Raw genomic sequence first — 69,896 nt, forward strand, 5'->3', positions numbered from 1 at the left:
GGGAACCATTCAGTCACACAGTCATCCCTCCCCTGAACAATTCTGGGAAGTCTGTGCCAAAGGGTCTTGCTGATGATGTGCTCATCCATTGTAGATATCTTGTTAGGGTGCACCTGCACATTAAGTACATTTCATTTGCTTTTTTCACCTTTTGCAGCAGCACAATCAGGGTGGGAAAATGCCTACCAACTGCGTATTAATAAACTTCTTTGTGACATAAGACATTTCAGCATCATGATCATGTCATAGCTGCCATAGTAACTGCACTTATGGTCTCTGAGATGTTCAACGTCCACATCAAGATTGTTTCAGGTGGGTAGCTGTGTTGGTCTGCAGTAGGAGAGCAAGTTTTCGGTCCAGTAACACCCCTCCCAGCACCTGGCTAGATAAAACCCTACATACTTCCACTTCTAAATGTATGTGAAGGGAGCTTCGACTCTTGAAAGCTCATACCATGGAAATCTAGTTGGTCTTTAAGGTGCTACTGGACCCAAATCTTGCACATCAACGTTGTAAAGCTGTTTTAGCTCTTTGTCACCCCCTTAGATTTTGGTAGTTTCTGATCCATCACAGTTTGCTTGGATTTGGTTTGGGATTTGGGGGGGGGGGGGAGAATATCTTGCATTTGTGTAGAAGCTGAAGTTTGTTTTCCATTTTGAAGGGTCACTTTAGAAGAAATCTTGACACAGTTCGACATTGTGGCCCCATGGCCCATCCATGTAAAGCAAAGACTTCATTGGCTGAAAAATGCAATAAGAAAAAGAACAACTTGACCCTGGTGTTCCTCTGGATCAAGAAGAAGGCTGAAATAAAGAAACTGTGCTCCACTCGGCCTGACCCTTGTATGTCTCTGCCCTCTGCTAGCAAACTCCCTCATATCTCCCCTTACTTCACAAGAAGCAAAACCCAATCTCTGGATCTCAAGCCATGCTTCACACGCAGGGAGTTGCCCCCGCGGAAAGCAAAAACTTGCTCAAAGACACTGACTTCTGACATTTGTCTTCTAGTCAGTAAGAGAACGCGTAAGGGCCGCAAGCGAAGGAGGCAAGCAAAGAAAAGAGAAATGGAAAGTGAGGTAAGGACTAGGCTCGAGAAGACAGCAACAGGTAGAATTAACCGCTGGTTCTAGTCAGCATAGGGTTGAAATGAAACCCTGTAGGACACATCCGAAAATCACACACATTTTGGTCATGATTCTGGAGATCAATAAATCTGTCACACTGTCTTTCAGGGTGTGGCCAGCAAGGTTGCAGTTCACTGTGACTAGCCACACTGATGTGTGCCCTCTCAGATGTTGTCATAGATGTGAAAAAGCATATGTATTTTACTAATATTATTAAGCTCACTCCTATCTGTCCCAATTCGTTACATTTACACAAATGCAAGACTAGCCTGTTCCACAGGTATGCTATTAAAAAAATAGGTCGACTTACATTGCATACATATTTCAGTTCAGTTGTGTGTGTGTGTGTGTGTATGTGTAACATTTTCAAGGGGATTGCCTTCCATTCAGTGGTCTTTTCTGAGTAAATATGGTAACTGTAGGCTAAGGAGATCCTACGTTTGTGTAAATGAAGTGCAAAACAGAAGATTTCAATGCCTATCCTCCAAAATAAAAAATCAAAGGGAACTTGATCTCAATGCTAATTACGCTTGTCATGTTATAATTATATAGTCATATTAGTTAACTGGAATTAGAAATAATTACTAGTGTTATAATTGTGCCACAGACCATGCTGTATGGTACAGCAGGACATATAGATTTTTTAAATGTATGCATGGGTGGGGTGGGGGCATAACAGACACCAAGGAAAGAAATGTTTTATTCATTTTTGGGGGTAAAGTTTAGTTAAATGAAGCTAAGACTTTGGAAGGATATGAAAAACCAAGCAAATAACATTTTTACTTGCAGTGGAAAAGAGCAATAGCACCTATAAGACGAACATTTGTGGTAGGGTATGAGCTTGCATGAGTCACAGCTCATTTTTTCAGATGCAGCTAGAATGCGAGTCCATCTCTCCTTATACCTTGGAGAGTGATTACAGAAGCCGAATGATAATAGCCCGTGAATGACAATGGCAGGCATGATTGAATAGGGTGGGGTATGCAGAGGGGTGGTGGGTGTTAAGAAATCAGCACTGGCAATGAGACAGGAAGTCTTTGTCTCGATTCTGTCCAGGGGGCTGCATTGAGTTGAGCTTCCTTAACAGTTGGAATTCAGCAGTCTCTCTTTCTAATCTCCCTTTGAAATTCCTCTGCAGGGTAACTGCCACTTTTAGGTCAGCAACTGAACGTCCTGGAAGGTTAAAATGTCCTCCCACTGCTTTTTGAAGGTTCTGGTTTCTGACGTCAGACTGCCGTCCATTAATTCTTTGTGGAAGAGACCAGCCAGTTTGTCCACTGTAGAGAGTGGAGGGACCGTCTAGGTTTGCTTTTGGGAGGGCGGCATAGCCGAAACGCCTCCCAGATTTTCAGGGTCGCCGGGAAGGACGCGCGCAGCGGCCCAGGGCTCCCCGTCGGCCTGCGGCGTTGCCGTGGCAACCGCCTTCCTCTCCCGGCGGCCCAGCATGCCTCGCGCGCGACCAAGATGGCGGCGCCCAGCGCGAGCCAGGCCCGGCCGGCGCCCGCCTTCCCCTTCCCGCTCGCGGGCTCTGGCGAGGCGGCGGAGGCGCAGCCCCCCAGGAGGAAGAAGCCGCCTTGCCGGGCCTGCACGGATTTCAAGAGCTGGATGCGCGACCAGAAGAAGCAGGCCGCCTCGGTGAGGGGGGTGGGTGGGTGGGGAGGAGGAAGGGAAGCCTGGGCTCCGTCCTCGGGAAGGCGGGCACAATACTCCGCTTGCCTGCCGCTCGGCGGCCCTGCCCTGTGTGCCTCCCGCCTGTACTCTAGGGCGCAGACTGCCCAGGTCGCCTCTTCTTCGTGTCAAGCTTACAACGCCCTTATAACAGGCCTTGACGCTTTTTCTGTGACTTGATTTTCAGCCCCCACGTTCTGATTTTTGCTATCACAAAACCTGTTCCTAAACTTTTCTTGGTTGCTTGTCACTTTTTAAAAGCTGTTAGCACAAGTGTTGTAGTGTGTAAATATACATGGGTTGACTTTGGTTGACATTGCAACACAAAGCTAACTTCTACTCCTCGCCTAAGCTTAATACTTCTAGTAAGAATCACAAAGAGGCAATCACAATCAATGACTGATGCCACAGTGAAGTTTTTAAGTGCCTTAGGAACTAAGGGAGAGGGTGCCATAGAAAGAGATGGGGGCTCTTCCTATATCCCCTTGACTGAAAATTGTCCTCTCACAAATAGTGTTGGCAGCTTTAAGAATTTTTCAACACAGCTGGTGTGTTGATACCATATTTGGGGTTTGCTGTGGCTCCAGCATGCTTTGTGTAAGGGGAAAATTTCCTTAAGTCTCAATTTTGGAGTCCCCTGCTAACATCATACATCTTCGTCATGCATCTGACAAAGAGAACTGTGGTTCTCGAAAGCTTATGCTACAGTAAAGTTGGTTAGTCTTAAAGATGCTACTGGACTCTTAATTATTTCCCTGCTGACATTATGACTATAATTTATCAAGGCAAACAAGAATTGGTAATTACAGAAAGAAATGTTTATTGAGAGATATACTTAAAATAAACTTGATGCATACTCTTAACAAAGCTGCATGCCCAACAGAGTTCTCACTCACATTTATACCTTCCCATGGACATGGAAAGGAAAGCAATATTGTTTACAGTAGTAGAATAATTTATGAAGGCAAACCAATTGAAAGCAATGGAATTTTGAAAGTTTATAATCAATTTAGAAGAATGATAGGTCAGTCATGAAAAGTAACAGGTCAAAAAAGTGAGAAGTGCTAATTGTTTGGCTCCTCTTGTTATCAACTAGAGGGCTACATTCAAGGCTGAGAGGGAAGACTACGCCTTCAGAGTTTCTTTCTGGAGCCTGCTCTATCCAAGTTACCCAAACACTCCGTTTGTCAATGACCTTCCATTGTTTACAAGGGAAACAGTTTGGTGTAGTGATCAAGAGTGCGGGACTCTAACCTGGAGAACCGAGTTTGATTCCCCACTTCTCCACTTGAAGCCAGCTGGGTGACCTTGGGCCAGTCACAGCTTCTAGCTCTCTCAGCCCCACCCACCTCACAGGGTGTTTTGTTATGGGGATAATAATGGCATACTTTGTAAACCACTCTGAGTGGGTGTTGTCATCCTGAAGGGTGGTATATAAATTGAATGTTATTATTATTACATAATGTCATAGAACAATATAGTACAGTGTAATAAAAATGAAGGAGGAATTCTTTTGAGAATTGTGTCAGGCAGGACCAACTTAGAAATTCATGCTTTTATAGAAATTAAAGTATATGGGCAAAATCCTTTTCTTAAAAATCCCTTAACACTTTGTATATCCAGGTGGCATGAAGATTTAGGTGGGTAGTTCACGGTGGTCATTCTGAAAGGGGAGAAGCATGGATAAACTGAACAGGGTCTTGAGTGTGAACTCTTCTTGATTTCAATGAATTATGAACTTGCTGTAGCCATTTATTGTATTTTGCTGTTTCCTTACTCTCTCTAGCTGGTTGCTTAAGCATAATGTTTTCCCAACTTAGGAAACAGGAGCTGAAGAGAAGGAGCCACGTCTTGATTGCCCTCTAGACAGAGAAGAACTGGGGAGAAACTCGTGGGCTTTTCTTCACACAATGGCTGCATATTACCCTGACCGGCCTAGTAAAATTCAGCAGCAAGAAATGGTGCAATTCATCCACTTATTTTCCAAGGTTTTCCCTTGTGAGGAGTGTGCAGAAGATGTGAGAGATAGGTGAGTTTGGTTTTCTTGAGCATATACTGTTTTCACTACACTACCAGTCATCTTGAAATTCCGCAGCCAGATAATTTATTTAGTAACAGTGTGCTTATTATTATTATTAACTTCATTTATGCTGTCTTCCTCCCCAAGGGGAAGACAAAGCAACTTATATTGTTCCCCTCTACTCATCCATTTTATTCTTGCAACAACTCTGTAACATAGGTTAGTTAAGAGTGTGCGACTGGCCTAGGGTCAACCAGCACGCTTCTATGGCAGATTTGGGATTCAAACAGCAATCTAGATCATGCAAGCTATCCACATCTCTTATTTTTAATACTTCTGCCATTTTAAACCTGTCCCCTTCCTCCCCCACCTTCTTGTGTTACTAATCAAAAGGACCGTGCAGATGTATTGCCTGTCATATCCACTAGGGAGCAGAATTGCACCAGACAGCAACTTGGTGTATAGCAAAGGAAATTGTTACATGGAACAAAACTGAATCAGCTAAATGTGTCTGAATTATTTTCTTGAACAGCTTGCTTGCCTTGCTTCTACAAGTAATGTTTACTTTAATAAGTGTTCCAATTAAATGTAGTTTGGGATAATTGTGGTGTTATGGTTAGAATGGTGGAATAGGATTTGGGACACCCATGTTCAAATCCCCACAGACATCAAAGTTTGTTGGGTGAGCTTGGACCAGTCACACACACACTCAGCCTAGCCTGCCTCACAGGGTTGTTGTGAGGATAAAATGGAGGAGTTGAGACAAAATAATAAAAAAATTTTTTAAAAAATCAGCCCCACAACATAATCTAGGCTCTTTCTTTTTTAAAAATCATAGTGGCAGTCAAACCTAGTTTGCCAGCAGTAGCCCCAATAAGCATGAGTGCAAAGTCCCTGTTTAAGTTGGTGCTGCACCAGAACACTTTCTGTTGCATTGTGGATCCAAAAAAAAAAAAGAGTGCTTATGCACACTCACATACAGTTGTTTTGGAGAAGGTGCTGGTGTCTACACCAGATGACTTGCCTACCACCAGTGAGAGAGAACTTTAGGGTTTGAGCTATGGTTTGTCTGCAGAATATGGGAATAAGCACAGGGTAAAATATCGCTGCTTGGTTTCCAGCTTGATGTGGGAAATCCATCCATGTCTGCTTGCTGGGTACGTCTGCCTGTGATTGATGGTGCAAACTGTATACTTAATAGTGCACTGGTAACACAAAATATATGCCATTAAGCGTTAAGCTTGCACATGCTCTCTCTCAACGTTCACACACATTCCATGAATGTGCAGACACATTCCAAGAGTGTGTGTGTGTGTTACAGATCTCTAAACTAGTTTCCAGCTTGCTAAAAGATTATTGTCGAAGGCTTTCACGGCCGGAGAACGATGGTTGTTGTGGATTTTCTGGGCTGTATAGCCGTGGTCTTGGCATTGTAGTTCCTGACGTTTCGCCAGCAGCTGTGGTTGGCATCTTCAGAGGACACTGAGAGATCCCTGTCTTTTGGTGCTACACCTCTGAAGATGCCAGCCACAGTTGCTGGCAAAACGTCTGGCTACACAGCCCGGAAAACCCACAACAACCATTGCTGAAAGATGTCCAGGGATACAGCTGGTTGGAAATACCTATTGAAAGAAACATCCTCCGGCTCTTTGGTTTTCCCCTGTGTGCAGAATACAGCGAAATCAGCCTGATGCCACCAGCAGGCAAAACCTGACCCAGTGGTTTTGCCGGCTTCACAATGAAGTGAATAAGAAGCTGGGGAAGCCTGAATTTGACTGCTCCTTCGTAGATGAGCGCTGGCGAGACGGCTGGAAAGATGGCTCCTGCGATTAGATACCCTGCTGGAAATAAAATGGGACCCTCTTTAATTAAAAAAAGGAAGACCAACGCAGATGAAGAACAAAATCAGTCCTGGTAGGGATGGTTGCCAAGGCATCCATCCATGTATGCTTTTTGAATGGGAGTTTATGTGCTAAAGGCAGGGAGCAGAGTCTATAAGGTATGTCTCTCCTTTGGGGAATCCCTGCAGTACCTGCAATTTTATAGGAAGTTTGCATCCACTGGCTGCGACTTCCTGCTTGTATTCGAAGTGTCTTCCAACTCTGTATCTTTTTCAGTTGCCATCTGGAGCTGCGGTAAAAATCTAGGCAATTGCTCGATGGGGGAGGGGAGGGCTTAGCCTTTCTCCAGCCCCTTTCTCTGTCCTGAATAATCCTTTCAAAGGCCTAGGTGCCTTCCTTCCCCTTTTCCATGTAGGATCAGCAGATCCTTCTTCATACTAATTTCTTTCCCTCATCTTTGTAATTAAAATATTTTTTAAAATGAAGCTCTTGGAGATTCTGCAGCAGTAATCAAACCACTCTGGAACTAGTTCTTCCAATACTTCTGCAGGGTTATTTTTCTCTCTGAGAAGGAAAAGTTCCGGGTTTTTTCCCCCCAATGGGTTACTTAGTGTGCTGACACCAAAATATATAGGATTGTGGGGTTTCAGTCATCTTCTTGCTTGCTGAAATACTGAGAGAAAGGAACATAAAATCATTTAAGTCTGTGATCAGGTCTCTAATTTCAACTGTTCAGATGTTATCCTTTGCATTTCTCTCTCTCCAGCCAGACTAGGCAAGAGGAGCAAATCCTAATTGAAGCATGAAATAAGCACAAGGAGGTTATTAATATGAAAGCTCATGTAGTGTGTTGAAATGGGAGGGGGGGGGGATTCATGAAGATTATATTAATTCTGGAGCTAGCAGACCTCTGTGCGCCAAGAATCTGTGTGCTAAGTGGTTCTAATAGAAGGTAATTGTGCTCCTACCGTGTCTTGTGCAAACTCTTTGATGTAGCCGGATAGTGGCAGGAGGGAGCTACACCCATCCCGTAGATCCATTTGAAGAGCTGGGGACTGAGAGAGATCTTGGACCGCACACCAGTGAGGAAACGCGAGGCAGCGGCATGTCCCTCCTAATACTAGTAGGTTGTGCTGCATCAGTACAGCAGGGGCGTAAGTGTGGGGTTAACCTTGGTTTCAAGCAACATGTCTGTAAGGGGTGATGATTTGAAAACCATAAATTAAGTTATACGAGACATTTCTTTCCCAAGTTATTTAAAAGAGGTGAAAGTCTAGCTGTTCTGGCTGTTAGATTTGTAACCCCCAGAAATACAAAGTTTCTTTTTCTGGGTATTAGAACTGAGCCCCTGATCCTGGCTGGGGAGTCTTTGTTCCCCCACTAGAATTATTTGCCCCTTTTCCTGTACATTTGGTCTCTAGAGCATCTTTTGATTTATTCATTTCATGAGCTGTTTTAACAGCACTAATACGAAAGGATTGGGTGCAATTATTTAAATTTCAAAGAGGCATGCAGCGCCTTCAGGCAAGGATGGGATAGTCCTGTATGGCTCTTGCTAAAGCCACCTAAAGCAGGGTACAAAATGAAAACCAATGGTTTTGAACTGTTCTGTGTGATTATTTTTAAGGTGTTTCATTTTATTGGCAATGGTGGGGTTTGTTCAATTGCAGCTGATGAGATGTCAGATGTGAAGCGTGTCTGAAAGTGTATTTATTTCCTCTCTGGTAACCAAACAATAAAGTTAAACATTTCATTTACTTTCCTCTTTTTTAAAAAAAGCAAACGAACTTGATAGGGTTATAGGCCTCTGTAGCCGGGGGTGGGAGGGGGGGAGACGGATAACAAATCCATCCCCACATCCATTTTGCATAGTATTTTAGTGTGTAGAAATATTAAGACATTAAATTAACACAGGTTTACTGGGAAAAGGAGCGATCTCAGTTTGCGCCCCAAGTGAGGTGACAGGGGCAAAAACAAAGCAGCCGGCAGCGTGTACAACTCCTGCTGCTTTGGCTGTAAGAGCTCCGGCCTCCCTTTATGAAAATGAGACCTCTCTGACTACTGGCTGAGCTCCTGAGTTACTATGGAACTAGGAACTCATAAACATTTCCGCTATGCAGAGCCACTTTTTCTCGATGTATGCATGCATGCCTCTTCAAATAAAGCAGTGAGACCCAGTCTCTGGCTTGCATGCACAGGCATGACCGATGCTTAGCTGTTCATGTGTTGCACTTACATGCGCCAGTGTTTTCCTGAGGACATTCATTCTAACACCCAGCACAGGCAGCAGGCTGGAGCTCAAGTAAGATGGTAGTGTGGTGGGGGAGAGCCAACCAGCATGACTCTTTCTCCACCGAAACATTGCCAAGCAGCTAGTGTGAGTGCTGCAGCCTTGGTAAGCAGGTGGCCTGGGCAGTCAGCTGGAACCATCCTTGGCTGCTAAATGTCTGGAAAACAACAGCTCTGAGTTGGAAAGGCCTGAATACCATCAAGAATCTTACAGCTGGAAGCCATCTTAGAGGCCATCTAGTCCAACCCCCTGCTCCGTGCAGGAAATCAGGTGATTGAGCATGCCCAGACGCTGTGCTTGAAGACCTCTGGTAGCGACATGACCTTCAGGAGCTCTTGCTGCAAGCTCTGTTTTTACTCTTGGTCTGTGAGAGACTGTTCCCACCCACCCGCCTTACTGCAGTCTTGGTCTGCAGCTTCTTTTTGGTGCTGGACTATTTCCAGCAGCACGAAGGACAGGAAGCAGGTTGTGTTCTTGAACCTTCTCAGGCAGGTCCCGCTTGCAGAGTCCGAGAAGATTGTTCCTCTGGTCCGTCATTTCCCAGAATGCAGAGGTTAGGAGGGAGGCATTTTGTGGTTGGGTGTTTGGGGCTGCCCAGAGATTTCTCTCCTTCCAGGCAGTCAGGTTCTGCTCCTCTGAAAAGAGAGGGTCTTTTCAGATGGCAGCATTCTCTAGAGATAAAAGGGCATCATATCTGGGATTACAATAAACCTGTTACTATTTGTAAACTGGTCCATATGGCTGTTTTTGTGGCTTTTTGTAAAGGGAGTGCAGGCTCTTTTGTCCAGTACATCCAGTTGGCTAAATTCCACCACTTCTGTACACTTGCAGAAGGTGCACATCCTCTAGCCACCCTCTGCTGTAACAACCCTATGGTGTGTTTCCAATCAATCTGTTGTATCGACAACTGTCAGTTTTCCCAGCATCCTTTTGTATAAATGAATCCAGTGAAAACCATCAGGCAGACTCTTTGTAGATTGTAGGATTCTTTCTTCAATCAACAATCTGTTCAAATTAATCTGGGGTGTGTGTGTGTGTGTGTGTGTTGTGTGCCGTCAAGTCGCTTCCAACCTATGGCAACCCTATGAATAAAAGACTGGTGCGTATATTTAAAATATTGATGCTATACTTTAGCTCCTCAGATTCCAGGCAGCTAACAAAGTACCAAAAGCCTGCAAGGACCCAGAGACATAAGCATCTAGCAACAAGCTAAATACAACACGCACACATCCGCCAAAACAGCTTCCCTCAAATGCCTTCCAGAATGAAATCATTTTACACAACTTCCTGAGTGCATCAAGTGAAGGTGCCCTCCGTGGCACTTTGGTAGGCTGTTCCAGGGCAGTGAACCTACACAGAGAGAGCGCCTGTGAATTTACTGCTGAGGAACTGGCTATCCTGGAGAAGGCTGCCCTCCGGGGCTAACTGGAGATGCGGTTCAGTTGTTGAGGGCCCCAACGGGTGAAGATGTAGCTTTTCCTTCACCAGGTTGTTTCAGCTTGATGCTCTCTTTCTCCTGGTCCCCTGAAACTTGTTTCATTTTGTCTTTTCTTCTACAATGTAACTGAGGCCTGTTCCCAAGTATTCTTTTGGAGCAGGTATGGCCAGCCTCTAAATTCTCGAGAAAAGGAGGCCCACAACAACCTGGTCTTCAGAGGTACGGAGTTCATGCATTCTGACAGTGTGAAGTTAGTGACTGGGTGGAGCTGAGGAAGAAATGTGTTTCTTGAGAGGGGATCTCCTCCTTTCTGCTCCTTGATGAATTGAATAGTAAGGGTTTTTTAAAACCATGACTTGGGTTTAGATTATCAACTACATCTGCAGTCTTTAATAAACTGGCAAAACAAATGACTATACCTTTAAAGATTTACTACCATTTGAGGGGACAGTCAAATTTGCTTTAGGATCTGGACTCAGCTCCTAGGCCACTTCTGCTTTAGAGGGCTGTTGCACCTCTGAATGATCAGGGGGGGAGGGAACCCTCCATCCCATCTTTTTCACTGCAAGTTAGAAAGAGATGCAGAGGGATGATGACTCACCTGTAATTGAGAAGGGGAGAAATGAAAGGCATCATAATGAACCTTGAAAGTGACATTTTCCAACTCTCTCCATTATCCCCAATTCACACATAGGAGGAGGAGGAACTGGCGCGCGTGCGCACAGACATACACACCCAGAGCAATCTAGATGAGCCACATCTAATTTTAAAAAGCATTTTTTCTCCCCACAGAGATGTGTGTTGCACATCAGTTCTCGAATATGTGACATTTGTGGGTTGTGTGTGTATGTGGGATGCCAAGGCTGTTTTTGTCACAAAAGCGCAAAATAAAGCGTGGCCCAGTGGGAGGGAACCAAGCTGAGGATGGAGCCAAGTCCCGAAAGGACCTGGATCCCCGTCGTCCTGGGTGAAAGCTTCTTAGCTTTGCTTCTTAGTCCTGAGCAGAGAGATGATGTCATAGTTGTCATGGCACCTGTATCTATGGAACACAAATCAAAACCAGCATCATGATGGGAAAGTGGGAAGCAAGGATACACCCCTGCAGTCTGAAAACAAGGGGGCATTCATTTGCAAAACAGATCACCCCCGTCTTTCTCCCTGGTGTTTCAGCTTTCTATTTGCAGGGTGTCTGTGTGTGTTTTTAATGCAAAAGCATATTCAAAGCTAGGATCCACTGCCTATCGTCTGAGGTTCCTTCTACGACTTCAGGGCTCTGCCGCCACTTTCTCCTGCACATGTGAACCAGGCTGGAAGAAGTTGTAGAGTGGACTGTACCACTGCAGGTGGATGAGATCATATTTTTAAAAGTTTCCCAGGGAAACAACTCTGTACTGATAGAGTATTAATGCAGTAGAGGATAAGCTGGACTAGAATATCTCTCTCTCTGATGGGCCAGTTTTTATTTACATGCAGTATGTTTTTTATATGGGGGAGGCATACAGAAATGGTATTCCCTCCTACTTGTGGTGGTACGGCCCATTCTATACCCTCAGGATTTTGCTGTTTCATGCAGTGAGGATACCAATACTTGGTGCTCATGTTGCACTTTAGAACATTTCAAAGTGTGTCACATATTACAACAACCCTGTGAGGCAGACCAGCATGATCACCATATTCCAGATGAGGGCTGGGAGCAGTTTGCCTGAAGTCCCTTACAGTGTTTACATCAGAGGCAACCTGAGGTGGCAAAGCCCTGCGATGGTGGCCTGGATGGTACCTCTTTAGACAGCAGGTCAGGGATTTCATCTCTTTCCCCCTATGTTTCCCCGCAGGTGAAAACCTACCACCACACCCAAAGGGGCCAGCCAGGGTGTGTGAAGAATCGACCTTTCGCCCACAGGCGGAAGCCCATTTTATATAGAGACGGCTTGATGGGAGCATAGTCCTGGGGAGATACAAGCTCAGCGTCTCTCCTGAACTGGGCTGCCCTCCCAGGCCAGCGGTCCATGAAGCCCAGGATCTGATTTGACGCCAGGTTTCCCCCAAAGGTGTAGACGCCTCCCCTGCTGCTTGTCGGACCCGGCAACTTCCACAGCCCTCCCGGCTAAAAGCTGCCGGCTGCGCTCCCCTCTGCAGGCTGTTGTCGAACCCCCTTTCAAGCTTCAGCGAGTGGCCGCCGTTGTGGCAAGGGCGGGGGGGGGGGGGGGTCACACAAGCGGCTCGCCCTTCCCCACAGCTGCGGCGCCTTTTGCTTTGGCCAGGCGCTCTGAGCGCTCAGGCTGCACCAGAGCCGGCCCCGATGCCAGAGGGAGGAACCCCAAGAATGGGCCGTGCCCGCGTCTCTTTTGGGCGCGCTGGAATTGCTCCCGGCCCGGGAGAGGGAAGGCCGGCCAGAAGAGCAGCCCCCGGGCAGAAGCGCAGGGCTTGGCGCCCGGGGCAAGGAGGCTTCGGGAGCCGCCCGAGGGCCCTGGGGAGAGGCGGCGGCCAAAGGGAGGGCGCGCTTGCCCAGCCGGCGCGGCGCAGTGCAGTGCAGTGCCGTGCAGCGCCGCCCCCCCCCTCTCCCACATGGTTCCCTCCGCTCGCCGGGCTCGCCCAAGCCACGGCGCAGCCCAGCGCGGGGAGGAGAGGGGGGCGCCCGCCCGGGCGGCGGGGTAGCTTGGGAGCCGCGGCGGCGGCGGCAGCGAGAGGGAGGCGGCGGCGAAGGCAGGGCAAGGCTGCGCGCAAGACGCGGCCGCCCGCGGAGGGAGCAGCCGCAGCAGCCCGGGCAGGCGGCCGCGGCCAGCTCCCCGCTCGCCCCTGCGTGTGCGGGAAGGAGCCGCCGCAGCCATGGAGGGCGCTTCCTTCGGAGCCGGGCGTGCCGGCGGGGCGCTGGACCCCGCCGAGTTCCTCAAGCGGCCCCAGACCGTCCTCCGCCTCATCTCCGCGGTAAGGGCCGGGCCGGGGGCGGGGGGCTTCGAGGCGTCTGTTCTGCGCCCGGTGGGCACACGCAGGGGCCGCCTGGAGACGGGCCAGAGGCGCCGCGGTCTCCCCGGCCCACGCCGCAGGGCGATGCTGCCCCCCGGGGCGTTTGCCGCCTGCAGGTGCGACTGGCCCAGGCTCGCGCTCCCGGGCTGGGGCTGGGCTGGGCTGGGGGAGCGCGGGGCGAAGGGCCGCCCGCAGCCGCACCCCTGCAAGGGCGTGTGCCGCCAGCCGCCTCTGCCCGCTCCCGCCGCCGCCCTCGGCCGCTGCGCCCCCTCGCCCTCCGCGCTCTCCAGCAGGCAGCCGGAGGCTTGGCTGTGGCCGGAGCCGGAGGTCCCGCCGGGAGGCGCTCGGGGCGGGGGAGCGGGGGGGGGCTCTGGAGCCCGCGGGCGCCCGGCCGGGCCCTGGGCACAGCCAGCTCGAGCTTCTGCTCGGGCGGCCGCTTCGCTGCCTCCAGTCCTGGGTCCCGGCCCCGGCAGCCGCCTCGATGCCCGGCGCGGCTGTTTCTGCGGCGCCGCTTAGCCGGAGAGCTCCGGGCAGACGGGCCTTCCCGCGAAGAGCGCGGCGGGGGAGGCGGCGGGGAGTCGGGGCAGCCGCGCACCTCCGGCCCGGAGCCGCGGCTGGGCGAGCGGGGCCTTTCCCGAAGGGCGGGCGGGCGGGCGGCGCGTTTCTTTCCTTCGCCCCGGGCTCAGGTGTCGGCCGGCGGCTTCGGGAGGGGGAGGCGCGCCTGGCCTGTCGCCCCAAGCCGCGTCCGGCCCCGCCTGGGCTTTCAGAGCGAGGCGCCTTTGCCGGGGGCGCTGCTCGGCTTACCTAGGGACTTGGGAGCCCCGGGAAGGCCCGCTGGGGCGGGGGGGGGGGGTGCGCAGGGAAAGAGGCAGGCGGCGGGTTTCTCAGAACCGATCACTGGCCAGGGCGGCGGATCATTCGAATAGTCCAGATGCTCGTGCCCGATTGAACTGGAATCAGTGGGGGGAAATGGGGGCATCTGCAGAAAAGCCTTTGCCCCTTCAACCCATCTCCGATCGATGCCTCGGAACACAGTCGAGCTTCTCTGTAGAGACCACTCAGAGATAGGCCTCTGCCCCGTGAGCCTTCCCACCCGAACCTCCCCAGTGCCTGAGCCGCTTGGTTTGGACCCTGTTGCTGCTGGTGCTCCCACGGGCTCACCCGTTGCCTCTGCTCACAAGGCAGGGGCGATGATGGGTGAACCTGGGCTTGGTTTCAGTATCATCCTGGCCCGGTCCAAGCTGAGCGGCCCCTGCAGCTGGGGCTCATCTTGGTCTGCTCCAGGGCAGGGAGTGGCCCACTGGGAACTTTTCTGGTAAGGTAAAAGGCCGATTCACCCTGGCATGTGCATTCAACGATGACTGAACTGCTTTAAGCAGTTGTGTGAATTAGCCGTTGAGGTGCACGTCGCTAGGAGGAAAGACTAGATAGCCAGAAACAAATAGTCTTGCAATGATCCATGGGGAGGGGTGGGGTGAGTTAGTGGGTATTTAAACTGGCACACTGGCTCACATATCCCTTTTCTCCATTTGTTAAGAAGGGGGGGCGAGAGAACAAAAACAATTCTCTTCCAGTGTGCAAGTGCTTTTCTTTCTGAATCCCCTGAAGAGGATCCTTTCTCACTGTCCAGGGTCAGGGAAATGTCTCCTTAAAAGCCTAGAACAAAGTCTTCCACACCAAAGTCAACACTTCATTTTAGCCAGAAAGCTTTCTCTGCCATTAGCCAGTGCCGGGCCCTAATATATGGCCGGATGTTAATTCTTTCTGAACTCCTGGACTGTTTAAAGAAGAGGGTGCCTTTGCATATGTGCTCATCCCTCTCTGCCCAGCCACTGTACCCAGCCTCTGTGGCCCTGGATTAGAGCACCAGGTACCCAAACTGGATACTGGAGGTGCAATTTTGCATGTTCTAAAATGCTCTCCCTGGAAGTTATGGTCCTACCCTAGAAGCTAGCTATGACTTGTAGGGAGAACAGGCACTCTGCACATGTTCAGCCTCCCTTTTACTGCCTTGCATATTCAAAAATTGACACCGAAGGCAGTTTCCAGAGCCCAAGCCACAGTAATATACTGGGTAGGCCTAGGATTTTTGCCTAGACAGAAACTTCACACTCATTTTAGGATTCCTTTGCTCCCTCCAGGCCTGCCTGTCATATATGCCTCCCGCATATCTGCCGTGAATGTATGTTATATCTGACTCTGGTCTCTGAGAATATGGGAAGTTCTTTATTGCTATAATGCCAGTAGCTTATCTTGCAAGTGTTTACTTTCTCTTTCTTGCTCCACTGAGCCAGTGTCCTTGAATGCCAGTTGAAACTGGCTCGGGATGTAGCCTTCTTGAGAACTAAAGATAAGTTCATCTTTCTCACTGTCTAGTCTAAAACAATGTCTCACACTGTCTCACCCCCACCCCGCCCCCCCACCCCAGCTAATGATCCTTTCCCCACAGGCGGAAATATTTCCTATAACTAACACTGCTGGCCCTATCTATGTCACTTCTGCCAATTTCACTGTCTGAGCACCTTGTACTGAATGGATCTCTAATAAAGTTATTTCAACTGGAACACCTGTGTGTTAACTGTGGAGTCCCCATTTCTTCTGGGACCGGAACCATGAACGAGATCACTTGCATGATTGTGAGTTAGTCGAATGCAGGAAGCCGCGATGACCCAGAGGACCCAACAGCCTACCCTAAATACCCCACCGGATGGTGTGGGCTCGGTGCAGCGGCTGCGGCACCGACACAAGTCGAAATGATCCCTAAATGGACCACAGGAGTGGAGTTACCGGGGAACCAGTAATTCACCTGGAATCAGAGCGACTCTTTGGAGATGAGACGACCGGAAAATCCATGGGCAAACCCATACACAACTTCAAGCCCCACAGGAGAGAACTCGGGGCAATCTTGAAGAAGGGGGCCAATCATCAGAGTTGGCTAGTGGCCACTCCATGGGAGTGGGCGCCCCGAAAGTTGGCGGGTCAGCCAACCCACAAACAGAAATTGTGATGACAGGGCATGGTATTTAGTCACAGTATGGTGGAATTAGAAGAGCTCCTCAAGTTAGAAGAAGCTCCTACCAACCTGGTAAAATCTCCGAGGTCGGGGGATAAATCAAGCACTACAGAGAAAGAACCCCCAGGGGCTGATTCTAAGCAGCTGCAAGCTGTATGGGGGGAAATGAATGAATTAAAGAGGGATGGTGCAAGTGATGCAAGGAATACAAGGCATGATGGGTTGTATGCCGGTGATGGGGGCACCCCCAGGGCTGAGGCCCGATGGAGATGGAACCGGAACAGGCCAGGGGGGTAGCTTACAGGGACCCCGTCGCCTTCCCCCCTGTTCCTCCCCGGAGAGGTCCGCTTAGACCCATGGGGAGCCAGCCGGTTGCTCCTCCCACAAAGGGGCCCGGTGGTCCTGCCGCCACAAGGAGCGCCAGTATGGCCAATAGGGTTTCCCATGCATGGTCAAGCGCCAGCCAGAGGCCCGGCCATCCTGCCGCCTGGAGGCATACCAATTGGAGCACCAGTACAACCCATGCTTCTGGTTCAACCTCTCCCTGTTGTGCCGCCACTGGGGATACCAGTAGCACCAGGAGGCCTGGTTATCCTGGCACCCAGAGGTGTACTGATGGAATTACTGTTACAACCCATGTCACCGGTTCAACCCCTCCCAGCTTTGCCGCCAGTGGGGGTGCTGGCCGCACCAGGAGGGGTCCCTCAAGCGATAATGCCCCAGTATGGATTGCGGAAATTAAAGGCACAATTTGATGGGGACCCCAACAGATTGGGCTACTTTATAGTGCAAGCTGTGGAATTTTTCTGAGAATGGGGCCACTTCTTCCCAAATGATCCCAGCCGGGTAAGCCATCTAGTGTCCCGTCTGGGGGGGTCGGGCGGCGAAGTGGTATGTCTCCTTATGCGAGGCCAAGGCCCCAGAACTTCAAAACCTTGAGGCGTTTGTGCGAGCGTTGAGAGCCCGGTTTGAAGACCCGCTGGAGGGAGAATGGGCCCAGATGCAACTGAAGCGGATGCAACAAGGGAACCGTCCGGTTCGTGAATGTGCTGCAGAGTTCAGGCAGTATGCAGCGAGGGTGCGTGACTGGTCTGAAGGGGTCAAGATCAAAGTTTTCCAGGCCAGCCTGAACCCTGACCTGGTGGCCAAAGCCTTGATGCAAGACGATCCCGCAACCCTGTTTGAATGGATCCAACTGGCCTGCGAGGTTGAAAACTGAGACTAGGTGGTGAAGCTTATAAAGGTGCAACACCAGGCGACTACCAAAAAACCCCCATGGGAGCGGGGAGAAAAGAGAAGACCTTCACCCTCCATTCCACAGACACGGAATGAGGCCTCCGCATGAGGAAAGGACTATGCCTACAATGTGGGGGAGTGGGGCATTTCGCCACTGAATGCCCGGGGAGCAAAAAGGGGCTGATGGAGGGAAGCTGCTCAACAAAATCAACCACCCCACCGGCCACCAAGCCACCAGAAAGAACTCCCAAGAAGAGAAGAGAAGGGGCAATTGGCCTGAACGCTACAGAGGGGTCAAGTGAGGAACCTTCGGAAGAAGAAGAAACTCCTGACCAGCCGGCGGGAAATGCCAACGACCTGTTGTGAGGAGGCCCTGGCGACAGGTCCTGCAGAGACTGCCACCACCTGAGGTGAGACCGAAAGGGGCATTACTTTACATGCCAGTGACTATAGTTAAGCCCCAACGGGAGGGCTCACATTAGAGTGCGAGCCTTAATTGACTCTGGATGCACTTGGGATCTGATTGCCCCAGCTCTAGTCACAAGGTTGGGGCTGAATGTGTGTAAATTAAACCACCCCATTGTGTTTGAACAGATGGACGGGTCCCGAATGAAAGGAGTCCTGGCCAATGTAGAAACTGAGATAGGCCCAGTGAGAATGGAGAGCCATTGGGAAGCCAGGACTTTTGTAGTAACTGACATCACCAAATTCCCACTGGTGTTGGGAATACGATGGCTATGGGACCATGACCCGTACATGAAGTGGAAAACTGGAGAGCTGTGTTTTGCAGGGAGGGGGGGATTGTCGAAGTCATGTAGGGAACTCGGAGTGGGTACCTAGCGCACCCCCCCCCTTAGAGTCTGCTCTATTAACTCAGGAAGAGATTGAGCAAATTCCCCGTGAATACCAGGACTTGAACCATGTGTTTGGCGAGGAGGAAGCTGACGAACTCCCCCACCCTCATAGGGCTACTGACTGTGCCATAGAGCTAATCCCGGGTCAAAAACTGCCAAAGGGAAAACTATACTCAATGAGCCCAGGGGAGTGTGAGGAATTGCATAAATTCATTGACAAAAACCTGGCCAGAGGATTCATCCACCCGGCTAACTCCCCTCATGCTGCACCAGTACTGTTTCGTAAAAAGAAGGACAGGGGGTTAAGACTGTGTACTGGTTATAGGGGGATTAATGCTGTGTCGATGTCGAACGCTTACCCCATCCCCCTGATTAGAGATTTGTTGGGAGTGGTGTTTCAAGGGAAATTTTTTTCGAAACTGGATTTGCGAGACGCGTACTTCCAAGTGAGAATAAAAGAGGAGGATGAATGGGAAACAGGTTTTAACACCCCCTTGGGACAATTTGAATACAGAGTCATACATTTTGGATTACAAGGGGCTCTGGGGGTGTTTATGAATCTAATTAACGAAGTACTACACAAATATTTGTATAAGGGTGTGGTTGTTTATCTTGATGACGTGTTGATTTATTCAGAAGATTATGAGTCCCATATAAAACTAGTACATCAGGTACTAATGACTCTCTGGAACAATCACCTGCTGGTGAAATTGTTTAAACATGAATTCCATAAAGAAGAATTGGGTTTCCTGGGATACAGAATATCAAAGCAGGAGCTAAAAACGGACCCCGCTAAAATTCAAGTGGTGGTGCGGTGGGACCCCCCCAAAACCAGGAGACAATTGCGATCGTTCCTGGGGTTTGCCAATTTCTATAGACCTTTCATCAAATACTTTGCTCAAATTTCCTTACCCTTAACCGACCTGTTAAAAACCAAGGGTAAAGGACCATAAGGGGTGAAACCCAGTGCTGAATTAAATTGAACTAAAGAGTGCTAAGAGGCTTTTGAGCATCTAAAGACTTTATTCACTTCTGAACCAGTCCTGCGCCATTCTAATGAGAATCGAAAGTTCATTGTACAGGTAGACGTGAATGATGTGGCCATGGGAGGAGTCATTTTACAAGCAGATGAGGAGGGGAAACTGCACCCCTGTGCCTACATATCAAAAAAATTCTCAGAGACCAAACAGCTCTGGGTGGTGTGGGATAAAGAAGCTTCAGAAGTTAAACTGGCTTTATGGACTTGGAGACATTGGTTGGAGGGGGCGAAGGTGCCATTTGAAATTTGGACTGATCACAAAAATTTAGAAGCATTGCGCACCTTGTGAAAATTAGGCGCCAAGCAACTCTGGTGGGCGGAGTTCTTTTCCAAATTTAATTTCACGCTGAAGCACCTCCCTGGCAATTCTAACTTCCTGGCTGACACCCGTCATGCATGCCGCAACATGAAAGCCAGAGAGAGGAAGTGATAGACACAATGTTCTCACCAACACAGTTGGGGGGGGGGCAGTAACCAACTGAAGCCAGGCAAAGCGATTGGAGCAGAAATCTCCAGCCATGAATTGGGAGGAGAAAGCAAAAAATGAAGCAGAGAAGGAGAGGGACACCTTACCTAAAGACGGACTGGAAAAAGGAGAAGGGGGTGGATGGTACCATCACGGCAGACAGTACATTCCAGCCAGTTTGAGAGGGGAGGTGTGGAAACACTGCCATGATTCTGTATTGGCCTGCCACTTTGGCTATTTAAAGACACTACATTGAATTCAGAGACAATTTTGGTGGCCAGACACGAGGAAGGACATCTCTCAATATATATCCACTTGCCAAGTGTGTTTAATGGGGAAACCCAGAGTGGGAAAGCCACCAGGTCTCCTACGGCCCCTAGAATCCCCCCCTCGACGCTGGGCGGTGGTCTCCATTGACTTTATAACTGATCTTCCCCCTTCAAAATGGAAGACTGTAATGCTAGTGGTGGTTGACCTGTTTTCCAAGCAAGTCCATTTCATCCCGTGCTCCAAAATCCTAACCGCCAAGAAATTAGTCACTCTCTTCATGCAACATGTGGTCGGGCTCCACTCATTTCCGGACAAGGTGATATCAGATCGTGGAGTCCAGTTTGTTGCCAACTTTTGGCAGGAGCAATTAAAAGTGGCTGGAATTGAACAGGGGTTTAGCTCCACCCATCATCCCGAGACCGATGGACAAACCAAAAGTGTTAACCAAGTGTTAGAACAATTCTTAAGATGCTACATTAATTACCAGCAAGATAATTGGACCGAGTTGCCAAATATTGTTATAACAAAACAATACACAGTTCCACAAGTGCCTCCCCCTTCATGGTAGCACATGGTTATGAAGGCACAGCAATGCCTTTTGTCAAAACCCCTCGCAGTAAGGCACCCGGGGACCTGGGGAAGTGGTGGTCTAAGTTAATGGCTCAATGGGAATGAATTAAAAAGACTCTAGAAAAAGCCAAAGAGGATTACAAAAAACAAGCTGATAAAAGAGATCGGCTCCATGGACAAGTAGGAGACTATGTGTACATTTCCACAAAAAATCTCAGAGGGGAGCAACTCAGCAAAAAACTAGGGTGGAAATTTCTGGGGTCATTTCAAGTCAAACGGATAATCAATGAAGTGACGGTAGAAGTGAATTTGCCCAAGAACTTAAAAAACGTCCGCCCTGTATTCCATTTCAGCCTTCTGAAGAAAGCACCCCCTCCTGACAAATGGCATCCAGACCGAAGAATTCCTCCCCCCCTAATAGTGGATGGACAACTACACTACGAAGTGAAAGACATTCTGGACTCTAAGTTGAAACGGAGAAAATTGTTTTACTTAATTCGCTGGGAACATTTTGATTAGGGGCAGAGAGAATGGGTACAAGCTTCAGATGTAAATGCCCCCAAACTTATACGTAAATTTCACAAGGCTTATCAGCATAAACCGAGTCTTTTGTGGGAATGGGAGGACTCTTGGGGAGGGAAGTACGTCATATATGCCTCCTGCATATCTGCCATGAATGTATGTTATATCTGACTCTGGTCTCTGAGAGTATGGGAAGTTCTTTATTGCTATAATGCCAGTAGCTTATCTTGCAAGTGTTTACTTTCTCTTTCTTGCTCCACTGAGCCAGTGTCCTTGAATGCCAGTTGAAACAGGCTTGGGATGTAGCCTTCTTGAGAACTAAAGATAAGTTCATCTTTCTCACTGTCTAGTCTAAAACAATGTCTCACACTGTCTCACCCCCCCACCCACCCCCACCCCAGCTAATGATCCTTTCCCCAAAGGTGAGAATATTTCCTATAACTAACACTGCTGGCCCTATCTATGTCACTTCTGCCAATTTCACTGTCTGAGCACCTTGTACTGCAGGGGTGGGGAACGTCCAGCCCGCGGGCCGTATACAGCCCACAGAGTCATTTGGACTGGCCTGCGGAGAGCGGCGGAGCTGTGGGCGAACCCCCCCACTCCCACCCTTCTCCCCCACTCCCACTTACCCACTTGGTGGGGGGCGCGCTCCCTGGGGCGCCCCCTCTCCGGGGGGTATGCTCCCGCACCACAAGAGCAGGCAGTGGCAGCGGTGAAAGGAGGCCGCTCTTGCTGCTGCCGCTGCCTACTATTGTCAGCGCTGCCTGCTGTTGTCGCTCCCGAGAATGTCCCGCAGCACTGGCAAAAGTGGCCTGTCCTGCCTTGGCGAGAGCAAGTGGCAGCGGCGACAGTAGGGGGCACTGGTGCTGGCGACAGACCTGCTGCTGCTGCTGCTGCTGCTGCCACCAGCACCACCACCACGAGTGGGCTGCAGCAGTGGCGGCAAAGAGCAGGGGGACACAAGTGCCCTTTCTCCCACGCGTGTGACATTGCTCCCGGAAATGACATCATCACGCAGTGTGCGTGATGACGTGATTTCTGGGAGCGACATCAAGCGCGGGAGAAAGGGCCCTCCCTGCATGGGACAACATAAAGTTGGCCCTTGGCGGGAAAGGGTTCCCCACCCCTGTTGTACTGAATGGATCTCTAATAAAGTTACTTCAACTGGAACACCCGTGTGTTAACTGTGGAGAACTTGGGGATCTAACTGCCAGGGACTGACACTGCCCTTTCTCTGTCATTCATTCACGTCGCCACTCTCAGAGCTAAAACACACAAGACGAATTACACGAGGACACTCATGTGAGTCGCAATATTAGCCAGGAAGCTGAGTTCTAAAAGACAGATTGGAAGGCTTTGTTAATTCCCCCTCTCTACAGAGCCAGGGAGGTAGCTCCTCAGAGAGTTCGTTTATTTCTTCTTTGGCTTTGGAAGGGTCTCTCAGTTTCACCTCCCCTTTTAGGAGGCAAAGATGAAATAAAGAAACTCTCTGAGGAGCATCTTTGCTGGTTCTGTAGAGAGGGGAAATTGACAAAGCCTTCCAATCTGTCTTTTAAAACTCGGCTTCCTGGCTAACATTGCGACTCACATGAGCCTCCTCGTGTAATTCGTGTTTTAGCTCTCAGTCTGGCCCTTCAAGCTCTCATTTGTGTAATTGAAGCCAGAGTATACTGGTCTTTATTGCCACCGGGACTTTCCCTGGCATGTGAAAGAGAGAAGCCACACGTGGCCCACTGGGCAGGCAGGTTGCTTCTCTCTCTCTCGTGGGGGGGGGGCTCTTTTCCAGGGCCATTTTTCCTTTCCTTTGTGCTCATGAATTGAAGATTCCCTTCCACTTTCCAGAGGAGGTCCGATCCATGGTAGGACTTTATTTTTTCACACAATCCTTGTGGAAAGGAAGAATCTTCTTTGGTAGTGTGCCTATGGATTCATAGATCCAGAGGATCTATAGATTCATGTTAGCATTACAAACCTCTTGGTGGGGACAGGAGTTCTCCCAGAATTACAACTGATCTCCAGACTACAAAGATCAGTTCCCCTGGAGAAAATGGCAGCTGTGGAGGGTGAACTTTATATGGTGTGGCATTCCTGCTGAACTCCTGCCACTCCCCAAACTCCACCCTCCCCAAAATCTCCAGGGATTCCTCTACCTGGAGATGGCAACCCTAGTTCCTATGCTTGATACGTGCCACATGTTGAACTTCTAATACAGAAAGTGCTTATGTGTAGGAAACAGTGCACGGTCTCAGTTTGCAAGCGATTCCCCCACTCCACCAGTGGTGATGAACTCCCACGTATTGCTATGCATTCAGGAATGGGCTGTTATGTTTCCAACCCAACTTTACATGAGGGAGGTTGTGTCACATTAAAGTTTACCTGTCTTTAAGTGATACAAAGATTTTATTGTTCAGATGAGAGATGGGGAAAACTGGAACAGTCTGCTTGATTGGTGGGGGAAACAGGAGACGGAAATGGTTCGTATGGGTGCCCTGAATGAGCACACACCCACACCCTGCTTGGGGGACTGCATTTTGGAGCGGATGCCCGTTGCCAGGTGTTTCTGCCTAGCCAAGTAATTCTTTAAAGCCAGCTTGCTGCTGAGGAGATGGCCATTTGCATGAATGTAAACAGTCTCTCTGGTTCCAAACACATCCTACTGGATTGCTCAATGAGAGAGCTGTCTTTTGTTTCCAGCAGATCAAGACATGCATGCCATGTATGTCCAAAGCAGATTTATTTCTAGCTGCTTCTATAAATCAAGCGGCCTTACCTGGCTTGAAGCAAGTCTTTGGGGGTTAGGGACTCATTTAAACTGTGTGCAATCAGGTATAAAGACACCTGCAAATGAATTGGGAGCAAAAGGGCCTTGACACATCAGCGTAAACCACGGTAGTTTTTGCCTGAACTTATTCATTATTTTGATATTGGCAAAATAAGTTTCCTGGAACGTTACGTTGCTGGAAAGTCCCCAGTAGTTTCCTTACTTGCTTTCTCTTTGCAGTAGTGATGATGCCTTATAGACAGCTTTAGCCTTATTTGTGAAGTAAGATGAAACCCTTTACTATTTTTTGAAGGTATACAGCTTTTGACTATTACTTTTACTAACTTTCACAACTATATAAGTAGGGTCTTTTCCCCCTTAGCCAGGAGGCCCATTCATTTTACTTGTGGAAGCTGCAGTTCTTCTCAGTGTTCTGTGGCTGACACCTTCTCTTGAATTCTGTGACATCATAGCAGCTAAGCCAATAACAATTGACAGGCAGGCAACAACTAGTTTTTAACTGATGCTGTAGGTAGAGGTCCTTGTCTTACAAGCAGTCTTATGAAATTAAGTGCAAAAAAAAAAGGAAAAGGAAAAAAAGCAGACAGTCTTTGCTAACACCAGAAATGCTTTCCTTCCATCTATGCATTACAGCTTGAGTCTGTTTTGTGTTTTAAATAGGACCAAGGGCGTTGTATCTGTTTGAGATCTGTGTGTTCTGAACAAGATGTTGGGGAGGGGGTTGAACAGATTGGCAGTAAAACCAGAGAAATGCCAGCCAGCTAATTTTTCCTCAGTGGAAAGGAATGGCTGAGTTTCCCATTTGTGTGTCATGCATCAGAGGCTTAGGTCCAGGGCAGATTTTATCCCTCCAGTGCCTGGTGCCTTGCACAGGTCAGTGTCCTGAGAATTCCCAGCTTTAAAAGAAACAAGCAACTGTACAGTCCTTGTTGTTTGCTAGTAGATAGCATTTAGAAAACAGGCAGGCAGGCAGAGAAAGAGAAGAAGCCAAATGGATGGTGGTAATAAATTTCATTTGGCACTGTGATTCTTTTGGTGTTTCTCTTCAGCTTTATTCTTATTTTTGATATTAGCAACTCATGATAAATGCCACAATCAGTTCCTGGTTTTGTTCTGGTAGACGGAATAGAGCTTCTCCACCTTCTGCTTCCAATTATGCAATCTATTTGGTTTCTGTATTGGTCACCCAGTGATTTCCACGTGTACAATCGTCTTTTCGGTTGCCTGAAGCATGTGTTAGCAATGAACAGGTCGTTGGCTTCACAAAATTCTATGAGTTGCTCTCCTGCTTCACTTTGTGATCCTAGTCCAAATTTTCCAACAGTGTTTGATTTTGCTTTGTCTCCTACCTTTGCGTTCCAGTCACCTATGATTGTCATCATATCTTGTTTAGGTGTATGTCCAATTTCTTCTTGGACACGTATGTAAGAGTTTTTGATTTCTTCCTCCTCAGCCTCTGTAGTTGGGGCATAAATTTGAATGATGGTGATGTTAATAGGCCTTCCATGAAGTCTGACTGATACTAATCTGTCAGACTTTCATAGAATTCTAGAGTTGGAAGGGACCTTATAGACAATCTAGTACAACCCCCTGCCCAATGAAGGAACAGCCTAAAACATCTCTGAAAAGGATTCCAACTTGTTTCATACATATGACATCATCAGGGGCTGGAAAGTCATACCACAATGTCTGAATTTAGTGCATTCTCTCGGCATTGTTATTAGAAGACATTGTGTATATGGGTGGTATGTGTGAAACAAGTTGGAATATCTAGCTGGCCACTTGTTGGGCTGTGGGGTCCTTCAGGTCCCCTTCCATCCTCTTGTCTCCACCTACAAAATAAGAAGAAGGTTTGTTATTGGAAAATTTATACACCTTGAGAGCTTTACCTGTGCATGATTTCTTCAAGAATTGTTTGGTTCTTCATATCATCTCTACTTTTGTGAGAAGGATATAAAATAGTTACAGGAAGGAACGGTAGCAGATACGCCTGTTGAACACTTGTAGAACTCCTACCTTACTTCACACAGGAGGTCTTTGTGTCTAAAAGAATTTTTGATAACAGACTTTTGGAATATACTTACCTGTGGGATTCTAGTTGGATTACAGTCTTCTTCTCGGCTTCAGCTGTGATAAGAAAAGAAAAGATATTTACTTCACATTAGGGAATCTATGAACTTTACTCATGCGGCTGTAGTTATTGTATTCATGAGTATCTAATTTGTATCTTGGAAATTTATATTTGTATGAATATTTATTAGATGAATGTATTTATAAGCACTTTGCTCATGAATACACTCCATATTTATTATTATAATCGATGTTTCATTTTCCCTCCATTTGTGGATTTCCCACTGGGTTGTTAGGTTCTGATAGTGGAGGTGCCATCTCGTTGGGTTTCCATTCCCAGAAGAAAAACACCTCCAGGATCCCTAGCCAAACTGGCCTGTAGAAAATTGCTACCTGACCCCAAGGTGGCGATTGGCATTACCCTGGGCATGTAAGAAGGACCACAAAAACCAAGCACTAATGCGACCCCTTCTGCCCTTCCCCTCATGATTTGCTCAGGTTCACAGAATCAGCATTGCTGTCATATTGCTATCCCGCCTCTGCTTTAAAACTTCCAAAGGAGAGCCCCCTCCTGAGGAAGCCTGTTCTACTGAGAGACTGCTCTGTCAGGAAGTTCTTCCTAATGTTTAGCCGAAAGCTCTTTTGATTTAATTTCAAGTTGTTGGTTCTGGTCTGAACTTCTGGGGCAGTGGAAAACAACTCTGCGCCATCCTCTATATTGCAGCCCTTCAAGTACTTGAAGATGGTTATCATATCACCTCTCAGTTGTCTCCTCTCCAGTCTAAACATTCTGAGCTCCTTCAACGTTTCCTCATAGGACTTAGTCTCCAGACCCCTCACCATCTTCGTTGCCCTCCTCTGGGCATGTTCCAGCTTGTCTATATCCTTCTTAAATCTGATCAGGCATCTGACGAAGAGAACTTGATTCTCGAAAGCTTATGCTACAATAAAATTGGTTAGTCTTAAAGGTGCTACTGGACTCTTTTTGATATTGCAAAGACAAGATCCGCTGCCCAGAAATGAATCCCTCATTCAATACTCATGCTTTGCATTTTTGTTACTCAGGTGGAAAACCTGTCACTTGTCGATGTTAAATCATATCTTATTCAGATCTGCCCACTTTCCCAGTGTGTTTAGATCTCGTTGAATTCTATCCTTGTCTTCAAGGGTGTTTGCTGCTCCTCCCAGTTTGGTGTCACCGCAGATTTAATAAGTTATCCCTTCACACCCTCATTCAGATCATTTATAAAAATATTAAAAATCAATGGACCCGGAACTGAGTCCTGTGTCCCTCCACCGGACACCTCCCTCCAATCCAACGTGGAGCCATTGACAACTACTCTTGGGGTGCAGTTATCCAGCAAGTTTCCCATCTAACCATTCTAGAGTCCAGCGCAGAGTTCATCAGTTTACCCATCAGAACATCATGAGGGAACTTGTCAAAAGCTTGATTGAAATCCAGATGAACGTCATCAACAGCATTCCCCCAATCCATTAAGCCTGTCACTCAGTCATGGAAGGAGATGTTGGGGACAAATCTATGTTGACTTCCCCGTATCATCATGTTGTCCATAAGATGCTTGCAGATTGACACGTTTAATATCTGTTCCAGTATCTTCCTTGGGACAGAGGTCAGGCTGACTGGCCTGTAGTTCCCAGGTTTGTTCTTTTTCCCTTTCTTGAAGATTGGGATGACATTTGCCTTCCTCCAGTCTTCCAGCACATCACCCATCCTTCAAGAGACCTGAAAGATGACCGACAAAGGGTCTGCAAGCTCTTTCAAAAGTTCTTTAAGCATTCTCAGGAGCACCCCATCTGGCCGGGGGATATGTACACATCCAGTGCAGCAAGGTGCTTCTCCACAACTCTGCCCATGTCAACCAGCAGCCCCAAAGCAATGCGTTGCCTACTAACATCTCTAGATAGGCCTATTGGAGCAACACTGTTTCTTTTGAGTTTGTCATTTCCGCAGTTTTCTGATTGAAAATGTCCTGATTCGGTCCATATTAGTTCATTCCCACCTAGGATTGCAACGTTTAAATGTTCCATTTCTTGTTTTACTATTTCTAGCTTACCTGGTTGCATACTTCACACGTTCCATGTTCCTATTGTGTGTGTCGCACAGCTTTGGATGTTCCTTTTTGCATCTATTCATATCTGCAACTGGACGTCCTCTTGCCTCTCTTATCTCTCCATATCAAGCAAAGAAAGGCAGGCAGATAGTTTCTCGGGGCCTCAGCTTGTCTCCAGCAGCATCTTACACAGCTAAGTGCAAAAGTTCTTCTTCCCTCTCACCTGCAGTCCTGGCAGTGAAGTCCATCCTAGGAAAGCCCCAGGCAGTCCCTTAGACTGAACAAACAAGCCCAGGCTGCAAGGGGGCTCCTTGTTCATCCCAATGGCCACTGAATGCACAAGTTTCCTCCTACCCATTTTGGATATTCAGAGTTGCAAAGCTATCACAGGATATCAGGATAAAAATCAGGGTTTTGCAAAATGCTTTGAGGAACAGCACCCAAGCCTTTGTGTGTGCCAAGCTGGGGGGTGGGGGTTCGCACTGAAGATTTAAATGTTTTCTTTATGAGTGCCTTGAGAAGAGGCCATTCAGTCTGTGGCCTGGATCTTGTAATTTAAATTGAAGTGGATAATTGTCATAACATTGATACACAAGCGTTTGCTTGTTAAAAGTGGCCTAGAATCGTATTACCCTGTTAAGAGCAGGAGAGGATGCATTTTTGGCCTCTGGAATGCTGGGCCTTTGCACTGATATGGAAATTAGCTGTGATCCAAGAGGGTGTCCAGGGTTCTGTCGTGAGCGTCATTGGCAGCCTTTGTGCAAGTCACTGTTTCTTAAATCTCAGCCCCACATCTGCATCTTTGTTGTAAGCAGGGCTTTTTTTCTGGGAAAAGAGGTGGTGGAACTCAGTGGGTTGCCCTCGGAGAAAATGGTCACATGGCTGGTGGCCCCGCCCCCTGATCTCCAGGCAGAGGGGAGTTGAGATTGCCCTACACGCCACTGAACGGCAATCTCAACTCCCCTCTGTCTGGAGATCGGGGGGCGGGGCCACCAGCCATGTGACCATTTTCAAAAGGTTCTGGAGCTCCGTTCCCCCGCGTTCCAGCTGAAAAAGAGCCCTGGTTGTAAGGCTTATATTAACAATCTCTAAGAGCAAGATCTAGGTCCTGTAGCACTTTAGAGACCAACTAGATTTCCAGGGCATGAGATTTCGGCAGTCAAAGCTCCCTTTGAACTCTGTTATCATTTTACTACAGGAATGGCAGTATAGACCCCTTTCCTTCCTGTCTAATATAACATTGTTAGTGGCCTTAGGTTAATGCTGCGAGGCGGGCCCATGCTCCTAAGTGGTAGAAGTTTAAGTTGAAATCAGCAGCCAAAGACCCAGCAGAGGAGTTAATGTCAGTGAGCTTAGCTTTGGTTTCCCTTGCTTGAGGGTTGATTGCTTTGCCTTTAATTTTTGTATTTTTTCAATGAAAAAATTTAAACCAGCATATATGAAGATAAAATAAAGAGGTGCAACTGTAATTCCTTGCGATTTCCCCTGGGATAACAGAAAGAAACGGTGCAAGTGGTTGGGGGGGGGGGTAAAACAAGAGGTTCTGGGTAGTTTTCAAGGACTCTAGGATGTGGTTGAAGAGCAAGATCCAAGTCCAGTCTCACTTTTAAGACCAACTAGATTTCCAAGGTACGAGCTTTCGAGAGTCAGAGCTCCCTTTGTCAGATATGAGGAGTGGAAATGGAAGGAGTCTTTATAATCCAGGCAGAGGGTGGGAGGGGTATTGTAAATTAGAGTGTCAGGAAGCTAGCGAGAATACAGTTAGCTTGATAAGAGTAGGGGTGTGAAATCGAATGACCCTGTGCAACCCTGGGAGATCCATTGTTCCAGATTTGCAAATAAACTGAACTTCAGCTATCTCATGTTGTAATTTTCCTTTGCAATTTCTGTGCTTGAGAACTGCTGCTCTTAAGTCATAGAGGGAATTTTCTGGGAGATTAAAATGTTCTCCCGCTGATTTTTGAACGTTGTAATTTTTTATCCCAGATGTATGTGGCTGAGGGAGCACTGCCTGCTGTCATGAGGTTTTATTTTTGGTGTCATGGATGTTCCTGTTTTGTGTGGTACAAAGGTACCTCTTCCTGTTTCTTAATGTGTTGAAATAACAGTCGCACTAGGTTTTGTCATCCCCGCAATTTCTTTGGCTCTAACTGTTGTCTCCTGGCTCCACACTTGGGCTCTGATCTGGTGTGGTGTGTGGGTTCACATCCTTTGTAATTTTGGACAAGAATCTCTACCCGAGGGCTGCATGTATTCCTGTCATTGAGGTTGGGTGATTTTTCAAAGAACAAAAACACAGAATGTGTTCTTAGGACAAGCCTTCCACTTCCTAAAAATCTCACCCCCACCTGCAACAAGCATCTAATCTTTGTGGCTGTTAAGAGTTATTTGAAATTTGTCAGATAAGAGTTCAGCTGCTGGAGTGGTGTTTGAATACAGTTTCCAGCAGTTGGGCTGAGGTTTTGGTGGCTCTTATGTTAGAATTTGTCACTCAAAAGAGTAAAAAAACAAAAACCTTGCAGAGTAAAATTTGCAAACATAATAAAAAGGGTGTAAAGTTCTGCTTGGCACACAGCCTTTATATCTGAGAGGTGGAATATGTATGGCCCTGCCCAGAAGCAAGTAATAAAAGGGGATAGTGAAAAGAATCGACTTTCTTTCAACCCTGGTCTTGAAATGAGCAGTAGATTAAGGGGTTAACAGATCCACGCTAGCGGGACCCTCAGTACCTATGTGAAGAATTGGGGGCTCAAAACTGAATGCTCCCTCATTAAAAAACACTTATTTCTGCATAGAAAGAGAGGCTGAAATTCTTTCCCCTGATACGTTTGTTTTCTGTCCCCAGAGACTGTTTTTCTGCTTTTCCTGGAAGGGAGCATCCCATCATATTGCAGCCTCAGCCTAGGTTTTCTGTCTTAGTAATGGCAGAGCCTTAAACTTCCTCATATGCAATTATTTCTCTGGATTCCATGCTGGAAAGTCATGCCAGTTTAAAATCTGTAGCGTCCTCTACAGTGAGTGAAACAGGACAGAAGGGGCTGGTTTTGCCAGCGGTACCAAATAAAATACAGTTGCCTGAATACAAAACAGCCAGAATGTAACATTTTTTTATAATGATTGATTTGCTATTTTAGCCCTAATTATCTCTGAGTGTCAACTGGGCTGTACCACTTCCAGTTTGGGGCTTGCTTTGGGGAATGCTCTACCCTACAAAACCATTCCCTTCTACACAGAAAGCTAGCCTGTCAGGGAGAGTGTTTTCCTCCTGATCTGTCTGTTTCCTGTGAGGAAGGGAAGTTGTGTGGGTGGAGGAGCATCCAAACAATTCACAAGATTGAAGGGGCGTAGGGTTGCCAGGTCCCCCAACTTCCCAGGCAGGAGGTAGGAGGCCTGGCACTTACCTGGCCATCTCTCCTCGTGCAGGCACTCCTGGCCTGCGCGATGACCTCACTTCCAGGAAGTGATGTCATCATACAGGTCACGTGCTGCCCTGGAAGCGCTCCTGTGCTCCTCAGGGGGCCACATTGGGCCAGATTCAGCCCAATTTGGGACCAGTTCAGCCCAGTTCTGGCCCAGTTCAGCCCTAATTTGGGCCACTGTGCTGCACTATGCAGTAGCCCAATTTGGGCCAAATCTGGCCCAATTTAGCCAGATTTGGGCCTGAATTAGGCTACTGCGGTGTGCGGAAGTGTGCTGTGTGGCCCAGGACTGCACCCCGGGAGGCGCATCCCCCCCCACCAGCCAGCCAAGTGGGAGTAGATGGTGGAGGGTGGGAGCGGGGGATCCCTCGCCCCCAGCGGGGGACTGGCAGTGGCTGGATTAGCTCAGCCACAGCCAAGCCTTGCCCCTTCAGTACACAGCAGTGGGTGTGATCTGTTTACTGAACAAAGGCTTGTGTTCTGCATACCCTTCAGAAGAACTCATATAATCTTTTATTGACATATTGCTGCTAACCTCTTCACTCTCAGTGAGCAATCTGACCAGCTTCTAGGCCTTCGCCTTCTTATGTAAACGGCTGCTGAGCCCTTCTAGGAAAGGAACTGTGAAATCCCTATGCTAATGGCAGCCAGCACTGTGTGAACTAGGGGGCTCTCCTACCAGGGGCAGCCCTTCTGCTCTGCCCCAGGCTCTCTGTGGGCACCATTGGTGGTAGCGGTGGGAGGAAGGCAGATCTGCCAGGGGCCATGATCCGTGGGAACGCTCTGTTGCTCAAGCCTCATTGGACTGAGAGGGTGTTGTGCAACAGCTCTGCTCTAGCACAGCTCCTGTTCACTTCGCTGGGTGTTTGCAAGAGACTGGGCCTGGGGATGCTTCCCGTCTTAGTCAATGGAGGAATGGGTGGTGGCTTGAGGCTATTCTGCCTCAGGCATCAAAACTGTATTCCTAAAGAGGGCAGGAGAGGAGACCAGGGTCCTATTTCCATTGTCCTTACTTACCATGGACAAGTCCTTTCGGAGCCATTAACCGGCCGTTGGTAAATCACTTTCCACCACTGTTGTGCTCTAGAAGTCGTTTGTTGTTAGAGTTCTCTGTATGGAGCAGATTGTGGCTGCTATAGAGGTACGTAAGTAAAATATCCAACAAATGTGTGGATTCAGAGTTCTTAAAGCCCTCTTCAGGGTCTTTATGTTAGGCCCCTGAATTGAATGCCTCTTGCCTTGTGAACACTGATGCACAGCCTGCCATGTTAATAAATTGTAGTCACTGTACAATATAGCTGGCCACAGAGCAGACTTGAGGGGCCGTGTTTCAGACACCTGGTTTACACATGCAGGATAATGAAGCAGAGAAGACCTGAGGATCGTACCACTTCATACGGCAGGGGGAGCATCAGATTTTGGAATGCTTCCCTGTGTTAAAAGACTCCCTCTCAACAGACAACCAGCACATCAGGCAAAGAGAGGGCATCATTGTTGGCCAGTGCATATTGGAGAGTAGCCAAGCACAATGGGCCAGGTGCCTCCTTCTGCAATACGTAGCAATGACAGAGTGTTCTGGCCATAATTCTGTTTATGGGAGGAAAGAGGGAAAGGCAAGCGGGCCCCAATTTCCATCTGTGTGACCTTGGAGGGATTCTACCCCAAAGGTGAAATTCATGTTGTCAAAAACCCCAAACTTCTTTGTTTTCCCACTTGCAAGATGAGGTGGGATGGCTGAGAAGAGTATGTTTAGTGTCAGACTGCAAAGAAGCAGGACTTGAAATGTAAGTATAGAACATAGGCAAAGGCCACGCCTCCTCAGTGCTCCTGCTGGATCTATCTGCAGCCTTTGCTCAGTAGACCAGGCCGTCCTGTTGAGGCGTCTAGAGACTGAAGTGAGCATCAAAGGATGTGCCCTGGACTGGTTTCAATAGTTTCTCAGGGAAAGGACTCAAAGGGTTGTTGTCGGAGATCAACTATCTCCAGAATGGGGGCTATCTTGCAGGGTTCTGCAGGGCGCAATCTTCCATGTTATTCAACCTCTACATAAAACCTTTAGGAGAACTCATTCGCAGCTATGGAGTTGGATGTCACCAGTATGCAGATGACACAGGTCCCCGCAGGATGCAGTAGAAATCTTGGATTGCTTCCTGACGGTCGTGGAGAAATTACTGAAAATGAACAAATTGAAATTGAACCCAGACAAGATGGAAGTGATGCCTGTTGGGAAGGCAGTGATCCTGAAGGACATTGTCATGGGGCTCAGTGACAGTGAGGACTCCTCGGGAGGAGAGGAGCCTCGTGTAGCCAGCCCTGACTCAGCAGAGGCTGGGGATCAGGAAGAACATGGGCCAGCTGATCAGCATCCACAGCCAGCAGCTGAGGCAGAGGCACCGGCACCCTCCAGCACCAACACCACAGGTGAAGCCCAGCCAAGGACTTCCAAACCTCCAGCTTCACCCAGAGAACGCCACAGACAAAGGCAACGTATGGGAGGAGGAGAGGAGAGGTGGCGAAGCACATGCCTCCTCGGTCGGCGCCAGCTGCTTGTTGTGCATAATGATGAGGAGTAACCACAGGACAGCTCCCAAGCAGCTGGCTGCAAGCCCATCCTCACTATAAAACCCAGCCACAGAAGGCCAGAAGGCCTGGAAGCAATGTGCTGGATTCCTGCTGTGACCACGCCCCTGAACCCTGCCTTGCTCCTGTAGCTTTGAACCGTGCCCTGTCTCTGCCTGCATCTAGACCTGACCTTACCAGTAACTGACCTATGGACCCCCTGACTTGGCTTTTGGACTTTGGACTCACCCCTGGCTTTGAACTCATGCTCTGACTTTGGACTGGACTTTGACTACTCTGCTTGGGCTGGCCCAGCCCATGACAGTCATTGTACTCCCCACTTATGGTGGGGTTTGCCTGACCCTTGCAGACTCGGTTAAGAGCACAGGGATTATACTGGATCTTGTGCTACTGCTAGAAAAACAAGTTGAGGCAGCTGCAAAAAATGCTTTCTACAACCTGGAAAATGGCTTCGTACCTTGATGTGGCCTACCCAACCACCTGGATCCATGCTATGATAACATCAAGACTTGACTATTGTAATGCACTATATACATAGGTCTCCCATCTAAACCAACGAGGAGACTCCAATTGGTGTAAAACGCTGTGGCTCAACTGTTGTCAGGAGCGAGCAGAAGCATGAACATCACTCCCATCCTGCAGTCACTCCATTGACTACCCATTAGTTACCATGCTGAGTTCAAGGTATTGGTTATCATAAAGCTCTTCATGGGCTTGGTCTGGCATACCTACGGGACCACCTCGCTCCCTCCCTATGTTCCTCCATGGCAATTTAACTCTTCTGAATAGGGTCTCCAGCAGGTCCCACCCTGCACATCAGCGAAATCAACAGCAGCCTGTACATGGGCTTTCTCTGTGGTGGCCCCTACCTTATGGAATGGCCTGCCTGAGGAGGTCAGGAGAGCCCCTGCTCTCCTGGCTGTTCGCAAATGATGCAAGACCGAATTATTCAAAAAAGCTTTTTACTCAGGAAAGCTGTATTGTAGGAAGGGGATCTTAGATGATCTACTAATAAATTAGGAACCATAGACTTCACCACTATCTTGTATTCCCACTAATGCTATGTCTTTGTCAACTTGTATCTATTTACCCTATGTCATGGTTGATATTGACTGTACTAATCTCACACTGTGTAATCCGCCTTGAGTCTCAGTGAGAAAGGTGGACTATAAATGACATAATACATACATACATACATACATACATACATACATACATACATACATACATACATACATACATACATACATACATACATACATACATACATAGGGCTTTTTTTCAGCTGGAACATGGTGGAACGGAGTTCCGGAACCTCTTGAAAATGGTAACACGGCTGGTGGCCCCGCCCCCTGATCTCCAGACAGAGGGGAGTTGAGATCGCCCTCCGCGCCAAGTGGCACGGAGGGCAGTCTAAACTCCCCTCTGTCTGGAGATCAGGGGGCGGGGCCACCAGCCATATGATCATTATATCCAAGGGCAACCCACTGAGTTCCACCACCTCTTTTTGCAGAAAAAAAGCCCTGTACATACATACATACATACATAAAAAACACGAGCACCAACATTTTGGTAGCAGGTGTAGGAATCCTCGGGTTATTGACTTTCATGTTTTTGATAGCAAATTCTAGTCCTCTTTGCTGTAGAAATGGCTTTGAAAATTCTGGGTATTGGTCACATATATTCTGCTGTTACTGTATTCTTTTCTACTTTTATAGTTCTGTTTTCTGCATTGGTTGGCATATGTCTGATAGGGGTTTTTTTTGCATTGCTTCTGTTTGTAATCCAAGTCCCATTGCGTGGCTTATCAGATGTCTCACGCGGTTTGATGACCGCGCGGTCCTCCTTGGGTCTCAGTCAGGAAGGCAGCCTACAAATGAAGTGAATAAATAGATGGCGGCGCTCCAGGCAGGCTGCAGGGGGTTCCCAGGGGAATCTCCCCTCCAGGCACGGGCCAGACCTTTTCGCTTCCCCTCACAACACACCCTGGGGAAATATCCGGTCAAGTCTCAGCAGTGAGCAGAGGAAAAAGTCCCCCAGCATTCCTCTGCCACTGTGGCGTCTCTCATTTCCTCTAAGGGGTTGAGAATACAGTGTAGGCATGTCCCCATGTTATCATCTTAACAGTCCTGCAAGGTTGAGAAACCTTGAGGATGTCCATTATGCTGCATTTTCCAGAGCTCCTTTCCCCACCCCATTCTTAGGAAAAACGCAATATGGTGATATCATTTTAACAAATTATAAGCTCACTTTCCCCACAGAAGTTAGCTCTTTGATGCCAAAACAAGCAAGCCAAGTATGTGATGTGTTTGGCGTCTTCTTTTGTGCTGGGCTAAATAAGCAAACAGAAATCCATTTCCTGGGCCCTTGCTTTGAAAGTTCAAAACAAATAGACACCCGGGGATCTTCCCTCCCTTGGAGACGGGGACTGTAAGCCGCCCTTGCCAGCTTGCAAGTGTCATCGAGACGCTAAGTGATGGGGTGTAGAAACACTTTTCTTCCTCTCCTTATCACGGGGCATTGCAAAGCCTCTTAGCAGCTAGCACTCTTTGCGTCTCCCTCCGAGAGGTTTTGTGTACAATGTGTAGTGAGAAAGAATGTGCAGGTTTTGTCCCTGAGAAATGAGGTTGGATCAGTGGGGTCACATGAGTGCTCTCTTTTGCTTCATTCCTGCTGCAAAGAAGCTTGCTAAGCTCCCCCCAGGACATTGTCTCAGCCATTTCCCTCTGTAGAATTCGGTGCCGTTAGGATGGGGGGTTGTGAGAAGCAACTATTTGTTTCAGCAAGTTCTGCACAGGAGACTTGTGGATCGCACCCTTTCTTAAGTAATGGGAGGGGCACCATCAGCACACCAGGGTGACAAATATAGGTCTCACCCATACTCTGTCTCAGGCCTGATTCAAACACGACTGTGCTATTTTCCTGCAGTTGCTTGTGCTCAAACAGTATCAGGACCGCATTCTGACTCTGCTGGCAACCAGGGGTTCCTTAAGGTGGCCAAGCCTGCACTGGCTGAGCCTTTTAGGGAGAAAGTTCAAATCTAAATCAACTGTATTGCTCTGCTGCTTTGGTGGTGGGAGGGCTGAGTGGCTGATTCACACATGCACTGGACTACAGAAAGTTTAAGGGCTGTCTTGCTTGTGTGAAGCCGTCTTGTCATCCCTGAACACAATGGTTTTCAGCTCCTGTGTTCAGTGGCCACTCTGTTGAGTAACCAAGTGATGGGAAATCTTGGGGGTGCCCCTGCTTTTGTGAACCCAGCTCTCGGTCTGCTATTGTGGATAATCTTATTGCTGTGGGGAACAGGAAGGGGCTAGATGTGCAGAACCCTCTCTGGAAAGAGGTGGAAGGTCTGCGCTGCGGAGAACCCAGATGCTCCAGCTCCGAGGAATGTGGGTCTGGAGCACAGCCTCCTCCTGAGCCAGCAAACGAGCCCTGCAAAGGCTCTCCAAGCCCATCCCATCCTGTACCTGGAACAGCAGGTTGATTGATGGGCTTCGGCTGGGGACTTGGATTCAGATGAGGAGTGACCCTGGGCCCGTGATGATGTCGTTCGTTTATCTCATGGGTTTGTTGTGAAGATGAAATGGGAGGAGGAGTGTCCCTCCCTGGAGGATAAAAAAGCGCAGTATGCAACGAGACCAACATTTTGCAAAGGCACTAAAAATCGACCAGGTTCCTGTGGGATGTTGCTTTCCTATTTGCCATGGGGATGCTGAGGCTCTTTGGAGCCAGGTGGGAAAGGGGGCCCTCGGTCTGCAGACCCTGCGGCTACGCCACCCTCTGCAATCAGCCCGTCTCAATTATTCTCACTGCCGTGTTGCTTCATCTTTCTGGCAGGTTGTGTGTTTTCCTTAAGACGCTCTTGGAGGTTTCTAACAGCAAAAAAATAGTTTTTGCATTATTTATGAATGAGATTAGAAAGCAAACCCAGGAGGAGAAGAAAACCCAAGCGCTGATATTTCTGCTCCTCGCTGACATTGCTTAGCCAGCCTCTTGATCCTGCTGCTTGGCATTGCAGTTGTACATTTTTTGCTGTGCACCATGAGTGCGGGCAGGAATAATCCACTCCACAGGAAGCGATTCATATCTCAGTGGGCTGGGCTGGCCAAGTGAACCGGTGCCCTGTAACAGCTCTGAGAGTGTCACTCGTCCTGGATGAGAACCGAGGTCTAGAAGCCGAAATGACACAAGTGTTCGGGAACATTCTGGGGCAAGTCTAGTTTCATTGTAAACAAATAGAAATAACCATTAGAGACTTGCAGTGCAAATGAATATTGAGACCATTGTCTCCTCATGCACGCGCATGTGCACACGCACGCACGCGCACTCACACACCCTGCAGTTTCCTGCCCTCAGTCACCCTGTTTCTGCCTCCTTCTTCCTGCCAACAGCAGATGGCCTCTCCAATCCTCCCAAACCTTTCCTTGGTCCTTTCTTTTCTGAAAAATTTCCCTGCCTTGGAGGCTATCTTCTCACACAGTTTCCCATCCTTCACCTTTCCTCCTGGCTCAGTAGAGTTTTAATTCCAACCAAACTGAATTTTTACATTTTTCTTTCCATAAAATGTATGTCTGGTTAAATTCTCTGCCTCTGACAGTTTTACACTTACAAGTTAAAATGTTTGTGTGTATTCCATAACGTTGCAACAGTTCAGTCCATGGAATGTTGTGAGCTGCATTGGAGACTGAGAAAAGGGCCCAGGAGGAAGCAGGATAGAAGGAGCAGAAGTTTTACTCTTAACTGTTTCAATTTGCATTTACATTTTCCCTTCTGGATCATCTTTTATTTTTAAATATAAAATCCCCCGTGCTTAAGCTTCTTTGTTAGGATCATCCGCCTCCCCCGTTGATCTCCATTGCCCCTTGTTGGTATCTTCCACTCTGTGGTGTTCCTTCTGAGGTGTGGCTGGTGGTGGTATCTCATGCAGTCTGGGGACCCTTTCCAGCCAAGCACTTGTAATGTTATTCCTCTCCCACCCTTTCCTCTTGCAGATCTTCTCCATCATTGTGTTTGGCTCCATCATTAATGAGGGTTATGTCAATAATGAAAAGTCGCCGATCCTGAAGTGCGTCTACAATGGCAACGAAGGGGCCTGTAATTATGGCATCGCCATTGGCATCATTGCGTTCTTGGCCTGCAGCTTCTTCTTGGTGGTGGATCTCTATTTCCAGCAGATCAGCAGCGTGAAGGACCGGAAGCGGGCCGTTCTCTTGGACCTTGGCTTCTCAGGTAGGTCCAGTGGGGTGGGGGGGGGGGAGGAGTGCAGACTCTGAGGGCCAACCTGGAATGGAACTCCAAAGGCACCTGGATTCATAGCAAGATTACAGTGCTTGCAAATGTCTTTTTTTTCACATTTTACCTCTGTGCCATTTCCTTGAACAAAAAATGCACCCGCCCCCCGCCCCAGTTTTCACGGCTGTTTTCAGTCCCGGTACTCTGTCCAAGTTAAGTGCTCTGTTCTTAGAACCACTTTATTTCCAGGCTGCAGCTCAAAGCCCCCTCAGAGTTTCAACATCTTTTGTTGTTTTGGGCACCCAGCTTGCGACTCGCAGTTACCCAACAGCACAGTGCTTGATTCTTTCAGCGAATCCGAAATTTGGTTAGGCTGATTAGATCCCTCCAGATTAAGGTCAGTGGGGAGTCTCCCTTGACCATCCTTTGTCCCTTGAGTCTCAGTAACTGTCTGCATTTTGATGGTGTTTTGTAGCATTGCTCATTTTTCACTTTGATGGGTGGCAGCTGCAGAGACCAGAGTCACAACATAGGAAATGGAAAGACGTTTATTATATTTACTTTTTTTATACCCTGCCTTTCCACATTTATTTAACTTAAATACCACCTCTCTGCCATGTTTTTGAGGCGGTTTACAGCGTACAGTGTATTACAATAATAGAATTACAAATATTAAAACTGATAATACAATATTAAAATATAAATACAAATATTAAAAGCCAAGCTGAGACTCAAGGCAGGTTACAGAATATAAAACCACCAGACAGCAGAGACTTCTGGTTAACGGTGCAGTAGGACTAGGACTACAGAACTGACTATCAGCGCGAACAAACACACCCGCACATCTGTTTTAGGATCTGGGCAAGTTATTTACCTCTCTCTCTTCCATGGTTAATTCCTACGTAGGTTTGCACCTGGCAGCCGCTCTCAGTTTTGAGGTTAGCACCGTGTAACCTTGATGCTCTAATTTCTTATTACTTACTTACTTTGTTACTGAATAATGTAAGCACAAAAAAAGGGCAGGGGACCCATTCTTAGGAATTTATGGTGTAAGTTTTGATAGCGTTGGGGAGGGGAACAAAGGTCCTCTGTTGTGCCCCCCCCCTTGTGGAATGGCCTGCCTGAGGAGCTCCGGAAGGCGCCCACACTCCTGTCATTCCACAAACTATGTAAAACAAAATGGTTCAGAACAGCATTTTAATAAAGGTCGTAAGGCTATACTATGACAGAATGGCCAAGGAAGATACTTTATAAAGGCAAGGGGACTGTAGATTGTACCACTACATACAGGACATATTATCTCTTTGCTGTAGTGCAGTATTATCTACTGCTGTAATACCGTTTCACTGCATTGTATCTGCATTCCGTATCACATCTAATCCTCTCCACTTGTTCAGATGTGGTAATCCTAGTCCTAACATTATTTATTACATGTTTCCTCGAACTGATTGCCTTGACTTACATTGAGAAATCTACTTTGAGTCTCAATGAGAAATGTGAAGTATAAATAGATTAAATGAAATAAATAAAATAAAACAGATACAGCTGCAGCCTTCTTGGAGCTGTCCAGGGTGCTAGACAGAGAAAGCTCTTTATCAACACTGAACCAGGGTCCTTCTGCCTGGAAAACACACCGTACCTTTAACAGCTGAAGGGAAGTGGCAGGTGATGTTTCTTTCATTGTGGCATCTAGGAACCAAGGGAAACATCACCTGTCCATTTTCCTGCTTTCCATGCAGTTGGTCAAAATGCAGGAGCCTTGCAGCATCGCAGCGGTTGGTGGTGTGCTGTGCAAGAACAGCTGCTTCGAACAAGAGGGCCCGCCCAGTTATGCAAGCAGCCCCCACCCCAGGCACTAACAGGCTTTGGTACCTTCTAGGTTTCTGGTCTTTCTTGTGGTTTGTGGCTTTCTGCTTCCTGGCGAACCAGTGGCAACGGACACCACCGAGCAAAGGGGCGACGCAAGGAGGGGACGCTGCCCGGGCAGCCATTGCCTTCTCTTTCTTCTCCATCCTCTCCTGGGTAAGCTCTCTCCTCCTCTACCTCCCACCCCCCCTCACCTGATTACGAAATATGGCTGCCACGACCCTTTTTGAGGCAGGGAACAAGATGCTTCAAGGAAGGGTCGGGGAGTTGCCCAGGGCTTTTCCTTCAGCAATCACCCAGTTTGGGGATCCAAATGTGGGCCCCTTACCCTGCATCCACGCCACTGACTGCCATTGGCAGGCTAGGCCAGGCCTTTCTGCTGTCTTTAACCTGAAGCAGACTAGCCATCCTCTGGAGGGATATTTTGGCCTCCCTTCCCTTCCCCTCCTACTTTTATTTTTTCATTTAAAAACATGTAGGTCAACTGTACCAAAGCCAGCACACATTGAGTGTGTGCATGTTATGATTTTGCTGACAGGGAAGAATATAGTCTAGTCTGTGAGAATCCATCCCAGTGTGTGCTTTTGAAGATTCATTGATTGATTATGCATTTTGGGCCCCTCCTGACACCCACTGGGGCTGCTTCTGTGAGCTTCTCCCACACCACTCATGGATCTTCAGGAAAAGCCTCCACTGTTGCTCATCCTTGCGGTAGCCTTGACCCTCCTGGACATTTTCTGGAAGGGGCTCATTCCCTGCAGCCTTGAGCAACTATGGGTTCTCCACAGAGGTTCTGCCAGAAGGAACCTTTAGCCCCACAACAGGTTTTGTGGGAGTCTGTCTCATGAGAAGATTTTTAAAAGCAGGTCTGCTATTTGATTTTGCATGCTGGCTCTGCGGCAGGCAGGGGAATAAGTTCCATGAAATGTTCCTGGGGGGCCAAAAACAAGCTTTCCAAACTCTAGCCCCTTCTGTGCATCAACCTTGCAGCTGAACCCCTTCAAGAAACTGAGTCCTTGAAATTCTTGGCAAAAGCTTTCCATCTGAATGGACCACAGGTCCCATCAGATCTTGCCTGCTGGATCCACATCCCTTCAGTTCCCAAGCAGTTAGGGAAGGGCCACCTCTGTGTTTTCAGGGAAGGCTTTTTGAGTTTCATTTTCTACAGCAACCACAAGGAAACATGACTGCCTTTAAAAAAACAAACTGAACCTTAGATTCCCGCATTTCAAAATCCTCTCCCCATTTGAGCAAATATTGGGGATGCTGACAATTAAAGATACTCTTGATTAAATACTCAATTGAATACTCTGGGATTCCTCAGGATTTGTCTTTAATAATCCTGTTAGGAGAAGCTAATAGAGATATTAAATGAAATGCTTTGCTCTACAAGAAAGCTTACAACTATGAGCCAAACTATACGAGACGAGTTACACAAGACTATGCGAGTGTCTAGAATCATGTCTGCTCCTACCTGCCCGTGTCCATTTTACCGCAGGTTAAAACGTGTCCTGTAGCCCTAGTTCATGCATGTGTCGGGGAACTAGTGTAGTAGCAGGTGCGAGTGTCCATGGTCATAATCAGCAAGTTGTCATTGCAGAGCATCGATTTTGGACGGCTTCTACATCTCTTTCCCGCCTTTTTGCCCTTAGATCCAGCTTACACCCAAACGGTTTTTCTTTTAATATGGCATGTTTTAAATTTGCCCATTTTCTAGTTGCTGCCACCACCTCCCTACTCCTCCTTCCTGCACCCTCCTCCCCCCGTAACTTCCTCCTCCCCCTCTCTATGCAGCGTTTTCGGTTGGGATAAGGATGAGGTAGGAAGAAAGATCGTGGCAACATGATTATCTGAGCAAAAGTTCAGAAACATGTCCGATACATAAACCTAAAAAGGACGGGGTGGGAGAGGTATTCATTCTCCAGTTTGGCTCGGCAATAAAGAACAAATTGGGTAAAATTTGGCCATTATTTCCAGCAGGAAATGCAATTTGGGGCATTCTGGGGATCTGGGGGGGGGGTGGCATTTTAGGACCGAATTTTACCAAATTTGCTGGGGACCTACTTCTAGCTGTTCTCTAAAGAATCCCCAAATTTCATGAAGATTGGACTTTGGGGGTGGCCACTTTATGGTCCCCAAAAGAAGGTGTCCTCAGCCACCTCCAATCTCCATTATTTCCTGTGGGGAAAACTAGGGACGCTATCTTGGGAGCTGGGGTGGCATTTTGCAAGCACAATCGACGAAATTTGCAGGAGACCTACTTCTCACTGCCTTCTAAAGACCCCCCAATTTTCAGGGAGATTGAACCCCGAGAAAAGCATGATCGATGGGTTTCCCCAGTTGCTGTCATTTTCTGTCCACAATAGTAAAAAACGGGGTGGCAGATGGCACCTACTTTGGGGGGGGGGGGCTCTAAAATGACCTTCTCAAGGTCCAAAATCCACCAAATTTGCAGGAGACCTTCTCTTCACTGTCATATAAAGACCCCCCCCCCAATTTTCAGGGAGATTGAACCCCGAGAAAGGCATGATTGATGGTATGGCAGAACGGGCGCTGGCTCTCAGTCCAGGCAACTGAGCCGCCATCAATGGCCTGCTAGCCCCGCTATCCGCCTCCCACCGTCCCTGGTGGGCGTGGCTCACACTCTTCGTTGCTGCCACCACTCACTGAATTGTACACCGCCTGACTGAGGGGCAGTGAGACCCCTCTGGCTGAATTCCCCTACTGGGAAATGAATTCCCCAATCTTTGGGTGGGCCCTGGAGAATTGGCAACCCACCAAGGTCTGGCCTGATCAGTTCTCCTGGGCTCCCTCTCTTCCTGTAGCGTGCCAAGTGGGGGAGCTTACGTAGTCAGAGCACCACAAGGTCCTTTATATTCCAAAAAAGTGTAATTTAATAACTATATACAGAGCACTATATACAAAGCAGGTAAAGGCACAACACATAGGGGTAGGACCCCCCCCCCCCGTTCAAACTCATAGGGCAGAAAATCAAACTGAAGAGAACCGCCGTCTGCTTTCCCTACCACACTGTTCCCTACTCTACCTTAAGGGGCTGGGGGTCTGAGGGAAGGTTCACCTCTTATTCCCTTTCTGCTGCCTCCCAGGCCCTCCACATATAGGGACTAGGCAACCGGGTTTCACCCCACAGCAGGAGCCTCTCCTTCTTCAATCAAGAAGGAGACTGACTTTTTTCCCTCGGGATCGGCTGAGTCTCTATTCAGGCTCCACCCCTTATTTTTTGTAGTCCAGGAAGAAGGGCGTCCCACACCAAGACTCCTGCAGGCCTCTCCCTGGCCCCACAGCCCAACAACCCTCAGGGGGAACATTTCCTCCCCTTTCTTTAAAGACAGAATAACAGCAACTGGCACTCATTTCACCCCTGGAAACCATTTCGTTACAGATGGGTTTCCCCAGTTGCTGTCATTTTCTCTCCAAAGTAGTAAAATATGGGGTGGCTGATGGCACCTTCTTTTTTGGGGGGGGGGGCTAAAATGGCTCCCCAAGGTCCAATCTCCCTGAAACTTGGGGGGTCTTTAGAGGACAGTTATCAGTAGGTCCCCTGAAAATTTTGTAGATTTATTTTGCAAAATACCACCTCCATTCTCCCTGGATAGCCCCCATAGTTTCCTCCATAGATAATAGAGATCAAAGGTGGTTGGGGACAAACAGGCAAGAAAGAGTTGATTCTGGCTGACAGCCAGAAACGCTGCCATGGCTTCTGAAGTGGAGATTGCCCACCCCACTGTGCATAGATGCCTCTCCTTCCAGGTGGGCAAAGCTGCAAGATCTCAGCAGAGGTGTGGAACTCCCATTTTCAGCCTCCGCCCCCAGGAAACCCGTCAGGCTTTTTTCCCAATATGTTCAATTGAGTAAACAAGTCTCCCTCTCAGAAAAGCTGCAGAGGAAGGTTTGAGCATGCGCAAAGAGAAGGTGCATCATGGGATACCATCTCTTGTCTGGGAGGAATGGGGAAGAAACATGTGCCAATCTGAGCATGGGATCAAGTAGTGTGGCCACGGTTTGCGAGTGAACAGGAAAGCAATGGGGAAACTCGTGTAAGTGCATTCATGTGTCATACGCGTGTAAGTCATCTTGTGTAGTTTGGCTTTGTGTGTGTGACCTGAGAATGCATAAGTTCAAAGCTGAGGTGCAGAACTCACTGGATTTCTGCGTTTCAAAGGATAGTCCAATGTGCCAGATCCCACCCACAATTTAGGCTGTGGAATTTGGCCTTTGTTTGTCATTCAGGTCTAGAAAATGGCCACGGAAGGCATTCTCTTTGTGACTTGCAATGCTTTGAGGATTAGTTTGGACCAAGACAAACCTGCTTCTTTCCCAAGCTGAGACTGATGCAGGGGGGCTCACAAGTGGCTGTACAGCATGCAGACACTCCCCCCTTTAGGTGTCTGCCAGTGGCTCTAAAGCATTGGCGCTCTTTAATGGGGGTGAGCAAGGGGCTGATTAAGCAGGGGCGTGGCAGAAGATTCTATGGCCGTGGCCAGAATGTCAGACTGGGTGTCATTATGCTTCCTGGAAGCGTCTGGCTTGAAAAAGGATGCTGGACTAGAGGCGCCTGCCAGGGCTGCTCTTAGGTAAGTACGGGCGGTGGGTCAACTGGTTTCCCCCCCAGGTTCTTGCACATCCTTCCCAAGTGAGGCACAGATCCAGCTACATCACCACAGATGAGAAGTGGGGCAGTAAGGAATGAGGCCTGCTCTGTGTGGTTGGTGGGCCAGCCATTTTGAGCCAAGTGGCTGCAAATTCTCTGAAGCTTTTTATTCATTTTCTTCAAGGTTGCCCTGACCGTAAAGGCACTCCAAAGATACCGCCTGGGGACTGACATGTCTCTGTTTGCCACGGATCAGTTTCCAACCGACCCTAATGTGGGGTACCCTGGATACCCCACAGGGAGTGGCGTTGAGAGCACAGAAACCTATCAGAGTCCACCATTCACCGAGACCCTGGACACCAGTCCAAAAGGCTACCAGGTGCCGGCGTACTGAAGGGTAGAGGCTCCCAGGAAGTCATACTGAAAACAAGAATGAATACACACACACACACACACCCAGGGAAACTGGCCACTGTCTCTTCTGTGGTGCAGTTGAGGTCCACTAGTTGGTTGCAAATGCATTCAAAAGTACCATTTCTTCTCCCTCCTCCCAAATGTGGCAAGTTAAACGTGCTGAGTTAAACTTACTCTTAGCTAGTTGTGCAGTGAACTCTGTACAGTGAATTGGTTCTTGTCTTTACTTGTCCAGGGGTATTTTTTATATATATAAAACAAAAGCCCAGACACCCCACAGTGTTCTCTCTAAGTGCAAAACTCCAGAAAGGTTGCTACTCCCATGTCATGAACTTTGGCCAATGGGATGGGTGCTTTGCCAAAACAAAAGCCGGCCACAAGCCAGCTAGCCAGACGAGTGGATGGCTCACCTTGTGCTTCCAGGGCTGGCTCGGAATGTGGCTTCCATAAGCTTTATTCTCCTGAGAAATCCACCTTGTTCTGTCCCCGTTTTCTGTTTCTTCCTTATAGCCCTAGAAAAGGGTGTTCTGAGGAACGTGCCAAATTTTAAAGCCAAAACCCAGGGCTGCTTTATTTTCCTCCTGTTGCACACATACATATTTACCATAAAGGGCCCAGGTTAGCTTTGCAGTGGCTGTTTGTGCTGGTGGGATTATCTAGAGTGCTTTGAAGCAGAAATAGTTCTGTATCTCTTTAGAGTCATAGCTGTGTGAAAAATATGGCTGGGGGAGTGGGTAAGAGGCCTCTTAGAAGTGCAAAATGGGGGATCTGGGTAGAAAAAAACAAGTTAGCAACCATCACCCCTGGACATATACTTGCCTTTTGAGGGGTGTGGCTTGACTCACCAGTTTGGCCACACCTCCAAGGTCAGAAGGCAAAAACAAAGGAGGATTGTGTGTATGTCAGGAAACAGGGCAGGGGGAGGGGAGGCACAGGCCAGGGCAAAATAGAACAGCCGGAGTGGTGGGTAGGAGTGCAGACCTTGCTGCCTAGCTCATTTCCAAAGAGGATGGACCGCCTCTTCCACATGATGAGGAATGCCACTCCCTTTCCCATTTACAGTGCTAAGCCAATGGCAGTAGTATGTTTCAGGTGCATAGCCATGTTGGTCTGTAGTACAAGAGCAAGATTCAGGTCCAGTAGGACTAGCTAGATTTCCAGGGTGTGAGTTTTTGAGATTCAAAGCTCTCGAAAGCTCATACTCTGGAAATCTAGTTGGTCTCTAAGGTACCACTGGACCCACATTTTGCTCTGGCAGTAGTATATTATTCCTGCTTTTGTTTTAAAGTTGTTGCATCTACCTTTCAGGCATATAGTCAAACAATAACCCCCATACTGCTTCCTGTTACTGGAAAGGAAGCTCCAGCAAAACCGAGCATTTCCCAGTGGTGGCCAACAGAATTGCCATGAAAGTTCAGAAACAGACCTGAAGGCTGTTTCGCCGAGGGAAAGACTGTCATGCTTTAGGGTCATGTCAAGGTTGGACTTAAACATGATTTATGCTATAATAAGGGCTGATAAAATAACAAAGGAGCTGTGTGTGTAAGCAAGTTTGAAAAGTGATTTTCAGCTACAAATGTAAATCATTTCAAACTAAAGTAGATGTCACCTCTAGTTCCTTTTGGGGGGGAAATGTGCTCTTAGCTATGTCATTGTGGAAAACCGGTACTGATCCAGTGGCAGACCGAGGGCACGCGTGTCCCCATCCATTCCCAGTGCTGCTCTGGAGTCCGGGCTAAAGGGTCTTGGCGAGCCCCCTGGGACAGAGAGGGCTCCCAGGCAGCTGGTCTGCTACTGACCCCTTGTGGCTGCCTTGTGCACGTGCACTTTCACCTCGCCTAGGGCCCCCACCTTTTGGAGCCTGTGGGCACCTTTAGAATTCTGACACTGTGTGGTGGGCCCAAATTCAAAATGGCTGCCGCAAGAGGCAGACACAACATGACAGGGAACGAAGTTCTGCTTAACTTGAACAGTATGCTGACTCGCACAAAAGCCCCACTTGGCCCTGCCCACTTTCTAAAGATGCTTGGCAGGTGCCAGGAAAGGTGTCTATGGGCAGCATGCTGCCTGTGAGTGCCACATTGCAAACCCCTGGCCTAACCAATGGGCTGTTCTTAAAAGTCTTTGCATCTCATTCTCCAGGCACTTGGTTTATTCTATTTGCTAACTGTGCTGGCCTAAATCCACAGGCCTTGCTTAGGCTCCAGACACCTAAGATATGCTCGACCTGCTTTTGACTGCACACCCCATTCGAATCAGTTCCGTGCAGGTAGACTGCATCCTCTGCAGATGCTGGACACGGATTTATGCCCTCCATAGTGAACCCAGCATATGATGCATGCACACATACTTGTTTACACAGGCGTAAGCCCTTTCAGGAAAGTGGAGCTCCTCAGCAGGATGAGGGCAAGTGTGTGTTACTTGCTAAACTGAAGTTGTAAACCTTCCGTTTTGACAGACAGCAGCTATAAAAATCTGCTCCCCCAATAGCTTTTTAACAGGCCCCAAGTATTATGTGTCTCCTGGAATTTAGTATGTTTATTCCAAGCACAGATGGCGCTTTCCCTGTCAAAAGAGGCCTTTAAATAATATGCCTTGGTTGTGTGATGCAAGTAAAGCATTTCGAGGGATGGTTAGAGAGAGCTTCTTCAGCCACAAGTGTTTTAAATATTACAGCAGGCTGTGCCCAAGTGAGCCCACATGCACACACCAAGAAACTCCCAGTCCTGGCTAGGGGACGGTTTTAATACAGGGTAGCAGCAGCACTGTAGCAATATTTTCCCTTAGAGTGAACACTGGCCTCTTAGCAGCACAAAAAATGTGTTTCAGTATTATGGGGTGGGGGAATCTATAATAAATTTAAATGTTTCCTTGAATTGATTGTACATGTGAAATAAATGTCTGTTCAGTACAGTGTATTTTTTCTAACTATAAAGAAATCCATTCCAGAATATCCTTGTACTAACTGTAAAAAGAAAGGGGGGGGGAGGGAGATTACGTTTTGTCTAACTGGTAAAAACCTGTCTTGATCAGTGGTGTTAATGTGACATATATTACAGTTTTGAATGTATGCACCTCATGCCTACATATGCAGTCTCTTAATTTCACAACCCAACCCGACTCTCCCTAGACTTGTTGGAACAGAGGGAATTAGCATCTTCTCCAGAGAAACGACACCCAAATGGGGCCCAGTGGGAGTTGCATCAAGGCCCTTTCTTTGCAGTCAGACTGGCACACATTGATTGTGCCCCATGGGCAGAGCTCTGCACCCTTCGTAGCACTTTGGAGGCAGTTGGCTCTGCCCGAACTGACAGAGGTGGCTGCTCAGCAGGAACCCTTCCCAGCTCAGTCAGTGGCCACATGTTGGGTCTTTCTTGGCAGGATGTCCAAAGCAGGGGACACAATGGCTGTCTTCCAGTGAACTACATTTTTAGCACACCTTTCTTCAGGGCAGCATCCACAGTGCTCCCTTCCTCATTCTGTCCTTTCAACAACTCGTGGAGGGAGGCTAGTCCTGGACCGAAAGGGTCTTTTCCCATTCTGCCAGGCCAGCACAGAGCAGCTCTCTGTCACGAAAGAGCCAAAGATGCCTTGCACAGTCGGGCTGTGGGTCTGGCTAGTTTGGGACGGTCTATTTTGGCTGAGACTGAACCATAGCCCTGCCTGTACCACTGACCCTTGAGGAAACTAATAAAATTCCCCTAGTAATGCACAAAAATTATGAGAGGGGCTACCAGACACAACTCTTTCAAACCCTTTTACCGGCACAACAAATTCCTTTTACAGCAGTAGTTCTCAAACTGGAGTCCAGAAAGAGAGACTAGCTAGTTTTAGCACAGAAGATAATCACACAATGAAATGTTCTCGTGCATTCAAAGTATCTGACCACAGGAATGGCAGATGCACTACTCTGGTCTTCTCCCTCCTGTGGAGCTATGACCCATTTGCCCATCCTCAGAGAACAGCACCTGTTGAATTACTGCTCAAGATCACTCCTTCGTCTCTTCTTCCAAAGTGGTGGTGGAGAGTGTCATCAAGTCATAGCTGACTTATGGTGACCCGGGGGGGGGGGGATGGGGGGGATTGGGGAAATGTATACAATCCACAGAGACTCAACTTATATTTTCAGGCAGCAACATTATCTCTCTGTCTTGTGTCAGTCAGCATGGGTTTTCATGTTTTGCCAAAGCTGTTACAAATTTTAAGAACACAATCTGAAATGCACAGCTGAGTTTATGCCATCTCTTTTGTGCAGGAAAAGCCGCCACACTTCTAATTCTTTTGTGGCTGCTCATTCTTATAACTGTGGTGAAAATGAGATGCAACCGCCTAGAATTCATCCAACAAATGCTTTACCACTGCCCCAGCAAGGGCAGGCGCACCTAATTGCAACACTGAGAGCCAAGCCACAAGTGACACCTGACACAGGTTGGACACTTGTTAGCTTCCCTCAAGTTTTGATGGGAAATGTAGGCGTCCTGGTTTTACAGCTTGGCTCTCCATTACAGCTGCAAGACCAGGACGCCTACATTTCCCATCAAAACTTGAGGGAAGCTGACAAGTGTCCAACCTGTGTAAGGCGTCACTTGTGGCTTGGCTCCCAGTAACTACAGAAGAGTAACAGGGAAAAGTCATGAAGAGATGACCTAAACTCACCCCTAGTTCTGCTCCCAGGAAAAAACCTCTCCCCCCAGGCTTCGTGTTACATACTTCCCTAGAGCTCCCCAATATGAGAAGTTTGACAATAGAGCTTTGAAGGCAACATTCTGCTTCCCCCCACATACCTTCCTGCCCCCACAGCAGTTTTGGCATATCTGTAAAACGACAGCCAGAAGTGGCGCAAAACTCCAGGTCGTTTTCGAAGCCCAAACTGTGCCACTTCGAGCTCACCGTGGGCTGTTTCAGGCCAGTGAAATACAAATAACTTTTGCCTGCTGCTTCAGGCATTGCCCCACTTGGCGCTGAATAGCCTTATGAGGCGAGGGTGGCCCTTTGGCAGCCCAGGAAGACAGAAGCTGGCCTGTAAACATTTGGGTGCCCACGGCAGCTGCAGCACCCCAGTGCCAACCTACCTCCTCTCTCGTGAAGAAATCGCCACCACCAAAGGAAGGGTGGGAGCTCTGCTGATGGAGAGAGGAGGACAAAGGGGACTCAGCATTATCTCTAAGCCCCTTTTTTGAGATACGTGTAGCCCGGAAATATTGAACTCTGCAAAGCTTTTACCTAGCAAACCAAGTACGGCCACATCTCACCTCTCCAAGCCTGAACCACCCAGAATAGGTGGAAACACCTGTCAGAGTCCACGTGATGCAAGCTGGGCTCCGTGGGCGACACAGCAGCCAGAGTAGGTTAAACTCTCTTACTGGGCAGCAGCAGCAGCAGCAGCATTCGGCTAAGGAATTAAAAGAGTGAGGTGCCTTGGGAACAGGTGCCAACCATGGGCATATCTATTTTTTTTTTAAAAAAAAACCCTTCCCAAGCGCTCCTGCTTTTTTTTTTGCACAGTGACCCGTTTCATGTAATGGGGAATCCTGGGGCAGACACCCACGGAGCTATCGCCGATGAGAATATTTTGATTGTCGTGTGACAACAGGATCTGCCCGCCTGCTGCAGAGCCTTGTTTGCGGCTACCCTCCCCTCCCCTCCCCACTGACTTCCTGCACGTGTCCTCCAGTCAAGGCGCCCGTCTCCCTTCTGAAGGGGATGCGGCTCTTAGCGCCTGTGCCAAGCAGCCCTCGTGGCGCTCCTCTCTCCTTAGCGAACTGCGCAATGACGTGTGCGCCTCCTTCAGGCCAGGCGGGGCCTGCGCTGTCCCCCAGCAACTGCTCCAGTGCAGCGTGCGCTTCCTGTGCCATAAGTCACCTCCCGGCTCCATGCTACTGCACACCAATGCCAAGCAGTGTTTAGTACAGAGGGAACCGCAACTAGTTATTCTCACCGAAGCAGGTGCAATACGGCCTAGTGGTTGGGTGGATGTGACCAGTGCCAAGCGCAAGGTTTGGCTCAGGTTCTTTTAGAAATCACCCCTCCCACACACACACACCAACGGATGTAGATGCCACGGCCCAGCATGATGGCTTAAAAACCGTCTCCCCCTGATGCAAGAGAAAAAGGCAGGCCCAAGCTGAGCTGACAGCAAGGCTCCAATTCTTAGCTGCGCTCTGCCAGGGATGCTCCTTCAGTCCTTCCCGTCTCCGGCCAGGGAGGTCCCACACTAAATCAGCTTTCTGGAGCAAGGATGCTGGTGGTGGTTGGGGTGCAGTCTTGGGTTTGCTCTGTCACTGCCCTTCCTCCTGCTTGTTCACATAACAAGGTGACCTCTGGTTTTGGAAAAGCCCCATCACTTCTACCGGCCCCATGCCAGATAAAAACACTTAACTTCCACCATAACACTCAGAAAATGTACACTGGTCAAATTCAACTCTCTCCTGCCACAAGTCCAGCTAGGCAGCTGGCAGATCATTGCTGCATCCTCTTCCCCACTCCTCCCTTAGATCACCAGATCACCTCCCCCGCTGCTCCCCAGGTCCTCTGCCGGTTCTATAAAGCAAGACTAGATCAGCCAGGCTGAAGTGCCAGGGACAAACAGGCTGCCAGTGAGGGCGGTCTGAGGATGGAACTAGTGACCTCGGGGCAAAGGCCGGGAGATTCTCTCCATCAGCAGAGGTCTTCAAGCAGAGGCTGACCAGCTGTCTGTTGGGGATACTCTACTTTTGGATTTCCTGCACTATGTGGTGACCTCAGAAGCATCTTCTGACTTCAGCACTCCATCCCTTCACACACGCCGTGTCCCTAGAACGGCCTCTCAAAAAAGGCGGTAAAAAGACCACATCTTCAAGCTGCCAGGAAAGTAGAAACTGGCTAACTTTCTTTTTTAGGGACAGTCCAGTCTGGCCTCCGTTCTCTTCCTCCAATTATTCCAATACAGCAATCTTATAAATGGGAGGAGGGGATTTTCCTACAAGAGGCAGGCAGGGAAACCTGTTGCCATTTCCATTCAGCGTTGCCAGTTTGGCTGGAGACCAAAAAGAAAAACTAGGGGGAGGAGGGACAAGACTCAAGAGCAGCTTTAGCCCACAGAGAGCCTTTGTTTCAGCTACCTGCCGTTTGTTGCAGTTTGCATTTCATCGCACTTTCTTTTGGCAGTTTTTGATACCAAACCTGCAGATACCTCTCTTCAAAAGCAAACTGCTTCACAAAACAAAACAAAAAAACGCAGTTGTTAGTAGTGTCCTGTGCATTGTTGTAGAAAAGTGGATTGTGTGGAAAGTGAGTTTCTAAAGACGTTTACAATTTTTGTATGTACATACAGGATAGAGACAGACAGATATAAATATAGTAAAAGCTGGATCCTGCAGTGCTTTCGGAGAGCACCAGATTTAAGCTGGACAATTCTGTGGGATGCAACCTGATACACCCTTTGGAGCAAACACTCTCAACTGATCTGTGACTGTGTTTCTTTAACTGTCTTGTGTACCAACTGCAACATTATTTTCCAATAAACATTTAAAAACTAATTATCTTGAATCTTTGATCAGTAATTGGAGATGGGGAGGGGAGGGGGGCGGCACAGGACAGCAGATAAGGGAAAGAGCTGATGGTTGTTCGAACAGCTGGGAAGGGCCTAGAAACAACCAGTCTACTTAGAATCTAGACCAGGAAACCACAGAGGATGAAGAATGAAGGAGTCACACCCACATGTGTGGGGGCACTTTTTGAGAAGAAAGGAACCCCCTATGCAAGGGAAGGCAGACGGTTAGAATCCATCTTCAGCCAATAGTGATTGCTTTACTTCCCTTCATTTTGCCAATACTTGTGCAAGAAACCTACAGCCACCCTTTACTAGCTCCAACTGTTTCTGGGCAGCCCCACTTAACTGTGATAGGAAGAGATGCAAAGAGAAGTACAAAAAGCAACACACGGTTCTGAACGCAGAAAAACATACGTCAGGCAGAAAGACTAACTCAGCCTTGCTCCTGACACATTAGATTTGTATGGGAAGACTCTCTGAAATACGAGAGAAATGCATTTATTAAAAACACAGTGTCTCCTGCAAGCCCACCTGGTCAAAGGTGGCTGCGAGACCTGGGAGCAAGCAGACCCCCCCTGCCCCCCACCCCCCGGGAAGGCGCTTCAAGGCATCAGGCAGCACATTGAGAGGATGGGTGTGGAGCAGCGTTTAATGAGCCAGTCACCTCCGTTTCTGAGCTGGCACCAGTTTCTCCAAGGAACGGGAAACAACTGAACTTCCATCAATGTACATTTACAGCAAGAAGCAAAAACTCTGACTGCTCTGGGGTTTCCCCTACATGCAATTCAGAAAACAAATCTGGGTTTCTTTACAGAAAAAGAGGCTTAAGAGCAAATTCTAGGTGCAAAACATCTTTTCAGACTGGGGTGGGCAAGTTTTTCAGCCCGAGGATACAGCTGAGGCCTGCCTACATTGGACAGCTCTGACTTAGATCCAACCTGAGGTCTGGGGAAGTGGGTGGAGATCCACATATCTCCTCCTCTCCTCCTCCTCCCAGCCTTCAAATTGTTCCACAGTTTTCCAGTAGAATCAACCGTGTTCCTGCCAAATTGTTCAACACACTGTATTAAAAGCTCCAGCAAGCCAGCTGTGACCCCAGGGCTGGTGCAGGCCCACCTCTGTGTGAAAGAGGTTCCAAAGAAACTGGTGTGGGGAGGAGGGAAGAGAACAGAAAGATCCTCGGCTACAGCAGCGCCTTCTCCACCCTGCTCTGCATTCCCAGACCCCTTAACCCTCTGCACCCCACCCCACCCCACCCCTTCTTGCCTCTTAACTGTAACTGGCGAGTTGTTTACGCTGGCTTCTCGGCAGCAGAACATTCCTGTGCTAGTAAAAAGCACACCAACCAACCAACCAACCAACCAACCCCCCCCCCTCTATTTCTCTATTGGTGCTAAGGTCAGAAATGAGTCAGGGTAGCAGAGACACTCCGCCGCACCACCCTGCAATGGCAGAAGGCTGTGCCCTGAGAGCCATGACTGGCTCAGGGCACCAACAGTCCCTTGAACCTGCTGTGCCTTCCGGCCTCGGCCTTACGACCCCCCTTCTGGCCTGCGTGGATCTGGTTGCTCCCCTCCTCTCTGCCTGGACCCTGCCTCCCAAGACGTGCAAAACGCTCCAATGGAGACGGGGGGGCGTTTATTGGTTGCCTGGAAGAGCTAGCTGATGATCCGGCTGATGGCCTGCAGGGAAGGGAATTCCTCGTCCTCCAGATGCAGGGCCTTGTGGGCCGCGAGGTCCTGCTGGGTCAGCACTTGGTGGCACTTGGGGCAGCAGCAGCAGCACTCGAGGTCCAGATCCAAGTCCACCTGCCAAGCGCTCTTCCGGTTCTTCTTGGACTTGCTGGAGGCCAAGCACCCGCTGCCCGGCTTCTCCTTGGCCTTCGAGTCGGTGTGAGCGGCAAGCAGTTCCTGCTGCTTGGCTGTGTCCGGCAACAGCACCAGGAGCTCACTGAAGATCTTCTGGAAGTTCTTGCCCAGGAGCTCCTGGCAACTCTTGTAATATTCAGCAGCAGAAATCAAACCCTTTTTCGGGGGGGGGGGGGGAGAGGGGGGAAAAGCACTGAGACAGCGAGAGAGGGGAGAATGGTGCACAGCCCCACCCCTGCCCGTCAGCAAAGCTGGAATGTTAACCAACGGCCCCCTGCCCACCCCTCTGGCATTCTGTCCTGCTGCCTCGGCCCCTTCACCAACACTGCAGGACGGGGAGGGAACTCCCTTGTGACCCAGCCCCCCCCCCCCCGCCCTTACTCCACTATGCCAAGTTCCACAGGTGCTGCAACTGGGCGGCCGGGGGGGGGGGGTCTGAGCTGATCCCTCAGTCTTTTTTTCTTGTAAGTATTGGAGGGATTTGAGCTGTTCCTCCTCCAACCCCAAACCAGAAAAGCCGCTCCGTGAGAAAGAGTGGCCAGCAGCATATGCTGTATAGTTTGTTGCAGGATTTCCTTGGGTGCAGAATTTGAGGGGACCAGGTTCAGGCGAGTGTGCGTGTTTGGGGCGGAAACGAGGTCCCTGAACTCCAGGTGTCCGAACCGCCTGCCTGCTGACTCAGTGGGTCCACCCCGCTGCCTCCGGGCCTCCCACTTCCTCCACCTGAGGCCCAGAGGAGGCTGCTACTCCCTTCAGAGGAGGCCTCCGGGGACGGACGAACAAAACACTCCCGCACAGGGTGTGCCGCCTGCGCCAGCACTCCAAAGGAGACCGTGGCACTTTCTCACCTGCCTGAACTGTCCCGAGTAAGTCTTGAACTTGTTGAACTGCGACTCGTCATTCTGGAGGAATTCCTTGATGGACTGGATGAGCTGCATGTTCCGCTGCTGGAAATTTTCCAGGATCAAGTAGGGTCCCTGACAGGACTTGGCCCTGGTGGGTTTGGGGGAGGAAAGAAGGAAAAACCCAAAACTTCAGTGTTCCCTTGAGGGTTTCACAAGGGAAGAAGAACTCTGCTGAGGATGCTTTGGGTGTGGCGTGGACGCAGGATAGCCTGTTCAGGCCGTGCTTCAGACCCACATCCTCCCCCCTTGGGGCTTCCTTCCTCTCTGTCCCAGACTTTATTCCCAGGCACACTAGAGGGCTGGGGGGAAACAGCCGCTGGACTATGAGAAATGCACTTATTAAAAACACCGTGTCTCCTGCAAGCCCAGTTGTTCAATCACAGAGGAAGCTTCCTGCTGCATCTCTGCATTATTCAATGGTCTGGTCTCGCCTCTTTGCTTCAGCTCCTGAGGCAAAGACAAAGGAGGGGTCTGTGTGCGCCCAGGGGGAAGGCTCCCCTCTGAGGGTGGGTGGTTCACATCTATGCTCGGAGCGCACTGTCTGGAGGCACAAGAGTGAAGAGTGCAGAGAGGAATGGAACTTTCTGGCCCGCCTCGTATTTAAGAGAGCTGCGCAAGACCGAACGCACGTGGGTTGTCACAGGAGAAGGGTTTACTCACTCTTTTGCAGGGGCAAGTTCTGAGACCCCAGTAGATGGAATTGGAGTGAAGCCAGGAGGGGGTTTGCCGAGAGGCACTGCGAGCCCTGGAGGCGGCGGTGGGCTGTTCAGCAGCACCACAGAATTGAACCCTGAGGAGGAAAAGGCAGGCAAGCAGTGAATGCCAAAGACCAGCGGTTACAGCTTGCGTTTTAGTTGTGAACCTTTTGGCAGGGTGTGTGCACTACAAGGTTGTGAGTTCATGCCGTTATGTGCAGAGCTCAGTATCTAAAAAAGATTTGTGCTCTGACATGGGGGAGGGTCACAGTTCAGTGGCAGAGCACAAGCTTTCAACGTAGCAGGTCTGGCACTCTGGAAATAGGGCCACTGCGAGGATGAAGGTGGAGTAACTCCATGAACGCCACCCTATGCTCCTTGACAGACAAAAAAGTCATGCTGCAGGCAGCTGACCAGTGGACATGACTGCCACAAGCTGTGGTGAAGGCCACAGGCTTAAGCGGATTTGGAAAAGGTTTGGATAGATTCAGGGAGGAGAGATATATGGTTGGCTATTGGCCAAAACAGTTGAATGGCATGTCCAGGTTCCTAAGAAGAATGCCTCTGATGGTCTGTTGCTGGTATGGGGTTCCCCTGAGGCATTTGGTCACGAATGGAGGCAAGGAGCAGGACCAGATGGACCACTGGCCTAATCCAGCACAGATTACCTTATGTTACACACTCTTAACCGTCAAGGACATGTCTTGGCACCCTTGCTCCATAAGCCAAGTTGCAGCCCTTACCTGGCGGTGGAGGCATTCGAGGCGGTCCAGAGCTGCCAAGGGCTGGGAAGTCTTCCTGAGGCAAGAGGGGCTGGCTAGGTGTTGGGGGCTTCTTGAAACCAGGTGGCTCACTGGAAGCTTTGCAAGGGGCAGGCTTTTCTGAGTAGCCATTCACAACTGCTTCTGCTGTCTCCGCTGCACAAGTGTTTGTGGGGGGCTCAGCCTCTGGTGCCCCTTCCCCAGAAGGGACATGGGGTAGCACCTCCTGTAGTGACACGGGTGGCGATGATACCCTCTGCTTCTCGGCCCCAACTTTCTTCTTCTTGCCTACTTTCACAAAAGTCTGTGTGTTTGAGGCCGCCAGCAAGGAGGACACGTCAACCATCGTGGGAGCACTGCGGATCTCCTGAGTTCTGATGCTGCCACCACCGTCATCCTCAACGGAGACAGTGGCCTTGGTCTTCTTGCCTCCTCCGCTGCTTGGCACTGTCTTCTTGGCTGGCTGGGTGGCACCCATGGTACTGGGAGCAATGGCTTTCACCACGTTTTTGCTGGAGCCATTGTTCCAGGCGGAAGAGAGGGTTGACAAGGCCTTGTTGTTTGGCTGGACTTTGGATACCAAGGCAGGGAAGTCCTCCTCTTGGAAAGATGTCTTCTTGGCCGTAGCTGTGTACGTCAAGGACATTGCAGAAGGGACTGGGAAGGGTGTGGAGGAGGAGAGACTGGGGAAGTCCTCTTCCTTCAGCTCTACCAGAGCTGGCTGGACAGAGCTACAATGGAACCAAGAACAGCAATTCACACCACACTGTAAAGCACAATAATCTGCACAGACAGTCTACTCCACATTCTAGTTAAAACGGTATGACGCCTGATCATTTATGAAAGAGGGAGAAAGGACTCACCTTTGCGTGGAGCCAGCAGCAGGCAAGCCGAAGGCAGGAAAGTCATCTTGGCTTAACACAGCCTTCGCTGCCGCTTCCATGGGAACTAGGGTGGAAGAGAGAAAGCTGCCGGTCTGGTCCAAAGCACTTCCTTGCCGTTCAAGTAACCGTTCTCTGACAGGACCCACCACCTCCTTCCTGCTGGGCCCACTGCTGCCCTTTTGGCTCACCTGGGCCTTCCGAGGGCGGCTTTGGCCCTCGCTTAGAGGCGCCTGCCTCTGAATTTTTCAGCTCTTCTTTTTTGGCCTGGGCCCCCTCCTCTTTGTCTTCGCCTCGGTTTTTTTCTTCCTGCCTTTTGGCAGCGACTGACGCCCTGACAGCTGCAGCAACATCTCGGTCTTCTTCCTCCCTGCAAAGGTTTTACCCACCACAACAAAGATGAGCTCAGTGGGCCAAGAGGAATTTTCTCCCTGACCTGTTTCTTGGCCCCTTCTCTAACAAGTGCTGCCTCCTGTGGGCAGGAGGTGGGGCCAAGATGTTTGTAACCTCTGACAGGAGGGGCTTCACAGCTTTCTGGAGGGACTCTGGACAAACCAAGTCCCTTTGCCTTATCTAATATGATACACTTCTGGAGTGACACTGAGGAATAGAAGGAGACACCTGTGAATGGGCTAAGCCAAATCACAGGATGTCCTTGTCTCACTATATACTGCATCAGTCAGGCCCCACCTGTAGCACTGTGCAAGTTCTGGAGGCTGCACTTCAAAAAGGATGTGGACAAATTGGAAGGGGTGCAGAGGCTGCTCAGGGGCCTGGAGACCAAGCCTTACAACGAAGGACTGAGGGCACTGGGAATGATCAGTTGGGAGAAAAAGAGGCTGAGGGGAGACATGATTGCTCTCTTGAAGTATTTAAAAGCTGCCACTTAGAGGAGGGAAGGGAGCTATTCCTGTTGGCAGCAGAGGATAGGACTTGAAACAATCGGTTTAAACTACAGGAGGGAAGGTACTCACTGGATGTTAAGAAAATATTCACGTTCAGAGTAATCCAGTAGTGGAATCAGCTGCCTCAACGGCAGTCTTCAAGGAGCAGCTGGACAAATACTTGCCTGGGATACTTTAGGCTGTTCCTGCATTGGGCAGGGGGCTGGACTAGTCTGTAAGGCCCCTTCTAAGTCAATGATCTTATGAACTCAGCTCCGAGATCCAAGCGGTACAGATAAAAAATACTTCGATGGTTGTTGAGGATTTTCCAGGCTGTATTGCCGTGGTCTTGGCATTGTAGTTCCTGACGTTTCGCCAGCAGCTGTGACTGGCATCTTCAGAGGTGTAGCACCGAAAGACAGGGATCTCTCAGTGTCAAACACTGAGAGACAGTTTGACACTGAGAGATCCCTGTCTTTCAGTGCTACACCTCTGAAGATGCCAGTCACAGCTGCTGGCGAAACGTCAGGAACTACAATGCCAAGACCACGGCAATACAGCCCAGAAAACCCACAACAACCATCGTTCTCCGGCTGTGAAAGCCTTCGACAATATAAAAAATACTTCCTTTTCTTCCAAGGAGCCAAGAGAAAAGGATTGCCAACCCTGAGAAGTACAGGCAGAACATCAGCCTGAGGTGAGCTGCTGCTCTGGGCCACTCTACCCTGCTATGTGCAAAAGCCATTTGTTCCTCACCATTGGGGCAAGATGTACATTGATACCTAACCTGTGGAGACCCCCCACCCCACCCCGGCAGACCCTGCTCTTTACCTCTTATACCTCCAGCTTCCTCTCCTGTTTTGCTGCCCACTGCGGGGTCCTGACCGACCTCCTCTCACCTGCCTGTTATATCGGTCAACCTCTTCGTAATCTTCTCCACTGACGACACCTGGGGCATGAAGATACACAGCTGATTGGCCTCAATCTGCCATTATTCCCTTCCATACCCTCTTCTGCAGCAGCAATCAATCCCACAGCTAAGGTGACCCAACCAGTGCAAGTGACAAAGAACTGTCTGCTTAGGGGCTCTGCAGGATCTTCTTCCTCGGAGGAGCTCGATAACTGCATCCGGTATCTGTGCCTCTGAAGCTTCTTTGATGCCATCAAGGAATCCCCCCCACTCTCCCCCAAGTCTTCCAAAAGTAAGAATCCGATGGCTGGGATTGGACAGTTTGTCTCGAGGGAAACGAACATTCTGAGCAAGAGGCCAACCTGTCACTACGTTCTCAACCCCCATCCCACCCTTTCCAGCCCAATATACCCTCATTCCTTCGCTGATGCCTTGGCGCATAGTTGAACTGCAGGTCAATCTGTCGGTTCTGCCTGGCCTCCGCCCGGTTCTTGCTGTGGCAAGCCGTCTTGTGTGCTTTGTAGTCTATTTCAGTCCGGAACGCATGAGTGAACTGCTCAGTGCTGCATCGCCCCTCTTCACAGAGGAAGTGCTTCTCACGGAAGTGTTCACGGAGGTACTCATAATCGCTGCAGGAAGGGCAAAAAGCGTGTGTGTGTGTGTGTGTGTGTGTGTACACACGAGTCTTTCATATACAGGAACTCAATGTGGCAAAATGGCAGACTTAAAATCAGAGACATTCTAAGCCCAGAGCTGGCCTCTGGCAGCACCAGCTCGCTGCTGGACTTTCTGGCAAAGAAGGCTCTGCTCCTGGGTCTGATCAGGACTTCCTCCACTCTTCAGCAGGAGCTGAATATCTAGAGTGACCTTACAGAGATCAGCTGTGCATCAACCACTCTGAAATACTCTCTCCCTTAACTTCACAGCACATCAGTGGCCCCTGAGGGATTCCGGTGTTCCATAAACAGCTAAGTGCAAACAGGAACAGACCACCCAACAAAGGAACAGAATATCATCCTCCCAGTTTGGGGGTAGGGGGGAGAACTTCAGACAGACAGCCTTTTGTTACTCTTACAGTCACAACAAACCTGTAATATTCCTGGGCCCCATCAGAATCACAGAAGTGGCAGAAATAGTGGTCCCTCCGCAAGTGCTTCAGCAACTCGTCATTATCTAAGTAGCGCTCGTCACAAAATTTGCACAAGGGATGTCCGCGATGAGATGTGTCATCAGGGTCCCCATGGATTCTGTGCCGGGCGAGGTCCTTGCGTGAATACCACTTGCGCTCATAGGTGAAGATCTGAAACAGAAGGCGACACGCTTCATTTCAGCCATGGAGCAGAGCAGCAGCATCTCTGCTTCGTGAGGGATGCAGGGGGCCTGTGCCCCAGGGGGCTCCCAGCCACTTGCCTTCAGGTGCTTCACACACAGTTTGCAACAGAAAAGCTCGTGCTGTTTCCTCATATGCTGTTCCAGTTCCACAATGGTGGCAAAGGGCCTGGCTTCCAGGCACAGCGGGCATTCATGCTGCAGGAGTTTCCTAGGAGAAGAGAAAAAGACGACGGGCAGGTTCAGCCTCCAGTCAGAATCCAATTTCCCTTTCCAGATCTTTCTCAGCAACTTTCACTGTCATGTTTCTACCTGCTCACTGACCAGCCTGTCGGCCTGCCAGCTGCACCTTACTTTCTCTTAAAAACAGTCCTGAGCGCTAGAGACTGGGAAGGGCAGAGCCGTGCCAGGCTTGGCATCAAGAGAAGCAGGCATCCCGGAGCCCGTGCCCTACGCGTGCTCCGCAGCTGCTTCTTCACCGCCAGGGCCCCAGGGCCCCGACTCCTCCCTTCTCGGCACCCTGCTTAACTCCTGCTTTGGCGCCTGATGTTACATCAGGAGTTGCTCACAAGCTCCCATCCTGGGGCGTGGCTGGCTTGGTTCTACGTAAGAGTAGGCTTCAGAGTGCAGCCCTAGGGCCTATGAACCAGCATCAGGCAAAAGGGTGAACTGAAATCAAATATATATCCCTGGCTGCCTTCCAGCTGCTCCTGCTGTGACCTGAACCGCAACCCAGATTACCCAAGGGAAGTAACCGAAGAAGCCTTACCTATAGAGAGCATAAATTTTTCCATCAGTAAAATAAATGTCATATTTCTTCTCGTGCTGCAACTGATTGAGATCTATTGTTGAAAAGGATGTCAGCTTTCTCCCAAAGACCACCTATGCAGGGATACAGTGAGGAGAGTTAGAGAATGGGTAATAGGTAGGACTAAAGCAGCCTTCACCAGGAACGTTCCCTGGCAGAGTATTTCAGTGCAAGTAGTTAGTTACCTGTCCTCATGGGTGAAGCCAAAAGCTTGAACTCAGGCTGACAGTAAGGAGAAAATGCTTAACCTGGAGACAAATCAAGTGACTGACTCTCTCAGATCTCATTCTCTTCAATCTCTCTGCATGAGCAGAGCTCTCACATGCCAAACCTTCTGGGGGTTTGGAGGAACATGCAACACGGAAACCAAAGGTATTCATGCATCAGGTACTTCTCCCACACAATGTCAGCTGGAATTAATGGAAGACGCACTGATCTTCCTCTCTCCACCCCCCGCCCCCCCCCCGCCGTTGTCCAGCACATGCAAGAGACTCAGCACTCCGCTGCGCTGAGATTCAAGCCTCTGGCGAGTGACACACTGCTCCAAGAATAAATGGAGTAAGTCCCTTAATCAAAAGGAACAAGCCGTGAGGCAGGATGGTGGAAATTCCTGACTGCGGCAGAAAGCAAAGCCTGCGGGGACAAGTGGCGCTTCTGAGGAGAGACTCAGCTGAACTAAAAGGTCCTGTCAGGAAGCTCTGACTGCCAAGGGGGGGATGCCAGCCACCGACAGAAACTCTCCATCTTTATTTCTTTTTCTTTGTCACCAGGAATGGCAGAAATGTGCTCTGCTTGAAACCCCCACCCCCAGCAAATCCTCAAAACCACACCTAGCAACGCAAGCTCTGGATCCAGCACTGTGCTTAGGACTTCCCTGTGTATTTCCAGGACCGTCTAATCTAAAGCATTCCAAACGGCTGCATCTGCTCCAGCTGTGCAGCAGTGACAGGGCCCAGAGGCGGCGGCAGGACGTGGAAAGCCCCGTGCCACTCAGGATTCTGCAGACAGTGCTCAACACCCTGAGCTGAGGATGAGGCGGCAGTTGCCCTCGCTTTACTGGCTCCCATCCCATTGGCCCTTTTTGATCGCTTCCTTCCTGTTCCTCATTCCAAGCTCAAAGAGTCATTTCTAGTGCATTGCTGGAGGGATTAGATAATGGGATCACAGTGACCTACTCTGGTACTGAGCAACGAACTGTGGCATGATGCGGCTTTGCAAGCAAAATGAAGGCAACACCAAGGGAAACCTCTGGAGGCAGATGATTCACCTTTAAATGCAAACTCACAATTATGTCTCAGAGGGCGAGGACTGGCTGCAAGATGCGGTGGGTTGACTTAATATTGAGTTTGCTATCCTGAACAGGGTGTGTGCTCACTAACGCAGAGTGACAATTAGCAAAAGATGCTCTACGCATGAAAACGCTCCTCCCCTACTGTCTAGCAAAATCGGGAAACTGGGAATTGAGAAAGGAAGACGCAGGCAAGCCAGGATCGAAAGCCCACGTATAAAGCTTCCCATGTCCGGGAAAACGTTTACTCAGAGATGCTCCTGCGTCTTGAACAAGCATGACATGGTTTGGTATGAGACCGAGGCCAGGAAGGGCAAAGGAAGCAGCCTTTCACGCCAAGGGATGTGACACAACCGCAGCACACCTTCTAGGCATGCCCATGCTGCTATCACTGCCCTGCTGGCACGCCCACCGGAAGAGACCGTCACTGTGTTCAGGCATGGGCCCTCAGTCCTGATTTCCTGGCATTGGGCAACCCAACAGCCTGGAGACATCTTGAAACAGAACGACCTTTTCGTTCACTTGCTAAAGAGGACAAGAGGAGAGCTGCTCAGAAACTGTCTGGAAAGCCTATCTGACTCCAGGGCTTTCGCAAACGGAGACCCAAGCTACAAGTGACCCCTGACACGAGGTGGACATGTGTCAGGTTCCCGAAAGTTTTGATGGGAAGGGTAGGCATCTCCTCTGACTACTGCTGACAGCTCAGCTCCTTCCCAGCCACTGGGGACTGGAGTTTACCAAAGGAATTCACATAGTTAACAACACAAAACCCATCCAACTTGCAGAGTTGGAGGAAGAGTGCCTGCGTAGAGACTGCTAGTATTTACAACAAACATTTATTACAAGCAAAGCCCACTGGCAGTGGGGTGCAGGGAGCTCACCTTCTGCCAGCCCTGCGCCTGCTTTACCCACTGGGGGGCATCCGGAGCCAGGGACTGGCAGAGAGAAGCAGGCGGGGTGGGCGGCAGGAGAGGTGCCGAGGTGCCAAGGGCATGTGAGGTGCGGGAAGTTTCCTGAGCCACGCTGCCTCCTGCCGGATCTCATGCACCTCTCTGGTCTGAAACAGGACGGGAGGGGAGAAGGGATGCGTTGCCACCAGCAGGTGAAGCAGGCATGGGGCGTGCGAGGTGTGGAAAACTTCCTGCGCTGCCGCCGGTGGGAGCACTTCCAACTGTCCTGGCTGCCGGCAGCTTTGGCAGCCGCCGGCACAACACTGTAAGAGGGCTTGGAGTGGCGGCAACTGCCAGGGGCTCCCTTGGTTAGGCATCACTTGTAGCTTGGCTCTGAAAGTGACCTCTGAGCTGTCATTTTACCCTGTTGTAAAGGTGACTGGGGCCAAAAGGCTCACCGCACTCTCAAGAAACAGGCTCGGCACAGAGCAGCCAATGTTGCCACGTCACTCTCTCCCTTCAGTTGCTTTCTCCTACCTACCCCTCACCACCCCAGGGAAATGGAAACTCAGACAGAGTACAGGAATATGGAGACTGAATCAGAGGAGACCCACAGCAGACACTGCAGCACTGTCGGGGAAGGAGGTGCCATTTTTTTCCTACCCATACCTCCCCTCCATCACCTAGAAGAGGAAAGAAGCTATGCACTACAACCCCAAATTATGGAGGCAACTTCATTGGGAATATGAAAACAAACAGGCTGCACTGTAGACAGAGGTTTGTCTTTTTAAAACCAACGCGGGATGAAGTGGCACCTCCACACCGGCACATGCAGTAAACGGCTTATTCATCTACACTAATGGGTGTTCAAAGCCCTATGGCAAATGTGCTTTGCAAGCACCAACAAAACAAGACTCTGACAAGAACATGCTGTGTTACAAGCTAGATCCCCCAGTCCCGATTTCATGAGTGTTCAACTGAACAAGCCAGGCACAAGCGCTGATCACGAGTCATGAGTCGCCGTTTGAGCACCTCAGATCAGCTCACACAGGGAGAAGGGCCAGCTGGCAGAAGACGGGGCTCCCTACAGGCAAGAACAAGCCCCGATTGGAGACACTGTCCCTTGGCTGTATCCCTTCTGGCCGTCCTTCCTGAATGATACTTGGCCAGATCTCAAAATGCTTCCCAGTTGCTTCCCAGTTCCTTATGCTTGAATCCAACCCCAAGTGCAGAGGCTACTTGGAAAGCTCTACTCCTCAAAGCAATCCTTGGGTCACTGCAAATCATACATCCTCCAGATCTCCAGACCTTTTGAGGGAGAAAGACAGCTGTTCACAGAGGCCCTTAGTGATTAAGTTTCCCTCTCTATTGGCCAATCCACAAATCTTACCACTGGAAGACACTGGAGGCCAGGGTGGATAAAAATCAATGATTTTTTTTTTAAAAAATTAAAAAATTGGATTTTTTTTTATTTAAATCGGATTTTTTTAATTTAAATTTAATTCCATTAATCCATTCACAATGTCATGCTCTTCCAGAGGTTTCTGTAAGATTACTGGGCAGTTTCTCTGGATACAAGATATTATCACAGATGCTTGGTTTTGCAGTTCTCAAAACTGTGAATTTGTGTCTGCAGAGATCACATGCCTCTTCTTCACAGCAAAAATGTTATAAAATGAACAGAGTTGAGAAAAACCTTAATCCCACTGTTCTACAAACCTATGTACACAGAGTCAACCCCTTAAGTGATAAGTTTCAAAAAGTTCAATGAATAGAAAAAGATTGTTTGGAGTGGAATAGATCTGCACAAGAAGAAACTAAGTGTGCGGAGGGAGGGGCAAGCAGTAAAAATGAAAGTGAAACTGAAGATAATTCACCTCACAATAATTTCATAATTATCTATAATGTGCTTCTAATAGTATTAAAAATCAATATTTTTATATAACTGTAAAACTAATATGAACAGTTGTTATTCTAAAAATGAAATCTTCATCTAGTTGTATATTAAGGTTATACCAGCAAGAACGAGTCTTTATGTAGAAAACTATGATTTAAATCTAGTCTTACTGACTAGTGATTTAAATTGTGATTTAAATCAAATCCACTCTGCTTGGGGCTTTCAACCTCCAACCTCTAGACTGCTCAGTACATCGAGCATGATCAGAGAATGCGGGTGCAAGCCACCATCTTTAACTAGTTACCTCCACAGAGGCCCCAGTGGTTTGCACTGACTTGCAATGGATAGTTTTAAGTGTGTGACAAGCAATGTCCTAAATCAATTTTGAAAATTCTGTTTGCTCAGCAGATGACACTCTGAGGTAGACTGTCTCTTGACATAGAGGCTCCACTCAGTTGACAGCAGTAGTGAGAACCTTGGCCACCCTGACTGCAAGTTAGCACCGTCTGGGGCAGGGGCTGAAGTGGTGGATGGGCTTCCAAGCAGGTTTGAAACCTAACAGCTCTTCTCACCCACATCCCAAGAATAACAGTAATGGATACTGCAATAGCAACAATAGGCAAATATAATACATAAGGCAACAAGGATCATATGCAAATAATAATATGGTAATATTGGTATTAACACTACACATAGCTATCACAATGATAAAATCACTTCTTTTACCTATGTCCTTCATTCATAGCCCTCTTTTCTCACCAAGACTCAAGGTGGGTTACAGATATATAAACCCAATTCAATCAGACAACTGAAGACATCCAATACACAAAGATAATATGCAGACTCATTATGATACGCAGCCAGGGGGGCAGTGGGGCCCCTGGATGATCAAGGGGTAAAAGGATTACTGAAGGACGATAGGGAAATGGCCGAGAAGCTAGATGCATTTTTTGCCTCTGTCTTCACCATAGAAGATGAGAGGTGCTTGCCCACTCCAGAACCGCTGATTTCGGGAGGAGTGTTGAAAGACCTGAGTCAGACTGAGGTGACGAGAGAGGAGGTCCTACGACCGATAGACAATTTAAAAACTAACAAATCACCAGGAAAGAACTCAAATGTGAACTTGTGGATCTCCTGACAAAGATATGTAACCTTTCATTAATATCTGCCTCCATTCCTGAGGACTGGAAGGTAGCTAATGTCACCCCCATCTTTAAAAAGGGTCCCAGGGGAGATCCGGGAAATTACAGGCCAGTCAGTCTAACGTCAATACCGGGTAAGTTGGTGGAAACCATTATCAAAGAGAGAATTAGAAGACACATTGATGAACAAAAGCTATTGAGGAAGACTCAGCATGGGTTCTGTAAGGGAAGATCTTGTCTCACGAACCTGTTCTTTGAGGGAGTGAACAAACATGTGGACAAGGGGGAAACAACAGATGTTGTCTACCTGGACTTCCAGAAAGCTTCTGATAAAGTTCCTCATCAAAGCCTGCTAAGTAAGCTCAATAGTCATGGGGTAAAAGGACAAGTCCTCTCGTGGATCAAAAAATGGCTAATGAATAGGAAGCAGAGAGTGAGTATAAATGGGCAATATTCACAGTGGAGGGTGGTAAGCAGTGGGGTACCGCAGGGCTCAGTATTGGGTCTGGCGCTTTTTAACTTGTTCATTAATTGTTTGGAGTTGGGAGTAAGCTGTGAAGTGGCTAAGTTTGCGGATTATGCTAAATTGTTCAGGGTGGTGAGAACCAGGGAGGATTGTGAGGCACTCCAAAGGGATCTGTCGAGGCTGGGCGAGCGGGTGTCAACGTGGCAAATGAGGTTCAACATGGCCAAGCGCAAAGTAATGCACATTGGGGCCAAAAATCCCAAATATAAATACACGATGGGGTCCAAACTGGCAGAGACTGACCAAGAGAGAGATCTTGGAGTCGTGGTAGATAACACACTGAAAATGTCGATACAGGGTGCAATGGCAATAAAAAAAGGCCAACGCTATGCTGGGGATTATTAGGAAGGGAATTGAAAACAAATCTGCTAGTATCATAATGTCCCTGTATAAATCAATGGTATGGCCTCATTTGGAATACTGTGTACAATTCTGGTCACCACACCTCAAAAAAGATATAGCACTGGAAAAAGTGCAGAAAAGGGCAACTAGAATGATTAAAGGGATGGAATACTTCCCCTATGAAAAAAGGTTAAAACACTTGGGGCTCTTTAGCTTGGAGAAACGACAACTGAGAGGTGACATGATAGAGGTTTACAAAATTATGCATGGGATAGAGAAGGCAGAGAGAAGTATTTTTCTCCCTTTCTCACAATACAAGAACTCGTAGGCACTCAATGAAATTGCTGAGCAGTCAGGTTAGAACGGATAAAAGTACTTCTTCACTCAAAGAGTGATTAACACATGGACTTCACTGCCACAGGAGGTGGGAGCAGCTTCAAGCACAGACAGCTTCAAGAGGGGATTGGATAAACATATGGAGCAGAGGTCCATCGGCGGCTCTTAGCCACAAGGTATAGATGGATCTCTCTGTCTAGGGCAGTGATGCTCTTTATTCTTGGTGCTTGGGGGAGAGGGCAATCAGTGGGAGGGCTTCTAGTGTCCCTTCCCCACTGGCAGACCTCCTGAGGTCACCTGGTTTTTGGCCACTGTGTGACACAGAGTGTCGGACTGGATGGGCCGTTGGCCTGATCCAATATGGCTTCTCTTATGTTCTTATAATAAATGCAGCCCTTACAATATACTGATGTAATAATAATTAAGGTCAAAATGATGAGAAATATGCAAATAAAAGCCATTTGCAGAGAACTGGCCATGGCAACGTGCAAATGTAACTGACTGGGCAAGAACAATATGCCCCTAAAAAGGTAATA

At 48.7% G+C, this 69,896-nt stretch overlaps 3 protein-coding genes across 3 annotated transcripts in view; 2 read left to right on the top strand and 1 right to left on the bottom strand.

Moving 5' to 3' along the window:
• The first annotated feature begins 2,581 nt into the window (after positions 1 to 2,581).
• GFER (growth factor, augmenter of liver regeneration) lies at positions 2,582 to 8,409 on the top strand. The gene is made up of 3 exons (XM_054992330.1): positions 2,582 to 2,758; positions 4,612 to 4,820; positions 6,482 to 8,409. The coding sequence occupies exons 1-3, from the start codon at positions 2,588 to 2,590 to the stop codon at positions 6,642 to 6,644; spliced, it is 543 nt and encodes a 180-aa protein (XP_054848305.1). The 5' UTR covers positions 2,582 to 2,587; the 3' UTR covers positions 6,645 to 8,409.
• A 4,791-nt stretch (positions 8,410 to 13,200) lies between these two features.
• Positions 13,201 to 49,430, top strand: SYNGR3 (synaptogyrin 3). Its single transcript, XM_054992302.1, has 4 exons — positions 13,201 to 13,305; positions 39,235 to 39,472; positions 41,355 to 41,497; positions 46,138 to 49,430. Exons 1-4 carry the CDS (start codon positions 13,207 to 13,209, stop codon positions 46,345 to 46,347), a joined length of 690 nt encoding a protein of 229 aa, XP_054848277.1. The 5' UTR covers positions 13,201 to 13,206; the 3' UTR covers positions 46,348 to 49,430.
• Positions 49,431 to 54,380: 4,950 nt separating this feature from the next.
• ZNF598 (zinc finger protein 598, E3 ubiquitin ligase) overlaps positions 54,381 to 69,896 on the bottom strand; it is a 16,568-nt gene continuing 1,052 nt past the window's right edge. Inside the window, exons 2-12 of the mRNA XM_054993412.1 lie at positions 62,901 to 63,013; positions 62,213 to 62,342; positions 61,891 to 62,102; positions 61,214 to 61,431; positions 60,724 to 60,841; positions 59,200 to 59,378; positions 58,991 to 59,075; positions 58,110 to 58,858; positions 57,332 to 57,461; positions 56,615 to 56,759; positions 54,381 to 55,922 (exon numbers count right to left, since the gene is read on the bottom strand). Coding sequence (XP_054849387.1) covers positions 55,557 to 55,922; positions 56,615 to 56,759; positions 57,332 to 57,461; positions 58,110 to 58,858; positions 58,991 to 59,075; positions 59,200 to 59,378; positions 60,724 to 60,841; positions 61,214 to 61,431; positions 61,891 to 62,102; positions 62,213 to 62,342; positions 62,901 to 63,013 — 2,445 coding nt within the window. The 3' untranslated portion in view covers positions 54,381 to 55,556. The remainder of the gene's footprint in view (positions 55,923 to 56,614; positions 56,760 to 57,331; positions 57,462 to 58,109; positions 58,859 to 58,990; positions 59,076 to 59,199; positions 59,379 to 60,723; positions 60,842 to 61,213; positions 61,432 to 61,890; positions 62,103 to 62,212; positions 62,343 to 62,900; positions 63,014 to 69,896) is intronic.

This window comes from Eublepharis macularius, chromosome 12 (assembly GCF_028583425.1).
Source record: "Eublepharis macularius isolate TG4126 chromosome 12, MPM_Emac_v1.0, whole genome shotgun sequence".
Taxonomy (NCBI): domain Eukaryota; kingdom Metazoa; phylum Chordata; class Lepidosauria; order Squamata; family Eublepharidae; genus Eublepharis; species Eublepharis macularius.

What these genes read in the sequence shown, in the direction of transcription:
- SYNGR3 (XM_054992302.1), top strand. Translation starts at nt 13,207, where the DNA reads ATGGAGGGCGCTTCCTTCGGAGCCGGGCGTGCCGGCGGGGCGCTGGAC. An exon ending in TCCTCCGCCTCATCTCCGCG is followed by an intron (nt 13,306 to 39,234) that starts GTAAGGGCCGGG and finishes TTCCTCTTGCAG; the next exon opens with ATCTTCTCCATCATTGTGTT. An exon ending in TCTTCTCCATCCTCTCCTGG is followed by an intron (nt 41,498 to 46,137) that starts GTAAGCTCTCTC and finishes ATTTTCTTCAAG; the next exon opens with GTTGCCCTGACCGTAAAGGC.
- GFER (XM_054992330.1), top strand. Translation starts at nt 2,588, where the DNA reads ATGGCGGCGCCCAGCGCGAGCCAGGCCCGGCCGGCGCCCGCCTTCCCC. An exon ending in AGAAGAAGCAGGCCGCCTCG is followed by an intron (nt 2,759 to 4,611) that starts GTGAGGGGGGTG and finishes TTCCCAACTTAG; the next exon opens with GAAACAGGAGCTGAAGAGAA. An exon ending in GCAGAAGATGTGAGAGATAG is followed by an intron (nt 4,821 to 6,481) that starts GTGAGTTTGGTT and finishes CCCTGTGTGCAG; the next exon opens with AATACAGCGAAATCAGCCTG.